Raw genomic sequence first — 69,467 nt, forward strand, 5'->3', positions numbered from 1 at the left:
CCAGGACAGCCCTGTCCACCCCTGACAGGAGGCGGATTGTTCTAGATGGGATGAATCCCATTTGTCACTCTCCCTGCACTCCCGGTGATGCACAGAAGTTGAAAGGGGGAGAATAAACAGACACAGCCCTCCACTTCCTCTCCGATTTAATTGGAACCCCATTAAGTGAGTAATTGTTACAAATGTGAAATCACCTTCCACCAACTTGGGGACATGAGCCTATGCTCAGCCTGACCCTATGGGACCCAGGCAGGGACCCAGCCCCGGCCCAGCAGTGCAGGCTTTCCAGGGGCTGGGGAAGTGGTGACTCACAGAACTCCTGACCGCGCCTCCCAAACCTGGGAGAGATGCGGGGGATCTTGTCCAGCCCCTGCTGCCCGAGCACAGCCTCTGGCCTCCACCCTCTGGTGTCACATTTGGCTGCCAAACTTGATTGACCCAGGATGTGGACTCCTCGCTCCAGGTCTCACAGACACTTGCTTGGTCCGAATGCAGGTGCGTGGAAGTGTCACCGTCGAGGCAGGGACAAGGGTCCCCAGAAGAATGGGGGTGAGGAGGGGTGAGGGGCAGGTGTGATGACAGTGTCTGTGGATTCAGGGGCAGGGAAAGAAGTAGAACAACTCAGGGAGCAGTTCTGAATCTTGGCTGCACATTCAGGAGTTTGTAGATAACTCCTGGTGTCTAGGGTCCCAACCCTAGTGATTCTGAGGCCACCAGCTTGGAGTGCGGCATGGGCTCCCCGGTGATTCTTCAGACTCACTACTGGGGCAAAAGGGGTCGGGGAGGAGTGAGACAACTGTCCCCTTCCAGGACCCACCCAGACCCGCCTGCCTGGCAGGGTCTGGGAACCTGCATCTTACAAAGCTTCCTAGAACCTAGATGATCCCGGTGGGGATGTCCCCATGCTGGGGAGGGGACACTTGGAGGGCCTGGGGGCCAGAGGCGCTGGGGTCCCTGGGGAAGAGGAGGAGGCTAGAAAAGGTGTTAAGGATGGGCCTATTTTTAAGTGATTTGAAGAGAAACTTTCTTTGGTTTTCCCTCTTCTCTTTCTCTCTCTCGCGTGATCCTGTTTCAGGACCCAGAACTCAAGGTGACACTCTTAGAACTGCTGTTCAGTTTCATTATACACATAGTAGGTACCCAATAAATATTTATTGAGAGGCCCCTGAGTGGCTCAGTCGGCTAAGCATCCAAATCTTGATTTCGGCTCGGGTCATGATCTCACAGTTCTTGAGTTTGAGCCCCCATCGGGCTCTGTGCCGACAGCGGAGAGCCTGCTTGAGATTCTTTCTCTCTCCTTCTCTGTCTCTGCCCGTCCCCCATGCTTGCTCATGCTCGCTCGCTCTCTCTCTGTCTCTCACTCAAATAAAATTTTAAAAATATTTAATAAACACTTTATAGGCAAAATCTGTTGGGTGGGCTAGCCTGGGAATGTAACTGCTGTCAATGATACTGGCTCTATGGAGGAAGGCATTGAAATGTGTTTCTAATACCCAATTTCCAGCAAACTTTTGATGAGCAGCCATGTAGAAGCTGGTGTGTGTGGGGGGGGGGGGGGAGAAAGAATATTCTGCTCCCAGTGAGCCCAGCATGGACCTCACCCACCTTGGGCCCACAGTGAGATGTGATATGGGTACCCGGATTGAACTCAGTGGGCATTTATGGAGATGGCAGAGAGGAGTGTGGTCAGAGGGAGGAAGGCCTGAGTGGTGGTTGAGGAGAAGATCAGAGAAAGGCTGAGGCATTCAGGACAGGCAGACGGGCAGGGGTTAGAGTGGCCAACGCTGAGCTGGGGCCCGGGATGTGGCTGTGAAGGACACAGATGTCAGGGTCCTTTGCACACGGCCTCCTCCACTGGGGAGGGGGGGGGTGTGGGGTACAAGGACAGACCAAAGATTCCAAATAGAAAAAATGGCTGGAGATGGGGAGCTGTGAAGGGGAGGCCATGAGGTCACAGGACCCCCTGACCTGGAGCTTTAGCCCGGGTCCAGCTCACCGTGGGTCTCTGACAGTGTTTGCTGTGGGAAGAGAGAAGGGACAGTCCCCACCAGGGAGCAGGCAGAACCCAGGAGAAGTTGGAGTGGGGAGGAGTCTCCTTACTGCCTTCCCACGACACAGGATTTGGGCAGTGACAGCTGACCAGAGTCCTGGGAAGAGTGTCACCAAAGACCAAGGAGGGCTCTGGCTCACAACCTTCTAGGGGTTTGCAGGAGACCCCAACTTGACCATCACCCCAGCGTCGTTAAGGAATATGGTGGAAAGAAGAGAGAAGCAGAGCCTGGTCCAGAGGCCTGGCCAACAGTGTCCTTTCCCGGAGCCTCTGAAGTGCAAGAGTCAGGTAGCATCTCCAAGGAGGAATGACAGTCAGCCTACTGGCCATTGGTCCCCAGGGCATCACTGTCACTCCAAGGGGCAGCCATTAAACTCAGAATGAGGGGCTTGGGAGACCCCCCCCAGGTCTCTGGGCTGCCATATATCTGGGACCAGGCTGTCTTTCCTACAGCCAGGCTCAGCCTGGCAGGGTGCTCCGACCTCTGGCCCAAGGCTGTCTTTGTCCCCAAAGTCCCAGCCCTACTTCCTGCTGACAGAGGACTCCAGAGAGGCGGCCATTCACAGGAGAGGTGACCCTGATGGCCTTGGGGGAGGGGGCTATCCCTGACCACACAGGGTGACAGTGATTAAATGTACCAGCAGCTGGGCCATCCGGGCCCTCCCTGCTGCTAATTTGGGTCAATTAAGCCAATTTGTCTTTGTCGACTTGAAGTCCCTTCTCTGTAATGGCTGCGGTCCCTCTGGGGCTTCCAAGGGAGGAGGGAGCGGGAAGGGAAGGAGGAGGCAGTGCCCTGGCCTCGGTGGCCATTCTCCCATCCCCATCCCAAAGCCCCAGGCTCAGGGACATTCCTGAACCTTGTGACCCCTCCCATTGCACTGCCCAAGGGCCTCTGCGGCTGTCACCCCTGCAGGGGCCCCATAAGGTAGGTCAGGCAGGGTTAATCCCTGTCCCACAGATGAGCAATTAGGGGTCCTCCAGGGAGGAGATGACTCCAGGTTAGCGGAATAGAAAGATCTGAGCCAGGCATTCAAAGCCCAGTCCAGCGCTCCTCTCCCCAGGCCGTTTGGACTTACAATTTCCTGAAGGCGCTCAGTCTGTGCTCCTGAGGCCCAGGGGAGCCCCGCTGCCATGGTCCCTGAGAGGCTCCAAGGAACACAGTTTGGAAACCACTTCCCCACTCTCTCAGGTTCCACCTTCCACAAGAAAAGGGAGGCAGGGACAAAAATCAGTGTCTCCAAAGCAAAGCCAGCTGCCTCTGCTTGGCCTCCCGGCCAAGGGGAGAACAGCCATCTTCTGGAAAGGGAGATAGTGCTGCCTGGAAGCTGGGCCCTGGGAGCGTCTGGACCTGGCCTCACCCACAAGAGGGGTGGGAGCAGCAGCACTTTAGGCAAGCACGGGGTCAGAGGCCAGATCCCCAGCCCGACATGCACCTCCAGCTACCCGGCGTCTCGTGAGGCCCCTTCGCTCCTCTGGGCCTTAGTTTACCCATCTGTAGCATTGCCGGACGCGAAGAGGAAATTGGGCTAGGACCCTATGGCTCTCGCATTTGACAAGTCCTCCTAGAGGGAGTGGAGGTCGAGGGGAAGGAAATGGAGTGCTCCCTCTCTGCCTCCATTCTGTCGAGGTGAGAGCAGGCGCAAGAGGTGAGAGCAGTCCTGGAGGACTGGCAGGGAGGAGGGGGATCCAGAACTTCACAGTGTCCCCTGAGGGCAGCGGCTGCTCAGATTTCATCCCCAGGGACCCAATCTGAGCCTAACACTCAGGGCAGAGGGAGGGCATCGGCCGGGGCAGTGGTTTCTGGGGGAGGCGGGCAGGAGAAGAGAATCTGGAAGGCGCCACAGGCAGGGTCAGCATCCGGCACGCAATGAGTCGAGCTCCCCGTTAAGCCCCTACCAAGTGGCTTCCTCAACCCATCTCATGACCAGAGTCACTTCCACCAAGGGCAGAGGGTGGGGGAGCACGTCCAAGTGGGATGGGGTAAGTGCACCGTCTGCAGAGAGATGAGAGTCCCCTCTCGGGAGACCTCCAGCTGCACAGGGCCACACAGTGGCTCGGCCTCCTTCGGGAGTTCGTCCTGTAAGATGCGTCCCAGCCTAGGCCGGGCTCCCAGGAGAGGAGGAGGGCCAGATGGCCAGGGCGGGGCCCAGAGGTAGTTTGTTGGTACTAAGTTCTTACGTGAAGTCATCTTTGTGGCTGCGTCTTGGCCGACAGGAGACGGGATGGGTGAGGGTCAGGTGCAGGACTGTGGCAAATGCGGGAGAGCCTCACCTCCCTGGCATCCTCTCCCGGGTCATTCCCTTTGAGGGAAAGCCAGTGCTGCATCTCAGATGTGTGTGACCTCAGGCCTCTATGGTATCGGGGCCCCCAGGACAGGAGGCTAGGGCGACAGACTCACAGACCACCTGGAGCCTCGGGGCAGAGGCTTCAGGGCGGGAAGGGACCCACGGAGGGGCCAGCTTAGCCTCTTCCTGTTGTTACTGGTGGGGAGACTGAGGCCCAGAGAGGTCACAGGCCTGGCACACCGTGTAGACGTGCTCCGTGAAAGCCAGCCGACGACTCCCAGCCTTGGCCAAGTGTTGCCTTCGGGGTCCTATTAAATAAACCTCCACGCCATGGTAGGTGGGAAGAAGGGACGTATGCCGTGCCCACTCCTGCACAGGCATCCATTTGACAGGGGACACACGGGACAAGGTGGGTGGCAGAGCTGAGCAGGCTTTGGCCTGGACCTTGGAGGGAGCCCTCAGGGGCCGTTCCTTCCCTGGGTGTGATCGGTGGCACTGTCCTCCTCCGGCCAGCTCTTTCCCCCGGGTGTCCCCATGTCCCCCGACCCTGCCTTCTCAGCCTCCTTGCAGCTTCTGTCCATGCCCACCACTCTCAGCCGTGTGCCCTGGTGGCCAGCCCTCCCCCTCGGCCGTCTCGGCCACGCTCAGATCCCTGGGCACCGGACGCAGCCATCATCCGTGTCTCCTCACACGGCTTCCTCACTCTGGTCACCCACCGAGCCTGGTCACCCCTGAGCCCTCCGTCATTCACTGCAACTGCCCTCCTTCCACCCAGAAGCCCAAGTGGGCAAACTGCCCACCATCTAGACCTCTCCCCCTCCTCCTCCTCCCTCCCTCTCCTGGCCTTGGGTCTGGTTGACCGAGTTGCTTTAAAGTGACAGCAACAAACACTATATGTTAACCAGCTTGGATTTAAACAAAATTTTTTAAAGAATAAGAAAAGAAAAGAAAAGAAAAGAAAAGAAAAGAAAAGAAAAGAAAAGAAAAGAAGAGGAGAGGGAAGGGGAGGGGAGGGGAGGGGGGGACGGGAAGGGAAGGGAAGGGAAGGGAAGGGAAGCAAAGAGAAAAAGTGACAGCAACCGTAGTCGTCACTTACTGGTGTTTACCCATTACCTGGCGTTTTTCTAAGGGGTTCACACATATTAACTCATTTAATCCTCCCAGTGACCCTCTCAGGCGGGTACCAGTACTATTTCCATTTTGCAGACAAGGAAGCGGGCCCAGAGAGGGTGGCAATTTACCCAAGGCCACACAGCAGCTGGTGAATGTGAAGCCAGGACCAGGCGCACATATGCCCTCGAGTCTGCGCCTCACAGTGGCTTCTCTGGGAAGGGCCTCTGCTTCCTCGCTGTCACCACCCCGCTCGGGGCTCCACGTCTCTCTGCTGGACCGCTGCACCTGCGTCCGGTGTCCGGGGCGGACTTTCAAAATGAAAGTCTGACCGTGTCACCACCACCCTCCCACCTTTCCTAGTTGCCTATGTATGGGGTGGAGGGAATACAGGGTGGCACCCGAGGCCCTGATCTGGCCTTGCTCTTTCTCCTGTGCCATCACCCACCTCTCTGCCCTCTCCCCCGGAACACATGCCCTCAGGCTGCCCCCCCGCCCCGCACCCAGATGGCCACTGGTGCCTGAACTCCCCAAGCCCGCAAGTCCCACAGTGCCTCGCTGACCCGCCCATCCCTGACTCTTCCTGGCAAAATCCCGCTCACAGGCCCCAGCTGAGGGCCCTGCTGAGTCCCCGTCGGACTCCATTATTCCCTGCTCTGTGCACCCTCGGCAGCTTAGTTAGCTACCTGTGAGTCTGTCCCTCTTAGAATCCAGTTATGGCCTCTCTGGGCCTCACCTGCACATGGAAAGCCTTTGAAGGACCAAAAAAAGGAACGGATGCGTTTTCAGGAAGATCAAGTCCTGAGCCTAATGAGAGTGGTTTATTATTAATAACCGTTGCGAGCCTTTATTACTGAGCACGTATCTGTACCAGGCACCACACGCGGAGTTTGCTTCGTATCCTCACGGCACCCCCTTGAAGCATCCACTTTAATGGAGAGGTGGCTGAGGCTCAGCGAGGTTGAGTCGCTCGCTCAAGGTCACACAGCTGGAAAGAGGCAGGGCTGGGATTCAAAGCCAGGTTTCTCCGAGTCCAAACCTGAGCTGCAGACCCTCCCACCCCTGCCACTGCTTGCACTCCCGCTGCCCAGGACGGCCCAGAATAATGGGGCAAGCCTGGAGGGGCCGTGCCTACATGGGCAGCACTGAGCGGGACGTGCCTGTCCTCTGCTGCCTGAAGAGCGGCTTGCATTTCCGTATGTAATCAGCCATGAAGTCCTAAGTGAGCAGACTCAGGTCCCTTGTCCCTGACTGTCACACGGGCAATTGGGGCCCTCAGAGCATGAACCATATGATGAGTGAGGGCTCAGCCCAGCTCCAGAACCACCTGGTTCTTCACAGCGGAGCCCAGCAAAGGTATCTCTTTTTAGAATAAGGGGTCGGGTCGGCTGTGCTTGGCACCCCCATCTCCGTAGCTACGCGGGACAGGAGGGGCTGCCCCTTTTAGGCGAGCTCCTATGGAGACCCTTCCTTGGTCATCTACAGCCAGCCTGCAGGAGGTGCCAGGAGCCCCCAAATACACCCCCAGCATCAGAACGGCCTGACCCCGTCCCGCTCTCCCACCTGGGCTGCAGACAGACCGGGAACTGCGCTGTGCCTCCAATAAGCCATGGTCTCATCCACTGGCAGAAGAAGGGCTGAGACGATCTTTCAAAGCCCCTCATCAGCACCAGGATTCCACACATCCAGGAAAGGCTATCACTCAGCTATTGCTGTGACAATGCCGCATAACAGACTTCCCCATCTGTCTTAAGGTGTGTCTATTTCTCGCGAGTCTGCCTGGCGTCTGGGGTTTGGCTATTCTAGACCGGGTTTGGCTGGCTGGACTCCAAGCCGCTGTTTGGACCCCGGGCTCTCCATGTCTCCCAACATTCTCTTTGGACCAGGTGCTGCTTGAGGGCTTACTCTTCTTGTGATGGAAAGTCCCAGTCGTGCAAGCACATCTCAAGCATCTATGTGCGTTTCCTTCGCTCAAATCTCACTAGCTAAAGCAAGTCCCGTGGCCAAGCTCCAGATCAGGAGCTGGGGAGGTATACCCCACCTACCACAAGGCCACGGCCGGGGCACAGCTGCACCGTATGGCTGCAGGACATTGAAGAATTGAGACTAATAATTCCATCTGCCACCCAGGGAGAAAGTGAGGCAAGTCAGAGCCGGAAAGGGACCAAGAGATCACAGGCATAGAAACTGAGGCCCAGGGAGGGGATAGGACGTGCCCAGGGAGGTGCGAGACCCAGTCTCATTCCCTTAGTTTGTGCTTGTGTTGGACGGACCGGACCACCTGGAGTGGGGAGCAGTGTGCACCCCAATCCCATGACCTCTCCTACCAAGCAGAGACATGACTGCTTCAGTTTCTCCAGCTGCAGTCCTATCTGCCCTCCCTGCCCGCGCCTGGCCTGCCGGAAAGACAGCGCTGGGCCTCTTATCCCCTCTCTGCATCTCGCACTCACCCCTTCCCTCTCTCCTCCTTTCCTTTCCTCCGCCCTTCCAACAGCAGACAGCAGTTCCTAAGAACGGTAGCCTCCCAGAATCTCATGGTTGGAAGGTCATCCAGGCCAACCCTCTGCCTGTGCGGTATCACCAATGGAGATCATCAGCCTCAGGTGGCTGGGATCCTTCTGGGGATGGGGAGCTCACTACCCCCACAAGGCAGTCCTTTCTGTTATTGGGCAGCTCCGACCCCAAGAAATTCCCAACTCATTTATAGTTCCAAGTCTTCCTCCCCCCCCCCCCCCAAATTCCATTCACTGATCTTAGTTCAATATTTCGGAAAACATGCATGCCAGCCGGGCTCTGGGGATACAGAGATGAGAGTCTGCCCACGTGTCCAAGGGGCTGCAGTCCACATGGGAGGCAGACAAGGGTACAGGGTGACAGGCATTTGGGTGGGAGGAATCACGGTTGTCCTTGCGAGACGTCCTCACCTTCCTGGAGCGTCAGGACATCTTGTCCTCTTCCCCAGGGCATCTTGAGACGCTCTGGTGTGAGCAAAGACTGTTGAGAATGTGACTCTGTTATCTCCCTTCTGGTTGCTTCCTCTCGGAAATGAGCAGCGACGCGGGGCCCTGAGAACGACCAGGGGGCAATTAGGCCCACAGAGGAGTTTGAGCAGATCTCTTTAGCAGAGACCGGGGAGCAGGTGGCCTTAGCATGGAAGAGAATGTCATCTGCTCTTATATGGCCCCTCCCAGAATCTGAGGGCTGCAGGGAACCTCAAAAATGTCTAGTTGAATATCCATCTGGGTGCTTGGAGTCAGGAGGGGTAGGCACACTAAACATGGACACAGAAGCCACTGTTCCCCCATCCGGCCCTCACAGAAGACATTGTTCATCACGTGTGGCTCTCTTCTTCCCTTGAATGTGGGCTCAGATTCAAGCCACTCTCAACTCCGGCTCCTCTGCAGGAGGGATAAGAATTTCTTGACCGGTCTTGCTTTACAGCAGCCCACACAGGCTTCCTAGAGGAGGCGGGATTTGGGGGTTGAAATGAGCAGACATGGGCGAGCACGTTCCGGGTGTGGAGTTGGGGGGACGTCTGGGGAGGGCCCTGTGCTCAGTTCTCCTGCCTTCCCGGCAGGTGCCTGTGAGATCTCTCTCAGAGAGCCTCTGGGAGGCGCTGGCGTGGAGTGGGGCAGGGACAGGGACAGGATGGGACAGGAGGGAGAAGAAGGCAGTTGTGAGCGGAGGGGGCCATGGGGTGAGGTGAGGGGCTAGGGCAGGTGCCCGCCACGGGGTCTGGCCCCTTCACCTCAGGATGCCTGGAGCCCAGGCTGACCTGATGGGTTGTTGCAATAACATAAGCTCAGGAAATTCTTTGTAATTATGGCACTTGCTTCCCATGCCCTGCATCAGCCCCTCTGAACAGCAGTTTTATCCGTGTCTCCTGCTTTTGCCTGCTGTCTTGAGTGTATGTTGGGGGTGGGGTGACTGGGAGGCGCTGGGAGATAAGGCCAGGCCCCACTTCTGGCCTCCCTGCCTTGCTCCAGATCCCTAGGGGCTCCCCATCACCCGCAGCATGATGGCCCGAACTTTTAAAGGCAATTATTCACGTGAAAGCCTTTGTGAAAATCCCTGTCTACAAAACCTGCCGAGGACCTCTGCGGCACCCCCCCTTGCACCACCCCCAGGCCTTGTAGGGTCCGGGACCCTTCTGCAGGGCCCCAGGGCCCCTGGGAATACAGTCTGGAAACCATTGGGATAAAATCCCCAGACTCACCCGTCCAGCACCAAAGCCTTTCCCACGCCCTCGCTGCCACCTGCTGTCCACCTCAGCTCCCTATGCCACCCAGCCCAGAGCTGCCTTCACCCTTGGCCCCGTTGCCCACCCCCACTAGCTCCGCCTGAAAGCCCCCCACCTCCCGGGTCTCATCACACTCCTTGGTTGATGTATTTCTACCCTGCTCCAAGGCCCCGCCACTCAGTCCCTCCTCCCCCTCCCGGCGTTTCTTGTGTGGGCATCTGGCTCCTCCTAGAACACCCAGGGTACCCTGCACTCCTCCTGAGCCTTGCAGCATTCTACCTTTTAGCGTGGTTATTTATGTACCTGTCTGGTCTCCCTGTTAGCCTGCAAATTCCTTCCGGGCAGAAACTATCTTCTTTATCTCTGGCTCCCTGGCAGCTCCCAGCAGGGTTTTGAGCAGAGAAGGGGCTGAGTAAATATTTATGTGTTGAATATCTTTATTGAGGACTGTTGTACTGGGTGGTCAAGCTGCAAGGTGAAAGGCCCAGCCCCTGCCCTCAGCAAGGCTTCGGTCTAAGAGGAAGCAAAACCTGTACAGAGAAAAATGCGGAATGGTGAATGCGAGCAGCTCAGAAGTGCCTAACCCGGTCTTGGGGGCAGTCAAGGAGGGCATCATCGAGGAGGTGACCCTTGGGAGGAGTCAAAGGTCAAGGAGCACCCACCAGGCGGAGCGTGTGGGGAACAGCACCACAGGCATAGGGAACAGCATGTGCAAAGGCACAGAGGCAGAGGGCATGGCTGGAGTGGCCCAGACCCAGGTGTGTGGGCTGGGGAGTGGAAGGAGGTGACTCGAGAGCAAGTAAGGACCCACGACCGGGGCACTGTGGGAGTGAAACACTCGTGGGGATGTGGGACCGGGAGGAGGAAAGAAAGCATCCCATAAGGAGGAGGAATGGGTTGCAGTGAGGCAGAGCGGAGGAGGAGGAGCAGGGTGTCTGTGTTCTCCAAACCTCAGTCTTCTCATCCGTAAAGTGGGTGGTTACAATCAGAGTCTGGAAGACCCCAGCCCTGGATCAGAAACGCTCATGGCGCATCAGGTAGATGACTGACCATCAATCATTGTGGTGCCAAGAGAAACCAGGCACAAGAGGGCCTAGGCTTCAAGGGGCAGTTAGGGTAGGGCAGAGCAGATCCGGAAGGCTCTATGGGGCCGAAGGGGGACACCCGTGAGCCAGAGTCCGTGAGAGCACTCAGTAGGGATGTCCACACCTGTTCTTTATAACACCCGTATAGAGGTGGGTTTCCTTGGCCCCATTTCGTGGGTGAGGGAGCTGAGGCTCAAAGAGTAAGTGGCTTGAATCCAAGGTTGTGACGCTGACCCTCTGCTCTCTTCCCAGCTGGCAGGAGGATCTCATCATCCAGGGCTCCCCACCTCCACCCCCAGGAAACCAGCCCAGGTCCTACAGTCACCCTGCGGGACACTTCCTAGTTCTTTTTAACGCCCTTTGACAACCCTGTGGGGCAGACAGAGAAAGGATGGTTAGCCTCCTTCTTAAAGTGACCAACTGTGTTTTGCCCAGGATGGGGGGGGGGGGGGGGGGGTGGGGACTGTCAGTATCAGATTGGTCGCACTACTCATTCTGCAGGCCCAGGTCACTCCTTGCAGGGGGCAATGCCCTGGTCCCCAAACTTGCCCTCACACACACATGTTCCAGCCCAGGGGCCAGCTCAAGAAGGGGCCTCCCTCCCCAGCTACCCAGTTCCCAAGGCCCCAAGCTGGGGGCCACAGAAGACTCTCTAGTGAAGACACTAGACAGCTTGTTAGTGAGTCAGGAAGACCAAGGCAAGGCTCAATGCCGAAGGACAATCATGGGCTCCTCCTCCAGGTCCGGATGCCCAGACCAGCTTGGAGTGCGCTCTCCTCCTTCCTGGGTGGCTCTCTCTTCCCCAGCTGGAAACTCCCCAGATGGGGCTTTGGCTGTGCAGCCCCAGCAGACCACCCCCCCTACCGCCACCCTGCTGACCTGTCCCAGGGGTCACGAGTCTGAGTTCCAAACTCTGCTCTGCCACAGAACCCCTGAGATCTTGGACAGATACCCTCCTGTCTCTAGGCCTCAGTTAAAATGGGCTCAGAGGAAGGCCCACCTCTCGGACCGTTGTCAGAACGTGAGACCTGGGCTGTGGACGGGCCGAAAAGTCCTGTGTTCGTAATAGCGCCAGCCGCCGGAGCTGTTCTGGAAACACAGCTCAGTTGGTCCAGCATGCCAGGTCTCCTGCTTCCATTGCTCCCAGGAAGTGAGCCCAGGGCTAGGGAAATCAGGAGGCCTGAAGGAGCCTCACCCCAGCTGTGTGGCCTTGGGCAAGCCTCTTAGCGTCTCTGAGCTTTGGTTCCCTCATAGGCAGAAATAGGGATGTTATTTATTTCCTGGAGTTATCGTGGGGACAGGAGTCTAGCCTAGTGCCTGCGGTCCGTAGGCAGCCTCTAAATATGAGCTGGGCCCCCCACGGGCTTGCTCGGCCCTTTGGCGCCACTCTGTTCACTGCAGCCCTGACCCCCAGACTGGGCTGGGCTGGGCTGCAGGGGTGAGGTGGTTCCCCAGCTGTCCCCAGAGCCTCCCTTCCCAAGGCCCAGCTCCAAACCCCACCCCCACCCCCACGGGCAGGCACACACACACACACACACACATTCTCTCTCTCTCTCTCTCTTTCTGTTGTTTGCAGCTAATTGTTTATTAGGAGATGCGGGGCGGCTGCGCCAGTGGGAAGGCTCAGCTTGCTCCGCTATAATTAGGATAATGCCCACTAGTCATTTAGTGAAACTCAGAGAGCAGCCCCTCCCCCGCGGTTCCTGCTGCAGCTCCCAGGCCCGGCTGCCCAGCGTGCTCCAGTGCCAGGCTGCCCCACCCCTGCCCTCGGCCCACCTCCTTACCCCTCCATCCCCCTGGGCACCCGCCAGGCTGAGGTTTTCCTCCCTCCCTTTCCTTGTTTCTTTCTTTCTGTCCTCTTCCTCTACCTCCCCCCGCTCTCCTGACTCTAGCTTCCTCTCTCCTTTTCTCAACACCAACCCCCCCCCCCCCCCCGGCCCAGTTCCCTCATCCTTGCCTCATGTTTGCTCTCCCCCTCCCCTTGCCCTCCTGGGAGCCTGAACCAGAAGCTGGGTCGGGAAGGTCAGCAGAGTAGGTCAAGCCTGGGTTTCTAGGCCCCAGGCGGGGACAGTTCTAGTGGAGGCTGTGACCTCCTGGGGGTCCCGCCTCCTTCAGGCCTGCTCCCTTGGAGGGGCCCTCCTTGCAGCTGTTCTCCCCTCTTCCCTGCCCGAGGCTGGAGGACTGGACCGGTAGAGCAGGGCTTGATCTCCAAAAGCCCCCTCCCATGAGCACAGCAGTATGACTCTATTGCCCTATCCCCCATGCACTTAGGGTCTTCCTGAAATCCCAGAAACAGGAGTGTTTGGGGGGTTAGGGGCTTAGGGTTCTGGGTGTGAAGGTGGGGACCCCCACAGGAATGGCCAAGCAGGGAGCCATCCGCCTCATGTGGCCCGAGGTGGGGAGGGGCAGCGGCTGCTGAAGACTGTCCATTAGTTCACCAGCAACCAGGGGCTCTTCCAGCAGCTTCCTTTTGTTCTGAGCCCCACAGCCACCAGTGGAAACCAGACCTGGCCACATATGAACCCCCAACCCCTCTTCCTCCACCCTGGACCCCACCCCCCACCCCCGCTCAGCCCTTTCCACCACAAAAGAGACCTCACATCAGACCCATTACAGCTGGGCAGACTGAGGGTTTCACTCGCCCTGATAGTTGTTGCAGGGGGCAGAGGTGAGGACGGGGTCCCTTCCAGCTTTTCAGAAGTCAATAAAAGAGCTGTTCCCCAGGGGTGAGAGATGCTTGCCTGGAAATACAAGGCCTCCTTGTCCTCACAAGCCTGTCTGAGCCTCTGGTCCCCATCCTGGGATCACAGATGCAGACAGACTAACAGACAGACACACACTCACGACTCATAAGGGCAGGCTCACAGAGCAGGCACTGGGAGGGGGGCCTGGGACACTGGGCATCTGGAAGGGGCCGGGCTTCTGTCCCTCCTCTCCTGGGCTCCCCCAGCCCAGGAACCCTGTCTCTGGGCTCAGGCTCCTCCAGCCCAAGGTTACCGTCCCACATCTTCAAGTCCTTGCCCCCAAGAGGTCTGTATCACCCTCTCTAGGGCTAACGCTTCTCACCCTCCCTCTCTTCATGGGCCCCAAGGCTCTGGACCCCCGGGCCATCTGTAGCTTACAGCATCCCACAGAGAGAGCAGAAGCTGGAAGGGAAGGGAGTGAGCCTGGCTCAACCAGTCCCTCAGGACCAGGCTTGGTCTTGCCCTGGGATTGCTTCCCTCTGGCTGCAAGGCTCTGGGGCCAGCAAGATAGTGCCCCTGGGACCAGCAGGGAGCCGGGGAACAAGAGCCCTGGCTCCAGCAGGTCTCCCATCTGCCTTGCTGTGCACCCAGGGTATCCTCCCTGCCTGGGCCTCAGGTCCCCTGCCAGGTGCCCAGGAGCAGGACTGGATAGATGGTCAGTGCCAGCACGCAGGGGCCACAGCAGCTCCCTGGGGGGCACGGCTACCCGGACTTCCGGTGCCCTGGCCCTCCTTTGGGCCCCTGAGAAGCACTCCCAGCCCCCAAGTTAGCGGAGCTTGATACTGTCTCTCATTCACCAATACTCTCCTCCTCCCCTCTGTTTCTGCCTGCATCTGATTTCTCCCCTTGTTCTCAAAGATGACCGGTCACAGCTGAGCGGCAGGCAGCCGCTGGTCTCATGGAGCAAGAGTGGCCAGGTCAGGATGCCGGCCCGGGATAGGGCTGGAGCAGGGGGCCTGGAAGCGGGAGACTGGCCCAGACTGCGTGTGTGCGCGTGCGTGCGGGCGTGCATGGCTGTGAATCAGCACGCACAACCTCCCAGGGCCCCCCCACCCCCCATCCCACCCCGGCCGTTCATTTGTTCATGGCTCTGTGCAAAGCACCAGAAGGCTCGGACACAGTGAGGAAGGGGAACAGTCACTGGGTTTCGGAGGCTCTCTGGGCCCTGGCTCAGGAGGCAGTATGGGTTCCCTTCGGTGATGGGGACAATGACTGCCAAACCATAGCTGACATTTAAAGAGGCTGACTGTTGGGGCGCCTAGGTGGCTCAGTCGGTTGAGCCTCCGACTTCGGCTCGGGTCATGATCTCACGGCTTGTGGGTTCGAGCCCCGTGTTGGGCTCTGTGCTGACAGCTCAGAGCCTGGAGCCTGCTTCGGATTCTGTGTCTCCCTCTCTCTCTCTGCCTTCCCCCACTCGCGCTCTGTCTCTCCCTCTCTCAAAAATAAATAAACATTAAAAACAATTTTTTAAATAAAGAGGCTGACTGTGCACCAGGCATGGGTGAAGTACTTTATAGGTCATCTTATAACACGTGCATTTCCTTCTCAGAGCAGCCCAGCAAAAGAGAGACTATCGCCCCCTTGGACACTTTAGGAAACTGAGGTAGAGGGATGCTAAGCCGTTTGCCCAAGCTCACACAGCTGATTGATGGCACAGCCAATCTGAGGGGAGCCTTCCTGACCCTCAGTTTCCTCATCTGTAAATGCAGGGTAGGGATCTTGCCATCGCTACAGCTAAGGGACCAGGAGTTCTCCTGTAGATGCAGGAAGCGACCTGGCCAATCAGGTCGCTTGGCCAATCAGTGATGATTGGCACTGGCCAATCATCAGTGCCGCAGGCAGCAGGCAATTTGGGCGGAGTGGACAGGTGCCCCTTCTACTGGTCCCTCCCCTCGGCTTGTTCCAGCCCGGTGTGGCAGGGGGTGTGACAGCATGGGGAGGCTGCCTCCCCAGGATTTGCAGCCTCCTCGGGGCTGTGGGATACTGGAGGCTTGGCTTGCCACGGGTCCTCTCCCTGGAGCTCCTGCTCCGCTCAGCCCAGCCAGGGCTACAGGCCCATGGGGGTCCTCAGTGCTGTCACACCAGGTGCGTGGTGAGACAGCCTCGCCTTGAGGGAACTGCTTTGGGAAGAGGCAGAGCGAAGCTGGGGAGGGAGGGATAGTGGGGCTCAGGGTGGGGACAGACATCTCAGGACCCAGACCTCAGGGAGGTACCCATTTCTCCGCCGGGCTCCTCCTCAAAGAGGTGGCTCACCACAGCCCCAGCCTTGGGTGGGGACATACCTATATCGACCAGCCCGGATGGCATCACATAGGGAAAAGGCAGAAGCATTTCTGCACCAGGCTCTGGGCTTGGTGAGCAGAGGCCGGGGCTGGGTTTAATTTCCTGCTGGCTCCCTGGGCCCAGCATCTTTGTGCAAGACCCAAACTGTTTAACAGTATATAGAGGCCCTGCCTTAGGGGATACGGGAGGGCATTGTTTGGGGCCCACGGGCCCAGCTGTCACCTCTCCTTTATCCGGCTGACCCCTGCCTGGCCTAGAACCCACAAGACTCCCTGCACACATGGCCCCTGCCCACCCCTACGTCCCCATGTGGCAGGCAGCTCAGGGACTGTCCGCTTCTTCCTGATGAGGTCCAGAGAGGGGAGGAAACCACCCCAGCTCATTCAGCAGGCCACCGGCAGATCTTCCTGAGTTGGATTCCAGGGGCCCCCAAAACTAGTAATCCTTTCAGCCTCAGTGACACTTTCAAGCTCCTTGGGACACTGTGCTTCATGTGCCTGTCATCTCTGTACTTGTCCTTTTTAACTCAACAGACATTGACAGAGGGCCTGCTGTGAGCTCAACAATGCATCCAGTGCTGGAGAAAAGCAGACCAGCACTTCTCCCTTCTCACAATGAAATAACCGATACGTGTTGAGTGAATAAATGAATAAACACTGAACACTGAACACTGACTCTGTGCCAGGAATTACACCAGGCAATTTGTTTATTTAGTCATGGCAACCCTATGAAATAGGTTCTATTATCCTCATTTCCCAGGTGTGGCAATCGAGGCTCAGAGAGGTTAAGTCACTTGCCTAAGGTCGCACAGCTAAGGAAGTGTCAAAACTGGGATTTGAACGTGAGTTTGTGTGGCTCCCAAACCACACAGGTTCTTTCTTCCTTTTCTTTCTTTCTTTTTTTTTTATTTTCCTTTTTTAAAAAATCTTGGAATAGCTTCAAACACTTTCCTTCATTTTTTAATGACATTTATTGTTTTCTTTCTAATTTTACAAGCAGTACATGTTCATCGCAGACAACTGGAAAATACATAAAAGCATAAAGTAAAAAATAACAATCACCCGTAATCCTCACCCCCCAGAGATAACCACTATTAGCATTTTGATGTATTTCCTCCCGGTGTCTACATCTTTTTATGTAAAATTGGTAAAATTGTAAAATTTTACACCCTTCTTTGTTTAGTTCAAACTATTTTGTGAGCATTTTCCCATCTGAGTAAATATTTTTTTGAAAACTTGATCTGTAATGCTTGCACACATCCATTCTTAAGCATTTGCTTTTATTTAACCATGTCTTGCTTTTGGACACTTAGGTGTTTCATATTTTTTACTTATAAACGTAACATCGCAGTGAGTATCTTTTTACATAAATCTCTGAGCCGATGTCTATGGACGAGATTCCCCAAGGGGAGTTCCTGGGGCAAAGAGCATGAGCATCACCAAAACCTTTAAAACGTATCTTGAAAGTGCGTTCTAGAAAATTGTCTACAGTACCCTCCGACAGTAGGGCATGCAGATGCCCCGTTTCTTAAAACCCTTGCTAATACTGGATCTCACTAATGAAAACGACCACAAATGAAAACCAAAAACCTTCCTCAAGACAGGTTTTTCCCACTTCAGCACCTCACTCCATGGTTCCTGGCATATGGGTTGATGATTGAGTCTCCGTGTTACTGATATGGGGAAATGGGTCCTCAGAAATGGCATGCTTGCCCCGGGTGGGAGCTACTCGTTAGCCAACGAAGAGCAGGACTGGAACCGGGGCACCCCTCCTCCCGGCCAGAGCCCTCTTCCAGGCACCCTCAGAGGGGAGCTTCCTCCCCTGCAGCTCTCCTGGGCCAGGGGTGTTTCACACCTCTGCTGTGGGCTTGGAGGTTTGAGCTTGTTGGGGGGGGGGGTCACTGTGCAAACCCATCCCTGGCCTCTTGATAGTGGACACATAGACCCCAGGATCCTCACCACCTACAGCAACCATATCTCTTGCTCCCATTCATTCATTCATTCATTCATCTCTTCACAGATTTGGCACCTGTATGTGCCAGGCACCGTTCTAGGCTCTGGGTACTTCATCATCCACTGTCAGCATCACCAAATTATGTCATACAAGTCACTTCAGTGTCTCCCAACCTTTCCCGCTGGGCGCCATGTTTTCCAAACTTCTGTGATAACAGCGCCTGGGGTGCTTGATAAACACACATCATCAGGTCTCTCCCCTGGAAACTCCGATTGTGTTAAGCCTGAGTCCAGCCCTAGAATCTGTTTGCTTTTGTTTTGCTTGCTTCCTCTGATTCTTACATTCAGGCAAGTTCAGGAGCAAGTGCCAAAGGCTCCCCAAACATTGACATCTGGTGTGGCACCTGTGTGTGTGTGCGTGTGTGTGTGCACACACAGGTGAGTAACCAAGCGGCTCCCAGCACAGCCCAGCACCCTCAGGCCCTGCTAGGACACCCTGCTGTGTCCCTCAGCCTCAAACTCACCAGAGCTAATGACGATCTTTTTTTCTGATTTGCAAGCGATTAGTTTTAATTTGGGGACAATTAGAGGTAGAAGCAGGAGGCATCTGATCTTGATTAGAAGCCGGGAAATGGCCAGAGGCACCCCCATCCCCAGCCTGCCTGGCTGTAGCCTCCGTGTAGATTAATTTATATTTTCAGTAGGTTCGTGGGGGTGGCAGGCTGGCCTGTGTGTCTGGGGAGAAAGTGGGAAGGTTTTGTGGGGGTGGCCAGAGGCCCCTGCTGTGCTCCCAGACCACAAAAGCCAGACTGAGTTGAAGAGGGAGAGCCTCTGTGGGGCACCTGGGTGGCTCAGTCATTTGAGCGTCAGACTCTTGATTTCAGTTCAGGTCATGATCTCACAGTTTTGTGGGTTCGAGCCCTGCCATCGGGCTCTGCGCTGGCAGCTTGGTGCCTGCTTGAGATTCTCCCCGACTTCCTGCCCCTCCCCCATTCATACCCTCTCCGTCTCTCAAAATAAATAAACCTATAAACTTAAAAATAAGGAGGGGGGAGGGCCTCTGTCCAGCCACTGGCCCTGCGCAGGAGTCTCATAAGAGGGTAGAACTGAGACTTGTTAAGCACCCCCTGAGTGCCACCCTTTGCGCTGCGCAAAGCTGGTCCAGGCCCCGTGTCTGCCTGTATCGCCATCGAGCTGGAAAAGCAAAAGCAAAAATAAGCAGGTGCCTTCTGGTGTCGGGGGTGGCTTGGGAGACTTCTGCACAGGTGAAGGGGCGCGCAGGCCAGCGTCCTGCCTGCGGGGAGCATTCACTGAAGTGACTAACGAAGCAGTTCGATGGTAATTTGCATGTTACACCCAGACCAGGGCCAAGCTCCAGATCAGTCGGACCCAGAGCTGGACAGAGCAAAGCAGCACCCACGGGTCCTAGTGAGAGGCGTGGGGGAGTGCTTCAGGAGGAGGCAGAGCTGAGGCGGGCATGGAAAGAAGATGGGACCCCACATCCCATCCCAGCTGAGCATAACCCCAACGTGGCCCCGGGTCGGTGCTCCCCAAGGGACTGGGCAGATTCAGTGCCCAGGGAAGCTGGGTGGGGGGGAGAAGATTCGAGGAGGATGGGAGTTCAGGCCTGTTGCATCCACAGACACCCCATTCTTCGTTACCAAGCTGTAAAGAGCTGTATGTGCCTTCTGGGGCTGTGGGAAGAAGGAGCTGGCTCAGCTGAGTTGGGAAGGGTCACACTCTGGGTCTAGTCTCAGGGAGAGGCTGGGTCTGCCTCAGCCGCCATCATTATCCCTGAGCACAAAACCAGCATGATCCCCGCCCAGCTTCTTCCCCTGGATGGTGTCTCCACTCCTGACTGGGGAAACTGAGGCTGTTGGGGGGCAGAAACAGCCAATCCCCATGTGTTCATCTGCTTGGGCGGCCCTAACAAAGCACCACGGACTGCATGGCTAAAACAACAGATTTTGGCTTCTCGGTTCTGGAGGCCAGAAGTGCAAGGTCAGAGTGGCAGCAGGGTGGGTTCCTCCTGCAGCCTCTCTCCTTGGCTTGCAAAGGGCCATCTTCTCCCTGTGTGTTCACGTGCTCTTCACTCTGTGTGTCCGTGTCCTCATCTCCCTACTTGTTGGGACGCCAGGCGTATTGGATTGATGACCTCGTTTTATCCTGATGACCTCATCTTACCTGAATCACCTCTTTGCAGACCCTGTCTCCAAACATGGCCACATTCTGAGGTCCTGGAGGTCAGGTCTTCCACGTATGAATTGGGGTGGGGGTCACAATTCAACTCCTAACACCCATCATGCACCCGAGAAGATGTGGAGAAGCCCTCTCTATCAGAAGGCGGCTCAGTCGGTTGAGCGTCCAACTTCTGCTCAGGTCACGATCCCACAGCTCGTGAGTTCAAGCCCCATGTCGAGCTGTGTGCTGAGCTCAGAGCCTGGAGCCTGCTTTATACTCTGTGTCTCCCTCTCTTTCTGCCCCTACCCTGCTTGTACTCTGACTCCCAGGGCTGCACCCAAATGCCTCCGGAGGCCCAAAGCTGTTTACACAGAAGGGAACCTAGCTGCTGCTCCGGGGGAGAGTCAAGGCCACTGACAGGAACACAGTGCAAAGGGTGGTCCGCAGGGTGAGCTGGGCCCAAACACAAGAGCAGGAGTTGGGAGCCTGGAGGCCAATGCTCTGGGGAGCAAGTGAGAGGGTGAGGGGCAAAGAGTGGCCAGGGTTCAAAGCCAAGCCTGAAGAACCCTGTGGGGTGCCTGATGTGGGGCCTGAGGGGCGGATGTGCGCCAGCCCGTGAGATCAGCCCCCCTGTGTTGGGGGGGGGAGGTCCAGGCTGTCATGTCCATCCCAGCCACACCCCTTCAGCACCTCTCCCCCACCTCTGGGCCCAACCAACCTCAGTTCTGTGTAGATCCTCCCCTCCCCTGACTGTTGTCATTCAGGGAGCCTGCCAGCAGCTCTTTCCTCCCAAGGCCAGGCCCTGCTTTATGCTGAGATAACAGGCCAGTGCGCACATTGGCACACACACACCTTCCCAGATAGCCTTCCAGAAAACCTGACCTGTCTGCTGACAGCTCCACGGGCCTCCACTTCCTCCCCTCCAGCCCCCCACCCACCCCAGACCACCTCCAGGGCCTCTCCCACCTCCCTGGGGAAACTGAGGTCCAGAGAGATCAAGCAGCTTCCTTTATGCTCCAGAGTAAGTGGGCAGGAGAGCAGAGGTTATAGTGCTGGGGCCTCAGAAACACTCACCTCCACCACAGAGGAGGCCTCAGGGCCTCAGAGGATAGAATGACTCACAGTGGTGACTGGAGGGGGTGTCGTGTGTCACGATGACACAAATACGAAAATTGCACCACCCTAATACTGTCTTTTCTGGCTCTCCTTTCTGAAAGCGAGCTGTTTTCTTAGCACAAGTCGCTTCCCCTTTCAGAAACCCAGACTCTTTATCTGCAAGGTTGCTGCCTGCCACCGAGAACCGTCCCCCTCAGCGGCCATCCGGTCGCCTCTCAGATGCCTCGTGGAGGAGGCCCTTGTACCCCACAGAGCGTCCCAGTCGTCGGGTTCTGAGAATTCCGCTCATTCCACAAAAATCTATGGAGGGCAGAGGGGTGCATGCGGACACGGCCTCCAGGCCCCTCCCCCGTGCCCCTCTGAGTCTTCTGCCCATCTGGTGGCTCCTGCCCCCACTGTGCCTCCAAGGGGTCCAGATGGCCAACCGTGGGGTGGGGACGATGAGAGTGTCGTCAAAGGGAACTAAGTGCTTACTTAGCAGCCTTTGGGATCTCCTGGGGACAGTAAGCAAGGCAGGGTCAGTGGTTATGAGTTCCGTGTCCCCAGCCTGTCCACCCCGGATGCTGAGCACTTACTGCTATGGCCGCTGCCCTTCCCCAACCCCAGCGGGACAAGCACGGTGGCCCCTCCCCGCCTCGGCCCAGTGCCCACAAGCCCTGGACATCCCACCACACGGAGCAGTGCCCCTCTCCTCCTCTCCCTTGGCCTTTTAGCCACTCTCCACATCCTCGTGAAGGGGCTGATGTCACCATCTCAATTTTAGATATGGGAACCAAGGGAAGTATCTTGCCCATGAGTGTCACGGGGAGAACCTTGCACCTGAGTCCTGGATTCTTTGTTTGCCTGCTTCCTGCCGCTTCCAAAGCAGTTTGGTTGGTTTCTGAGCTCTGGCTCGGGCTGTTCCCCTGGACTCCAACATGTGTCACTTGGACCAGCCTCCCCCTGATGGCAAGGACAGCATCTCAGAGACTCCAGGGGTAACTGTGGGGCAGGGACTGCAGCCAGGAAGGCTCTTCCCATCTCTCCAGACATCTTCCTGTCCTCGTCTTGGACCTAGCTGTCTGCCCCGCCACTGCAGCCAGCATACCTTGCAGGGTTCAGAGCATCTAGTGGGGAAGGTGGCCTGGGAGCAGAGTTCTCCGGGGAATGGGAGGAGCAGTCTGGTGATTAAAGCATGGGCTGCCTGCCGCACGGGCCTATGCCCTGCCCCAAGCCAAATGCCTCTTTTTTTGAATGAGGAAATTAAACCACAGATTAAAAAAAAAAAAAAAAATAGGCCATAGGCACCAGAGCCTCAAGAGCGGGGAATTTTTAGTTCATTGCCTTTATGAGGAATTGGATGTGAAGGTCTGTAGAACTATCAAGGTTTCATTGATGGTGGCAAAATAATAAATGGGCATAAACTGCAAGGAACCACTATAGCGTTGCTTAGAAGGCTCTTCCTTGGGACACGGGTCTCTGCAAATCACTCCGCGTAAATCAGGCATGATTTGTCAGAGGCTTGCTCAGTGCACGGCCTCCTAGATAACTAACTTCCATACAAGACAGGATGCGAAGTCCCCTCCGAGAAGGAGAGTCCCAGGGATTTGAGGTCATACCTTGGAAGGCTTCCTGGAGGAGGTGGCATTGGAGCTGGACCTCGGAGGAGGATTCCGATGTGGATGCGTGCAGTTAGGAAAGGGGAGAATTTGATGCAGAAGGCACAGCATCAGCAAAGAGGGGAGATGGGGCAGAATCAGCAAGTGCTACAGGCAGAGATGGTCCAGTCATGCTGGCAGCGCGGGTTTGGGAGGGGGAGTCCTGGGGCAAAGGGGAGCCTGGAGCCCCACAGTAGAGGACCCTGAATGCCACACTCAGGCCCAAAGTGAGTTTGGATTTTGTCCTGTAAGCAGAAGGGAAAGAGTCTATAAAAATGCTTACAGACATTGGCATTGCGATGCACAATTTATAGAGTTCTTTCTTATTTGATTCTCGAAAACAGAGCAAGTGACAGCACAACATCCTTTAAGGCCAGTATTATTATTATTATCAATTACTATTATTATTAACTTGATTTTAAAGGTGAGGAAAGTCACTCAGGGCCGATGAGAAGATCCAGAGCTGCTTCTCAAACCTCAAACCCCCACAGCATGGTCCTTCCTATTCCAGAACAGTGTCCAACGGGAATTGAGCTGGCGGTGAGGGGCCAGCAAGGTCTCATTTGTGTCCAGGAGAAACAAATCTCTCTGCTGCTGTGGAGGGGATGCCAGGGAGGTGGTTAGAGGGAGAGGGGAGACCCAGTCAGGCGGTGTTATGTTGTCATAGCAGCGGGATCAAGGCAGGGTTCTGGGGATGGAGGACAGGGGGCAGCTCAGGACACCTCACAGAGTCAAGAGGTAGAATTGCTTTTGGCAGGGTCCTGCTGGGATGTGGGGAGGGGACCAGAGATGGCAGACCCAAGGCTTGAGTTGGGTTTGGGAGAGTGGGGTCACATTCCCTGTGTATACAGTGCATGGGGAGAGGGCGTGCGGGGGGGGGGGGGTAGACAAGGGATCTCTGGGGGCCCTGCGCCATCTGAGGCAGAGGGAGCAGGAAAGGGCTTGGGTTTGAGAGTCAGGTGGCCCTGGGTTGGAAGCCTACTGCTGGCCCCTTTGGCTCATGTGGCTCCGGCAAGTTGCTTAAGCATTCTGCACCTTTACCTGTAACATGTGAGAATAAGCTCTCAAAAGAGAGAAGCTGTTGACAGAACACGATTGAATCCGTGGAAATGGTAGACTGTGTAGCTCAGAGGATCCATCTGAGGATCAAATAAGCTAATGCCGGTGGCGCCACCGTGGAGCAGGTTGGAATGGTAAGAGCGCTTTCTGGGGGCCCCCTCTCGGCTCTCGGCCCTTTACCCGCACACACTACTCGGGAAGTCTTCAGCAACCGCACCTGGAGGCAGAAAGCAATTTCATCCTCATTTTACAGATGAGGATGTGGGGGGATAAACCCTCTTTAAAGCCTCACAGGGCTTTGCGCTAGTGTCCGGTTTACGTGCACGCTGCAGCAAAAGAAACCAGGCAACGGTGAGCGGAAGGTTAACACAGCAGCACAGGGGGGCGCGCTTGGCACGGACGCCCGCTGCGGGGTGGGAGGCTGGGGTGCCCTGCCGTGCCAGCACAGCCTCTGCTCACCCCTCTGGGCTCTTTCCCCTGTCTGTCCCCAGCCTCGGGCCGCTCGCACCCGGCCAGCCCCAGCCCACCCGGCCCGCAGGCCGGCCCGGTGCTGCCGGTCAGCTACCGCCTGTCGCGGACGCGGCTGGCCTTCTTCCTGCGGGACGCGCGGCCCCCGCCACCTGCGGTGGCCAACGGCTCCCTGCAGCGCTCCGAGCCCTTCGTGGTGTTCCAGACCAAGGAGCTGCCCGTCCTCAACGTCTCCCTGGGGCCCTTCAGCACCAGCCAGGTGGTGGCCCGGGAGCTGCTGCAGCCTTCCAGCACCCTGGACATCCCCGAGCGCCTGACGGTCAACTGGAAGGTGCGGGCCTTCATCGTCCGCGCCCGCGTGCCGGCCTCGCAGCCCGAGGCCCAGGTGCTGTTCTACGTGGCCGGCCGCGACTGGGACGACTTCGGCGTCACTGAGCGGCTGCCGTGCGTCCGCCTGCACGCCTTCAGGGACGCGCGGGAGGTCAAGAGCTCCTGCCGCCTCAGCGGGGGCCTGGCCACCTGCCTGGTGCGGGCGGAGCTGCCCCTGGCCTGGTTCGGGCCCCCAGCCCCCGCCGCGCCGCCCGCCGCCCGCCGCAAGTCCCCGGATGGGCTGGAACCCGAGGCGGCCGGGGAGAGTCAGCAGGCTGAGCTCTACTACACCCTCCACGCCCCGGACGCGTCTGGGGGCTGCGGGGGCGCCCGTCGGGGGCCCGGGCCCGGGGCAGGCGCCCGCGCAGAGAGCCCCACCCAGCACCCCCTGCTGCGCATCGGGAGCATCAGCCTGTTCCGCCCGCCCCCCAGGAGGACCCTGCAGGAGCACAGGCTAGACAGCAACCTGATGATCCGCCTGCCTGATCGGCCCCTCAAGCCTGGCGAGGTGCTCAGCGTCCTCCTCTACCTGGCCCCCAACTCCTCCTCTCCCTCCAGCCCCAGCGTGGAGCATTTCACACTCAGGTAGGGGGCATGTGGGGGGAGGGTCCGCCTGCATCCCAAGGTCAAATGCATACCTGGCCGCTTGCAGGGGTGAGCCAGCACCCTAATCCGACTTCTTCCATTTCTCACTTGAGCTACTTCAGGAAGGCACCTTACTTATTTGAGCCTCAGTGTTCTCATCTGCCCGGTGACAACAAAAATTTCTGCCCTACCTCCGTAGCTCACAGACATGGGGAAGGAGAAATGTTCGTTTTCACAAGCATAGGTATCAAGAATCATAGAATGGGGTTGGAAGGGCCCTTAGGCCTTAGCTGGTGTAACTTAAAACGGTGTACCCATTTTGCAGCTGAGGAGACCAAAGGCAAAGAGAAGAAATGGAGATCAGACAGCAGCCAGTTGGCTGGGAGTCAGAAATGAGCAGTAGTGTGTCCCTGTGTCAGGACATTTGCCCAATCTTGGAATTAAGAGAAAAATTTTCAGGAGTCCCAGCCTTTTCTGTACCCTGAACAGGATACAATCCACAAATTCAGAAATACCTTAAGCCATATCACATCCTCACAAAACAGAATGGAATTTAAACCATGTTGAATGATTCTGAGAATGTAGCAAAGGCCCCACCAAAATATTCCCCCCACCCCAGGCACTATGCATAGGACCCACAACATTGCTGTTAGCCTCCAACTTCTTTGAGTTAAGTATTACCCTCTCTCCTGAGTGTACCACCTTAAAGTTCAGATCTTCCTGGAAGGGATGAGACCTGATTCAATGATTGATACGTGAATGTGAATATGAGTTAAATCAGTCATCACAGGTCTTGAGCTACATTAATAGGGGTAAACATGTAGAATTAGGGAGGTGATCACCATTCTGCTTTAGCCAGTATGAATCGGAGCATAGCTGAAGTGTTGTATTTAGTACAGGGCGCTACACCTTATGTGTGCAGTGTCCAGAGGACGGTGACCTGAACCCGTGGCAAAAAGTAACAATTGGAGGAGCTAGAGATTTTAGGCCTGGAGAAAAGAAAGACTCGGGGAACACCTGCTCCCCTCCGGCTGTCTGAAGAACTGTTACAATTGAGACGAAGGAGGATTGTTCTCTCCTGCCCCAGCAGAACCCATGACTAAGTATAGGAATGGGGTTTCCAATCCTTAAGGGCTTTCTGAGAATGGAATGGGATGTGCACAGTAGTGAGTTCCCTGTCACTAAGGTATGCAAGTAGAGGTTTGGTAAAACTTGGCAGAGAGATGGGGTAGAAGCGATTGTAGCCTCCACTGAAGGTCAGCATTTTCAGCCACATGATACCAGATTCCCCAAGTTCATCTCAAGCATGAAGTCTAGGACTCAGGGTAATGTACTCACCTGCTCCCCCTACTCCCAGCCCCAGCCTGGGGGGTGGGGGTGGCCAGGTGGGCAGCCATCGGGCCCTAGGCTGACCCTCTCGCTCTTCTCCCTCCCACTTTGTCCCAGGGTGAAGGCCAAGAAGGGTGTGACCCTTCTGGGCACCAAGTCACGGAGTGGTCAATGGCATGTGACCTCGGAGCTGCTGACTGGGGCAAAGCACTCAACAGCCACTGTGGATGTGGCCTGGGCGCAGGGCACACCCCTGCCCCCCTGGTAAGCTGAGGTGGTGCCTCTGCCCACCTCTTTGCAGGATAGCACCTGGGAGGGGTGGGGGAGTTCTTGATGGAGGAAGCCAGACCAACAGAAGGGCTGGGGCTCAGATTGTGGGGGCTCTGGGGTCCGGGTTGGGGCACCTCAGGTAGCTGGAAAAGGCTCAGAAAGCTCCAGGAGGCAGGATGCCAAGGAGGGCGGGGGTCCTCATCGGGGTCCTCATCCCAAGCTGCTCCCAGCTCTTCCTCCCTGGCTCTGCTTCCTTCCTCCCCGCTGCAGGGAAGGCCAGGGGCCCCTGGAGATCTTGCAGCTGGACTTTGAGATGGAGAACTTTACCAGCCAGTCGGTCAAGAGGAGGATCATGTGGCACATTGACTACCGCGGCCGCAGCCCCCTGCCTGACCTGGAGCGGGCGGTCACCGAGTTGACGGTCATCCAGCGGGATGTACAAGCCATCCTGCCCCTAGCCATGGTGAGCGGGGCAGGTGACTGGGCCAGTGGACGCACACGTCTGTCACGGGCACATGTGTGTGACAGGCACGTGCACAGCTGAGCGTGTGTATAGATCAACGCATGTCCGTGTGAGCCTGCAGCCAAGTGCGTGCCTGTGAGTAAAGGTGTGTGCATGTGTGTGCGCGCGCTCACTGGAGGCAGGCAGTGCTCTGTGCCTGGTGCTGGAGCAGGACAGCAGAGGCTCGCGGGGACAGAGGTGGGAGAAGTCACCCATGGAGAGGGCACTCGGGAGAGGCTTCCTGGAGGAGGCGGCCATGCAGTTGAACCTGGAAGGAAGGGCTTATATAACCAGAGATGAGGAGGGTGCTCGAGGCTGAGGATCGTGTGGGCAAAGGTGCGGTGATGGGAACGTGAGTAGTTTGTTCTAAGGAGCAATGGACTTGGGGGTGCCATGGGTGGTAAGGCTGGAGTCACTGGGCCAGCCTGAGGGCACCTGGAATTGTCAGCAAATGTGTTGGATGTGACGCTGAGAAGCATGTCAGATGTTGAGAGAAGATGGTGGGGGACTGGCGAAGGGTTGTCTCCTGGTGGCACAGTGGCCTCCTGAAGGCTGTGGCAGGAGGCCAGGTGAGCAGAGCACCTGAGAAGGCAAGTGAGACTGGGCAGAGGCCCCTCTCTGCACATGCGTGCTGGTGTCCCCAGGGGAAGGACGCGCATCTGAGGAGCAGGGGCTCCGGGAGCCTGGGCCTTGGCTGGCCTGTCGTGGGAGAGCAGATGACCACCATAAGCACCCCCAGCTCATCAGGGCCCCACCCTCCCTGCAGGACACGGAGATCATCAATACGGCTATCCTGACGGGCAGGACGGTGGCCATCCCTGTCAAGGTCATCGCCATCGAGGTGACTGGACTTGTCCTAGATGTCTCTGCCCTGGTGGAATGCGAGTCTGACAATGAGGACATCATCAAGGTGGGCGTCCTGGAGATGGGCCCCCCAAGGGCCTCAGACCTTCAGGGGGAGTGGAGCCCCAAGCCAGTGGGGATTCACATCCCAGGCAGCTCCCTTGGTAGGCAAGTGGAGGAGAAATGGGGGTGGGGGAGAATAGCTTCGCATCCCACGTCTAGCCTGAGGGGGGTGAGGAAAAGCCCTGGGGACTGCTATCCTAGAGGGCTTCCTGCAGGAATTTGAAAGAGGCCATTTGGCAGGCAGAGGGGAGAAGGCAGCGTTGACAGCCTGAGCTCAATCCAATCCAGCAAGTGATTATTGAGCCCTTGCCCATGACAGCCATCAGGGAAGGCAGCGGGGGTAGGGAGGGAGCCTACCCCTCAGGGACACGCCCTGAACCCAGATGCTGGTGACCGAATGGAGAAGCTTCAGCTCTGGGAGGAAGCCCCAGAAGCATGCGAGTTAGTCCAGGGGTGAAGGTCATGTAAGGAAGGACTCTCTCAGGGCACACGCCCCCAAGTCCTCCAACTCCTGAAGCCCCCCCGCCCCAGCTAGAGCTCCTCCCCAGAGACCCACTCTGGGCCCCCGGTCCTCAAAACCCAGCAAACAGGACATCGGTCTGACTCAAATCTCCCAATTTGCCACCTCCCCAAGAGGGCCTCCAGATTTGCCCCCGCCCCTGGTTTTGGATGGTGTCACAGGCCATGATGCACAAGGGTGCAGCCCCAGTATCTGTGTGGTGGGTGAGCTGTTGGGCCAGCCTCCAGCAGGTGCCAAAATCAGATGATCAGACAACAGAATCTGTTCCCTGTGTCTGTAAATAGCTCAGCGTGAAGGAGAACGGGAGGAGTGGGCCGTGGGTGTCCTTCTCCCTCTGGCTAACTGGGGCTAGCCTGGAGTGTGCTCGCTCTCTCTCCCCACATTCTGCCCCAGATCCCTCCAGGTCTGGGGAGGTGGAGCCTCACTTCACCCATTCCCCACCCAGGAAGAATGCCCCCTTCAAAGTCAGCCAGAGCAGATGGCTGGGTACCACAGCCCCATCCCCTGCAGAGCAAAAGCCTTGCCCAGGCCCTTGGGGCTTCCCGGTGCTGGCAGGCTGCGTCAGGAAGAAATAGACCTGCTCTCAAAGGCTGTCACCCAGCACCTGCCCCTGCCCCCCCCCCCACGCTCCCCGACCCCGGCCACAGAATGGACCAGAACAAAGTCTTGACGGCTTAGATACCAAAGGGGAATTCGCAAAGATGCTAAGTGGAATCTGTTTCCGTTCTCAATGAAATACATTCAGGTTCTTTATGGAGTTGACCAACACTCTGAATGGACTTTGCCAGCCTTCTGAAGTGGGAAATGAACATTTCTGGCAGGGCTGCTGTCCCACGTCCCACCACCCCCCATCTGAGATGCTTAAGGGAGCTGGCAAGAGTTTGGGACGAGCCAGGGGCTCATCACAGATGAACCACAGCCCTGGCCCCCTCCCCGCCCCCACCAGAGCCTCCAGAGTGTCCCACGCCCGCAAGCCGCATGATTAGACCCTCCTCGCACACGAGGGTGGGCACCCAGGGGCCTGTAGCGGCAGGAACACTTAAATGCGTTGCACACAAGATTCACTGCTGCGTGTGCCGGGTATATACTGGGCACACTTGACGTGCACACCCACCTACATCTGCCCTGAAGTACCGGCACAGGTGTCAGCGAGTGGGCACAGGTGTCCACCAAGATGTGTTCAACAGGCATGTGCCCACCCAGCGAACCTCTAGGAGTATAAGCCGGTGTCCTGGTGGGCATGCATCCGTAAGAGCTGCACCCACTGGTGGCAACCATCCACCTGTCTGTCCTGATTTTTCCTCTCCCCGTCCCCCACCTCCACCCCAGGGCTAGAGCAATCCCCGCACCTGAAATTAACCAGCGGCTCATTTTCCTGGGGCCACAGGGCCAGATGGGCCGTGGAGGAGTTGTGGGCTCAGGACAGGCTCCCTGCCCCCTCTGCACTGTGGAGGGTCCTACCAAGTGACACCTGCACCAGAGCGCAGGCAGTCATGCGGGGGAGGGGAGCCAGCCCCCGGGGGCGGGGGGGGGGGGCGTCCGCCGGAAGGCTCCTCTGAGGGGTGGTCTGTGTAAAATCACGGGCACGCTGGCTCCTTGCCAGGGAGCAAAAACCTCCCGTAGTAGCCACTGAGAGATGATGCTCGGTGGAGAAACAGTGGGAACAGGGACACCAGAGGCTGACGTCTCCCGGAGCAAATAAATTCGTCACCTCCCCTCCAGCCCACAGGATGCCCCCTGTAGGGCAAGACAGGCCAACCAACCTCCCTCCCCCTCCCCAGGTATCCAGCAGCTGTGACTACGTGTTTGTGAGTGGAAAAGAGTCTCGCGGGTCCATGAACGCCAGGGTGACCTTCCGCTATGACATCCTCAACGCCCCCCTGGAAATGACAGTCTGGGTCCCCAAGCTGCCCCTGCACATCGAACTCTCGGACGCACGCCTCAGCCAAGTGAAGGGCTGGAGGGTACCTATCCTCCCCGACCGGAGGTACAGCCCCTCCACACACAGTGGACACTCGGGATACTCACAGGTGGACACAGCCCTGGCACATAGTCTGATCCACGCATGTGTGTAAGACCCCAGGTGTATACAGTCTGCAGGTCGGTGATGCAATCAGCAAACTTTTATTGAGCAGCTTCCTGTGTGCCAGGCACTGATGGGTGCTTGAGACATGGGGTGGGTGTGGCCAGTGCCTGACTCGGCCACGCCACGAACATGGTAGACACGGGAAGCCCTGTGCGCAGGGAATCGAGTGTCACTAAAGGAGACAGCCACCTCTTCCTCCAGGAGAAGTCCAAGCAGGCTTCCTAGAAGAGGTGACTCTGGGTATGCCTCTCTGGGGCACGTCCTCCACTCACCCCTCATTGCTGCTGGAGAGGAAAGCCAGCAGGGCAGAGAGAGAAAGAGTGGCAGGCAGCTAAGAGGGGAGGGGAGGGGCTGGGGGAGAAGCAGGCAGCCAAGGGAGAGCTGGGCTCAGCTCAGTTCTGTAGAGATTGGGAAAAGCAAGGTCCGGTGGACCGGTGGATCGGAGCCTCTCAAATTTGAATGTGCGCATGAATCCCCTGAGGGCCTGTTCAATGCAGATTCTGACCCAGTAGGTCTGGGAGGGGGCCTTCTGCAGGGGAACCAGCCCCTGCCCTGCACCCCCCACCCCCCACCAGGTGCTGCTTTGAGTCATGACAAGGGAGTGAACTCTGCAGCCAGACAGGCTGGGTTTAAATCCTGTCTGCTGTTTACTAGCTGGGCCACCTTGGACTACTTACATAACCTCTCTGTGCCCCCGTTTCTTCGTCCACAAAACGGGCACGTTAACACTTACCTCATAGAATGGTTGTGAGGATTCATTAACACGGGCACAAGAGACCTGTGTGAAGGGATATTCTGGTTGCTGGATGCGTCCAGAGCAGTAGCAAAGCACGAGCCACGCCCTCTGCTCTCTCTCCAGAGCACGCTTCCCTGACAGTGAATTTCCTGGTTTTAGCCTCTTAGGCAATCTGGATAGGCTGAACTTCCCAAATCCTCAAGTCCTGGCGCCCTTTTGCTTACTAGCGCCTCCCTCGGCTCACCTCTCTGCTCTCAAGTTTCATGATGAGCAGCAAGGGGAACCAGGCCGCACATTCCACAGGCTGCTTGGAAATCGAAATCACACCAGCTAAACCTCCGAGTTCATCTGCTTGCCGCACGGCTGTAAGGATACAATCTGGCCGAGCGTTCTGGCAGTCTGTAACAAGGGCTGCCTTCGCTCCAGTTTAGAGCTGAGAACAGGGCCAGGCGCATGCCTGGCGCCGAGAGAGAGAGAGAGAGAGAGAGAGAGAGAGAGAGAGAGACACGGCACTTGTCAGGATTTGACATCAGCTTCTCCCGGGCATGCCCAGCAGAGGCCGGGAGGCACAAGGGAGGGTCAAGGAGGTGCCTTTCTAGGAGAGGAAAGGCTGGGGAGTCCGGGCTCCAAGCTTGTCAGAGACAGAAGGAACCGGGCAGGGAGGGGGCTTGCCCCTTTGCACGGCTCCCACCCACAGCGCAAGGGTGAGGAGTGACCCCCCTGTGCCCCGCCCCCCCAGGTCGGCCCGGGAGAGCGAGGACGAAGACGAGGAGGAAGAGGAGCGTAGGCAGAGCGCCAGCCGCGGCTGCACCCTGCAGTACCAGCACGCCACTCTGCAGGTGTTCACCCAGTTCCACACGACATCATCCGAGGGCACCGACCAGGTGGTCACCATGCTGGGCCCGGACTGGCTGGTGGAGGTCACCGACCTGGTCAGCGACTTTATGCGGGTGGGCGACCCCCGCGTGGCACGCATGGTGGACAGCAGCACGCTGGCGGGCCTGGAGCCAGGCACCACGCCCTTCAAGGTAGGCACAAGGCCAAGGCCAGCAGCTCTGTGGATCTGCGGGCAGAGAACACAGACGTTCCCGGGACGGGATCTCTAGGGCCTCTGGGGTCCACCCCATCCGGCCCCCAAAACACACTCTCTTCCCCTCACCCCGCTCTTGCCCACCCCCCCACCACCACCAGAGGTGAGTTCCTTCACTGCCCCCTTGGTGAAGGCTCTCCCTGCAAGCCCTATCAACCTTTACCCACCCGTGTAGATCGCTCGGCGTGTTCCCTGAGAGCAGGTGTGGATGCGGAGAGGCAGCAGAGGAGAGGGCCCAGGAAGGGGAATTCGGGGACCTTAGGAATTCAACTCTGACCCTCCTACAGCGGGGTGCCTGGGCAGAAACCATCCATCTAAGAGGTTGTGAATAATGGCCCCTGGGCTAGGATCTGCCCACAGACGTGATTTATCTGTAAAGCAGTGGATCCAGTGTTGAAATCTTGGGAGGTTTCTCATTTTTCAAAATCTAGATTTCTGGTTTTACAAAATACCAGGCCCACATTCCCACCTGGCAATCATCAGCTGGTCGGTACTGGTGCCTCCTTGACATGAGCGTGAGTTCTGTTTGCCAAGGTCCCTACCTTCCCCCTTTGTCTCTCTGACATCGAGGCCAAACATCAATGGCTATTTATCGCTGTGGGGGGCTGTTGTTGACCTTAAAATCTGCCCACCTGTCTCATCCGTGTTCCTGCCTGGCTCTGGCGAGCCCCTGACTCTCACTTGGCCTCTGGACCCTGGTTTCCAGTTGCAGCCCTAAGGCAGAGCCCAAGATTCTTGCCCCCCAGCTTGCCCCCAGGGGTGGGCCTCTCTTGCAGCACTGGCTTTTCTTCCCAGGCTGGGAATTGGGGGGGGGTGCTCTCCTGGCCTTCGCCCATCCCTGCCCCACTCTGCCTCAGGTGGTGTCCCCGCTGACGGAGTCTGTGCTTGGGGAGACGCTGCTAACAGTGACGGAGGAGAAGGTCAGCATCACACAGCTGCAGGCCCAGGTGGTGGCCAGCCTTGCCCTCTCCCTGCGGCCCAGCCCGGGGAGCAGCCACACCATCCTGGCCACCACGGCCGCCCAGCAGACCCTCAGCTTCCTCAAGCAGGTAACTGGATGCCCAGCCGGCCAATCTGGGGGCTTGGGGTGTGGAAGGAAGAAGGAAACTCCAGTTTTCCCTGGGGCCTTGAGTCCCCAAGTTAGGGCTGGAATGGAAGATCTGTCTGCCCTTTGTGCCCTACACACCCGGCCCACCCCATTCCTCTGCCATCTGCACCGGGAGTCTGGCCAAGGTCCCGCTTCTTGCATCTGCCACCAGAGATGCTCCTGCTGAGGGTTCCCCCTCCCAGATTCTCAGAGAAGCCCCGTCACCTGTGCCTCCGCCCCCAGGAATTACCCTCAGCCATCTCTGGAGCCCCAGTTACAGCCACCCCTCCCCCCCCCCCCGGCAGATCCACCAGGGCATAGGCTACAGGACAGAGGTACAAAGGTGACAGTCAGGAGCACAGGGAGCCAGAAGGCTGGTGTTGAGCACCGGGCCAAGGGTCCCCTGCCCCTAACCTGCTCCATGACCCCAGGCCAATCCCTTCTCCCTGGGCCCCGCTTCCTCATCTGCAGGAGGGGCACTGCTCAAAATGTTTTAACGGAGGACAAGGGTGGGGTGGGGTGTGTGTTCTCAATGTCCACGTGTCTCATGGGGATGATCCCAAGGTCAGGCGTGGAGATATGGGGTTGCTCCTGCAGCAAAAGGGACTTGAGGTAGACCCAAGGCAGAGCATACGTTCAGCCCATCGAGGGGCGAAGGATAAAGTGGGCGAGGAAATTCTCAGGGCCGTATGAGGCCATATTGAGCCCTTGATGCTCCCCACAACCTCCAGAGGAAGACTTCCTGCTCCTCCAACAATTCTCCCTAAGCACCTGCCACTCGTCAGGCACAGTTCCAGTGCTGGGAGTTACAGCAGGGAGGCAGAGTACCCCAGTCCCTGTCCTCATAAAGCTCAGCATCTGCTCGGTATCTCCCAGTGAAGCCAGCCAGGACTAGCTCTCTGACTCCTGTCCCCTTCTCCTCCTCCTCCTCCTCCTCCTCCTCTTCCAGGAAGCCCTCCTGAGCCTCTGGCTCTCCTACAGCGATGGCACCACAGCCCCACTCTCCCTGTACAGCCCCCGGGACTACGGGCTGCTGGTGAACAGCCTGGATGAGCGGGTGGCCACGGTGACCCAGGACCGGGCCTTCCCGCTGGTGGTGGCCCAGGCCGAGGGGGCAGGGGAACTGCTTCGTGCAGAGCTCACCATCGCTGAGAGCTGCCAGAAAACCAAGCGCAAGAGTGTGCTGGCCACGACCCCCGTGGGCCTGCGGGTGCACTTTGGGCGGGACGAGGAGGACCCCACGTACGACTACCCAGGGCCCAGCCAGCCGGGCCCCGGCGGGGGCGAGGACGAGGCCCGGGGAGCCGGCCCACCGGGCACCGCGCTGCCCCCAGCCGAGGCCCCGGGCCCGGGCACCGCCAGCCCCGCGGTGCCGCCCACAGAAGACTTCCTGCCGCTGCCCACCGGCTTCCTGCAGATGCCGCGCGGGCTCACGGACCTGGAGATCGGCATGTACGCGCTGCTGGGCGTCTTCTGCCTCGCCATCCTCGTCTTCCTCATCAACTGCATCGTCTTCGTGCTGCGCTACCGGCACAAGCGCATCCCGCCCGAGGGCCAGACCAGCATGGACCACTCTCACCACTGGGTGTTCCTGGGCAACGGGCAGCCGCTGCGGGGGCAGGCGGAGCTGTCGCCGCCTGCGGGCAACCCGCTGGAGACCGTGCCCGCCTGCTGCCACGGCGACCACCACAGCAGCGGCAGCTCACAGACCAGCGTGCAGAGCCAGGTGCACGGGCGGGGCGACGGCTCGTCGGGCGGCTCGGCCCGGGACCAGGCCGAGGACCCCGCCAGCTCGCCCACCTCCAAGCGCAAGCGGGTCAAGTTCACCACCTTCGCCACGCTGCCCACGGAGGAGCTGGCCTATGACTCGGTGCCCGCCGGCGAAGAGGACGAGGAGGACGAAGAGGACCTGGGTTGGGGCTGCCCGGATGTGGCGGGCACCACGCGGCCCACCGCGCCCCCAGACCTGCACAATTACATGCGCAGAATCAAAGATATGGCGTAGAGGCGCCGTCCCGCCCCCTCCCCCCGGGGGGGGGGGGGTGGGCTCTGTGTGGGACGCGACCGGGACCCCTGCTCACACTGACGCAGGCGGGCCGAAGCGGATGTCGTACTCCCTGTCCCTGCAGCTTTGCTCTGTGCTGGGCGGCCGCCTGCCCCAGCTGGGCCTTCCCCGCCGCCACCTCGCACCATACCCAATTGTGCCACCGAAGGCGGAGGGCTCCTTCCTCAGGAGCTTGCTAGGAGGAAAGCAATCCTTGTTCGACTCTTTCCAAACCTCCTCCCATCTTAGACAACCCCCTGCCCCAAAAGTGAGGCATGGAGGCCAAGCTTGGGGTGAGGTGGGCCCACACTGTGCCCCGCCCCTGCCCCCCCACGTCCCCTGTCTTCCCCCTGTGTGGGGGAGCTTTGGGGGGGTCTTGTGTCACAAGCTGCACAAAGACTTTTCTCAAACCAATATTCAGGGATTTCTGTCCTGCAGGGTGGGGAGACGGCGGCTGCCCGCCCTGCGGAGGATCTTGCTGTGGACAAAACATGTGGGGGATGGGGGAGACACTTGTAGCATCTGCTGGCTTCCGGGTGCCCCCCCCCCCTCCAGTCCCTTCCCAGGACCTGGGAGCTGACCCTACAGAGGGGTCTGGGACCAAGCCAGGCACCTTCCTGAGATCTCAGGACTCCCTCCTCTATCCCCACCGGCTGTGGGCGGAGCCTAGAGGGGGAGGAGCCCTGGGCCGGCCCTGAGCAAGCCACACCCCAGCACTGTGGTCTGAGCAGTCCCCGGGAGGCCCGGTCCCCCTGCTAAGCCCACAGCAAGGTCAACACTACGCCTTAGCCGCCCCTCTCGCTCTGCTGACCACTCCTCCCTCTCTGCAGGGGCAGCCACCCATCCCCCCAGGGAACGGAACCGGTGGGAGGGGGAGGGGGCACCAGGGGATGCTGTGGAGGACCTCGGGATGGGCAAAGGCAGCGGGGAGCCGGGCGTCTCCCTTACCCTTCCCAGCCCACAGCCACTTCTCTCTTGGGTTCTACCCACCACTGTGTCGGATTTTCTTAAATAAATGGGGGTGACCAGACTGGGGCGGGGCAGCAGCTCCCGGAGAACAGAAGGCGCATGGTGGCTGGCTCTGCGTCTGGTCCTTGTGCGTGCGTGCACACACACACACACACACACACACACACATGCGCACTGTGGACACACTAAATGACAGAGATCGACGCCCGGCTGAACCCGGCTGCCCCTTCTTCCAACATCCATATCCCTTCGGGCTCTGTCTTGCCGAAGGGGGTGCCCACGTCCAGTGTGAAGGATTTGCTGGCCCAGAAATGTGCCCTTACAGAGAGGTAGCTCCCCTAGGAAATGCCAAGGTTGCCTCGGGAGGGTAGGGCAAGCCTCAGGGCCTCGGCTCCGGAGAAAAGGCTTGGGGAGTGAGGGGGCACAGAAAAGTAAGGAGAGGGGTGAGAACAGGTTGGTGTGCACACCTGAGCTGCTTCTGGATTCCCTCTCCACCTGTAGTCCACCTCCCAGAGACGGTCCCTCCCTGTCACTGTCACCATCACCACCTCCCAGGGAGGCCTCTCTTCTGCATGGATTGATGAGGAAAGCCTGGGGCGGGGTCTCCATGTCCAAGCTGTAGGCAGGAGAGAGCGAGGGCTGTTGGGTGAGCACACGGCCTCCGACGGCCCTGGGGCACTGCTCCCCAGGAACTAGCAGCAGCCCCGGCCCCGAGAGGCACAGGGGACCTGGCCAGAGCAAGAGCCCAGCCAAGGCTGCCTGGCCAGCCTGCAGCGCTCTGGACGGGTGACTACAGCCACCAACATCTGTTCCAGAAGGGACCAGGGAGGAGGCCCGGACCTCCCTCCTGGCTCAGAACCAGGGCTGCATTGGCACCAGTGCCCAACATGCTGTTGTCCACCATGGAAGGAAGCCTGCTTTCCTCAGTCTTCTGCTCAACAGATCATGGTGGCCCTGGGGTTGTTGTGAGGACCAAATGACACCACATATGCCTGGCAGGAGACTAAGCTCCTAGCTCACACCTGCTCGTAGAGGTTCCCAACAAATGGAGTTTCTCAGGCCTCAATGTCCAGGATCCATTTGTTTATGCAACACATTAAGCTCCTGCAGTGCACTGGGCCCTCCCGGGGAGCGTGGGGGCAAGATCATGGGCCTGTTCCCCAAGGAGCCCCAGCCCCGCTGGGAAGATGGACGCGTCAACTGACCACGGTTATCTGGAATGATTGATGCTACGATAGCTTTACCCTGGGTTGGTGGGACGCAGGGGAGGGGGGAGGAGACATTCTCAAACTGAGTTTGCTGAGGATGGGGCCAAGGGCATTCCAGGAAGGGAAGGGAGCCGGCATAAGGACCCAGACGCTGGCTACAGGGGCACCCAGCTGCAGAATTGTCAACTGCGTCCTCCTACCTGGGGATGAGGGGAAGGAGACACAAGCCACTGCTTGCCACCGAGACCTCCTTCCCTAATGAACCTCAGAGACCAGGCTGCCCCAGAAAACAAGGTGGAAGCTTCCACAGAGGTGTCTATCAGCATCCAGGCTTTCACAGACAGGGAAACTAGGACCCAGAGAAGGGAAGCCGTTGGCCAAAAGTCACACAGCAAACTTAATAACGGAGCCAGTGGCCTGCCTCCTGCTCTGTCCTATAATTTGTGTCCCTTTCTGTTCATCCCTCACCCCCTGTCCGGATGCAAGAACTCAGAAGCAATTGCTAGAAACAGCGAGCCCTGACCCTCATGCAGTTCAAGAGGGAGCAGGCTTGGAGGGAACGAGACAGGACATTAAGTTAACAGCCCCTCTGGAATGGCCCTGGCACCGAACTTCTCTTTAAAAATTTGTCTTCAACCCCAAAAATGAATCGAGGGACCTTGTAAAGAATAGTTATTGACAGAGAGCTGCTCGGGGAGCACTGAGACACCGGGCCCATGAATCAGCTTGCGAGGGAAATGAGATTTCCCAGACAGCCAGGCCTGGCAAAGGCAGAGCCAGAGGTACAGAGAAGCCACCTCGAGCCTGTCCCCACCCTGGTGCTCAGCTCCTTGCCCCACCCCACACCACTAGCTCCCCACCCCCACCAGCCCTGCGTGTGTCTCCGTGCCTGCCTTCAACAAATATTGACAGGCACCTACTATGTGCCAGGCACTACGTTCCCCCTGAGAGAAGGCTTCAGCAGAAGAGGGAGAAGCCATGGAGCCCGCTGAGAAGGCTGAAAATACAATGCATGGGCCGGAGAAAGGAAACTCTCAACTGAAAGGATGATTCTTCCCAAGACAGGTTGGCAAGGACTCCTGGGTCTGACAGTGCATTTGCTGTGTGGCCTTCAGCCAGTGTATCACCAGCTCTGGGCCCCCGTTTCCCCTTTTGTACAAACGTGGAAATCACTACTGCTAGGCCATGTCCACTGACCTCCCTCACAAGGCCCCAACTGTTTCAACACCTGTATCACTGCAAAGAGTCTAGAGAGGTAGGAATTACTACTCCCATTTCCAAGAGACCATAACACAGAGAGGGCAGGTAACTTGCCAGTGGTCTGCAGCTCAGAAGTGACCAGGCGGGCAGCTACAAATCTATCCTCCTTTTGCTACCTCCTTAAGCACCATTGGCAACTGAAGGGGAAAGAGGTTGCAGAGATTTGGGGGAGGTTAAGAAGGGGGTCTCTAAAGATTTGATGGGCTGGGATGGGGGCAGCCTGTGGGGCCACCGTTCAGGGCATGGATAGATCACGGAAAGTGTCTGGGGACAGATGGAACATTATGAACACTATGACCTCGCTGCCATCGTCAGAGGGACAGTACTCGCCTGCTGAGAGAATTCTATGACTTGCCTCGTGGCACATAACGGATAAACAGCAGAGTCCGGATGCAAACCCAGATTACGTGGTTCCGAGTTCCAGGTCTTTCCGCTGCCCCGCGCCGCCCTCCTCAGCGGGCATCTGGACTTCAGAGGATCGTTCTGATGAGGCCGAAAGAACAGCCAGGCTGGGAATCCAAAGGCTTGGTGCAAGTTCTCAGCCATGAGTCTGGCTTGGCCATGTGTGGAACAAGCCAGGACCCTCAGCTAGAATCCAGGGGTCAGATGGTCCCTCCAGTCCCTTCAGTCTTGATGCTTTGTGTGTCTTCAGGTGGGAATCCCTGGGCACCACCCAGCCCTGCCAGGCCACACCTCCCCCACCTCTACCCCCTTATAGAGATAGCTGCTGTGGGGTAGAAGGGAGAGTAATGGGCCTCAGCGGTCCTCAAAGCTCTGCCAGCCTCTACCCGACGCCAGCACGGGTTTGGATTGGCCGTGTTGGGGTGGGAAGAGCATGGTGAAGGAGCAAAGGGGGGTGGGAACGGTCACTATCCCTGTGTGCGCCAGACAGGCAGTGGGTCTCGGGGCTGAGACAGAGCATGAAGGGTCCCCTGCCCACAGGGAGCTCCCAATCTGATGGCAGAGACCAGAATCTGTTCCACGGGAGCTCCCGGTCTTGGGGGGGGGGGGGGGCGGGAAGCCACCTGCCTGTGACGAACGCCCAGTCTGATCAGGGCAACAGGTCGCACCCTGAAGAAAGGACATCATGCATTCAGAGAGATTTAAGCACTGAGCCCACAGAGCAGAGGGGATGAAGTGGATGTGGAAAGCAGACAGCTTATCCAGGAAGGCAGAGGGGAGTGTCAGTGGCGCTGAGGGGAGTTGTGAGGAAGGGTCTACCAGATGGCTGGGACTGGGAAATCGGGACCCAGCACTCAGAGGTTTGGGAGATGGGATGGATTTCTCCTGGAGGAAAGGGATGGAGTCCTGCGGGGTCCTGACCAAGAAGAGTGGGTATGGGGAGGCAGGATGTGACCCTCCCTTGGTGACCCTGGAGAAGCCCTGGGCTGCTGGGGAGAGAGCCGCTGTCCAGGCCTTGGAGAGGCAGGGGCGAGGGCCCCAACCCTTTACACCCTTAGGGGAGGAAAAGGAGACTGACGCATAGTGGGGAGGCCTGGATGGGGGCCAACAGGCTTGGATTCCAGCCCCCTGGGCATCCCCATTCGCAACGGGCCCTGGCATGAATCTCTGGCCCTCCTCTGGCCCCCTCCTCTGGCCCAAGGGATCTGGACTGGATGGCATCAGAGGGCCCTCCCCGGACTGACCCTCTGTGCCCTCCCATCAGGAGCCCCGTGGTGCCCCGTGTGCAGACACATATACATCAATTCGAGCACAGGGATCACTGTGCCAGGCAACCCCTCCCTGGGCAGTAGGAGGGGACCTCAGGCAGGGGTACTGCGGCTGCTCCCCATAGCTCTCCCACTCCCTCCTGGAGTGGCCCTGTCAGCCAAGAGAACTGATGGCGAGCAGAGCAGGGCCAGGCACGGATCTCTGCGCCCTGCCACCCAGCACTTGCCCTAAAAGTGGCCTCCACCTACAGACCTATCCGGGAGGGGGGCGGGAGAAAGCCACAGCCAGTGGAAGGAGGCAAGTGAAGGGTCACCTAGGCACCCCCCCCCACCCTCCTTATTATTTACTCCCCACAACCACCTGCACAAGACAAAGTGGAGCCCACCCCAGGGATGCACTTCATCAGCGCTGACTGAGCTAGAACGCTGTTCTAGGCCCTCCTCCCTCTCACACTTTTGCCCACGGGGTCCTGCCTCTGCCCCTCTCCTCCCCGGTGCTCTGGTCCAGATCCCAGTCCCTTGGTGGGAAGACTCTCTACCCAGGGAAGGGGTGGGCCCAGAGGAGGGGAGCTAGGCTGTGGTTGGCCCTCGGGTCGGGGACCACTTCCTCCAGGGAGGGAAGAGGGGAGGAGGGAGAGCGTAGACCACTCCAGCCGCTGCAGCTCAGCCAAGGAAACCTCCAGAGACGCCAGAGTCACGAGGCGACCCCTCCACCCCAGCAAACCAGGCTCCGGGAACAGACACAACAAAGCGCCAGAAGCATCCGGTGATTAGAGAACTGCCTTTGTCAAAAGATGAGGAGCCAGGCTCTGGTGAGTGGTGCGGGGCAAGCAGATCACGCGTACACACGCTCCCCACGCGCGTGCAAAGCACACATAAACGCACGCTCTCTGAGCACCGCTGCACATCCACACACCTGCCGAACTCACTGCCCCCCAACACGCATGCACACACAATAAACACACATGCACACATAGGGCGCGTGCACACTATAGCCCCAGAGCAGTAATAAGCAGAGGCAGCCAATGTTTTTTTCACTATTTTTTTTAGTGTTTATTCATTTTTGAGAGACAGAGACAGAGCGCAAGCAGGGGAGGGGCAGAGAGAGAGGGAGACCCAGAATCCGAAACAGGCTCCAGGCTCTGAGCTGTCCGCACAGACCCCGACGCAGGGCTTGAACTCACAGACAGGGAGATCATGGCCTGAGCCGAAGTCGGAAGCTTAACCAACTGAGACAGTGTTTGAGCACTTGAGGGGGCAGAACCCTCCAGGCCCTCCCCGCCCCCAGGCAGGAAGGCCCAGAGTTTGAGAGAAGGTCTGCAGGGGCCTCATGAAGAGGGGCTGGAATGAAGACAGGTGGCACACTCTGGGCTCCAGTTGTCCCCAAGGGGTCTCTGCGAAGGGGTGCTGTTGCCCCTCTGTGGAAGTACCCTGGGGCGGAGGGGGCGGGGATTGGTCGACTGTAGAGCAGCTTGTCTGAGGGAGGGGCGGTCAGGAACATCTTTACCCCACACTTAAAACAATAAATAAATAGTCTCAGGCACTCAGAGGAATTTCCATTTACATGCAAGCCATCACTGAGTTAATTACAAAGATTCTTATCTGTTCGTTAAAGCAGACTGGAGGGCCCTCTATTTGGAAACACTTTGCAGTTAAAGGGACCATGTTATTAACTCTAATGAAATGATTTATTTTGGACTCATGCCTAGTGAGGTAGAACCTGGGACCAGAAACCCTCATGGGGTAGCGAGGGTGCGCCCTGGTTCTCTGCGCTGATGTTCTTGGTCCCAGAAAACCTCTGTGGGAAAGGGGACAGGGATCCGCAGAGATTAACACCTCTCCTGTGGATGGAGGGAGCCCCGCTGAGGCTGGCTGGAGGGGAAGGGCGTCCAAGGAGACTTGGGGGCCATGCTGGCCAGTCTGCCTTTGCTGCAGAAGGCAACCGAATTGATTCCTCCCTGAGCTCAGTTCCTTGTCTATGAAATGGGGGTAAAATAGCACTTAACCTCATTGGGTGCTCCTAAGGATAAAATAAGTTCCTGCATGTGAATAACAGAAAATGTCTGGCCTACAGCTCACCTGAGTAAATGCCAGCTATTATTTTATCATCTTCCAGGGAAAGATGAATTTTCTAAAGTGATGTGACACCTGATCTGATCCTCCCTATGATACTCCCAATTTTTTTTTTCCCAGCTTGGTGTTTAGATGTGGGACTTCCCTCTTAGGTTAAACCACCTCTCTGGGGCACCTGCACAATTTGGAGGGGAGGCTTGCAGTCCCTAAAAGGAAGATATCGATGTTTTGCTAATTTGGGGCAGGGGGAGTTCAGTCAATTCATCTGAGAGCCCAAAAGAGATCTGAATCCAGGCTGGCGTCAGAATACCTACGTTTGAAATATTTTTCAGGACGGACTCTCTACTGATATTCCTTGGAGCCATTCTAATACTAGGAGGTATGAACTGAATCTTTTGCGTGTGCTGGGAGCAGAGGGGTGGAGTAACTCGATTCTCTTGGTCCAGGTGACCTCATCAGGAGTAGGAATGCTTCAGGAGAGCAGGCCCCTGGAGCTGAGGCCAGGGACAGTCGACTCAGAGAAGCAGGATCTCAGCTAAGGCGGGCCAGGGGGCAGCTTGCCAGGCCACACAGATCCTGCTCCCGCTCCTCAAGCTGGCATGGAGCTCAGAGGACCACTGTGGGCCCTAAGCAGGCAGCCAGGCGGAGATGTATACCTGCAGGGTGGAGATAAGGCCCAGCCCAACAGCAGGGGGCTTATCTCCGCTGGCCTGTCTCTCGTGGTGCTCACAGGCTGGTTGGCCTGCTACCATGGCTCGCCCCCACCCCCAATTCCCAGTTCCAATCCCCTCCTGAGGCCTGCATCTCGGTGAGCCCCCCAATGAGACCCTGCACCAGAGAGGGTGTGTGGTTCTGTTTGGGCCACTCTGTACTCCAGGCTGGGAGGGAATGAATGTATAGAGACTTTGTTTCTCGGCCACTGGGGCCCATAGGTTGGGAGGCAGCCCCGGCTGGTCCCCAGGGACATGGTGGGTGGCTCCTGCCTTTCCTGGCCCACCTGGGACCGACAGCCCGTAGGAAGGCATGGCAGGAGCAATGCTCAAAGACCAGACTGGAAGAATCCCTCCCTTCAAGTCCTCAGGCTCAGCCTTCCCTACCTGTGCTTCAGTCTCTTATAAAAACAGGCTCTACCTTGGGGTGCCTCAGTTCTACCTTCCGGAGGGTTTCCTGAGGGGTGCGGAGGGGAGTGAAACAGAGTCCAATGGCCAAATAGAAAAGGCATTGAGAAGCTCAAAATTTCCTCCTGGAAACCACATTAGGAGAACTCTTGCTGGCAAGGGAGGAAACCCAGACTCCAAAGAGATCAGAAGTAAGAGAGAACCCAGGGATTTGGAAACACAGAAGCCTTCTCCCCTGCCTCACCCCCACCCACCAGAGCTCAGCAAGCAAAGAGGCAGGTGAGACTAGGAGTGTGGGCTATATCCTGGGGCCCACTGAGGCCTGAAGTTGCACTAGGAGTTACCTGAGTCTGAGAAAGGGAATGCTGTCCCCCAGAGCTCTCTCAAGGCTCCCAAATACCTCCTTTCCATTATTTAAAAAAAATTTTTTTAATGTTTTTTATTTATTCTTGAGAGAGAGAGAGAGAGAGAGAGAGAGACAGAGCATGAGTGGGGGAGGGGCAGAGAGAAAGGGAGACACAGAATCAGAAGCAGGCTCCAGGCTCTGAACTGTCAGCACAGAGCCGGACGCGGGGCTTGAACTCACAAGCGGTGAGATCATGACCTGAGCCGAAGTTGGACGCTCAACCGACTGAGCCACCCAGGCACCCCACCCCACCCCCCCACCCGCTTTTCCATTATTTACTTCTCCGTGAAATTCCCTAAGTTCCAGGCCCCCAGGTGTCTCCGCACCCTGGGATGAGCACATCATTGAATAAAGACTGTGGAGCCGACAGGGCTGGGTTTGAGTCTTGGGTCTGCCATTCACTTCTCGAAAGTCCCTTCAAATCAGCATCTCAGTGGTCCAAAGTGTAAACCAGGGCTAAAGTGCTCTTGTGAAGACCAGCCATCTTTTCCATACTGTCTAAGGCACACAGTAAGTGCTCAATAAGTGGTGGGGCATTCATATCGGATCTTTCAATCACCAGTGCATCATCTGTCACCAGCCCTGGGAGGAATCCATTCCAGTTGTGGAAGAAAACAAGACCCAGAGCGGTAGAACGATTTGCCCCAAGGCCTAGAATTTCACTGATTCGAGTCCAGAAGGAGCCGGATTCGGATCTGGGTCTCCAGACCACTGTTCCTTCTTCCCAGCTGCCCCATCCCCAGGCGGACCTGACCTTCGGCGTTTCCGTGAAATGACTGCCCTGTGTCAAGTTTTAAGATTGGGTAAGGCCACCAGGCCCAAATGCAGGGCCTCATATCTCCTCTCCCTGACCACAACCTCATCCTCTCTCTGTCTTCAGAGGCCCAGGGCGGGCCTCCAGCAGAGCGGGAGAGAAGGAGGAATGTTCCTCTTGTCTCTCGCTCTCCCCTGGTCCCTAGAGCGGGGCTGAGGGATAGGCCAGTGCTCTGTCAGCAGCCCCGGTCCAAGATGGATGTGGAACCTGGTAGGATGGTGTCGGCAACACTTGGTGAGATTCATTTTCCCCGCTGCTAGGGGAGAAAAATGTGGCCTCCGCGCCATTTATCTGCTCTGCAGCGAAGTGGTAAAACAGGCAAGCCTCTTGGAGAACAGCCTGGAGCGGAGCCCAGCTCAGCAGGCCTCCCACAGGGGCTGGATGCTGGGAGAAAGCACTGGGACTCATTTCCCCGGGGCGCCCACGACTGGAAGGACTCCCAGCTGTAGACCCACGGGGTGGGACCCTCGGGGGAGCCACACACACCCTTAGGAAGCAGAAGTTAGGAAGTCAGATGGACCATCTGGCCGCCGAGATGGATCCAGGAGAAAAATGGCTGGGTGCCCCCTGTCCCTGAAGCCCTGCCTTTGCCTGTGCTGTCCCCCGCATGGGGTGTTCTCTCCGCGTCCCTCCTGGGAATACCTGGGGCCAGCCCACAAGTCACCTCCTCTGAGGAGCCTTCCCAGATCCTAGCAGCTTTATTTCCCACTGCTCTTGGCACATATCCTATGAGCAAATTTGGCTTTAAATGGTTGAATAATTTTTATCCCACTTCTGCTCCCCGCAACTGTATCATTTCTGAGCTTGGTCCTCCCGCGCTTCCCCTGTAGTGAATTATCTGTATTCCAGGGCAGCCCAGGACTGGGCTAGAACATGAGTAAAATCAAAGTTCACTATTTCCTTCCCAGGTCAAAGGCTGCCTCCTTCCTGGCAGGCTCTGTCAGATGCCCTTGTCAATTCTATTGTGCTTCCGGGAAGGCAAGTAGACACGCTGAGTGGAGTTTGATGCTTCCTTCTCCGGCCCTCCCTCTCCCTTCCGCACTCCCCGCCCCCATCACTTCTTCTTATACAACAGTCCCACATCTGTTCTCCATAAGCATCAAAGTGCTTTCATGCCCACCCTCCTGTCTTTGGGCCTTGCTTGCAAAGAAGAGTTGCTACTATGATTCCCATTTAACAGATGAGAAAACTGAGGCCAACACATAGAGAAATCTTGCCTGGAGTGACAAGAAACCAAAGCACACACGAGGACTAGATTTAATCTGAACCTTCAGAAGCATTTCCTTTCCACATTTTTCAAGTTCCCAGCCCCAGCATGAGATCCGCCCCTCCCCGCTTTGTCACCGGCTGGAACAGGGCTGGCTCCAGTGCTCTCTCTCTCTGCCTTCCCACCTGCTAGGGCTCACCAGCACCACTAGAACACCCTCCTACCTGGCTTCCACCGCAGCCTGTGACCTCCACACCCCTCAGTGAAGCTGTGCTATGTCCCCTCCCCCTGCCCCACACAGGTGTCTTTTGGGGGAGCCAAGATCGGCTGACCCAGGCGAAGGGTCCTCACAGGTTGCCAGCCCTAGGAACCTCGGTGGAAGCAGTCAGGGCAGCCCAAGCATACACCACACATCAGAGGCTTTGCTGGAGGCCCCTGGTCTCACTCTGCCTCCTCCCCACCCCCACCAGCCCCTTCACCCTGTGGTTCACAAGGAGAAAGGCATGCAGGGAGGCTCAAGAAACCAGGATTCTCTCACTCGGCACCCCTCTTTAGCAGAGATCATGCGGACATGAAGATGAACACAACCCGGCCCAGCCTCTAGATCCAACCACACACGTGCCATAGGGCATGGGACAAGCCCTTCTCCCTCCCCCTCTGTTAAGCAAGAGGGCAGAATCCGAGAGATCTTGGGGTGGGGAGCATGAACCCTTTAGAGAAACCATGAACCCTCCCCAACCACACACACTTTTCTAAAATAAATTCCTCCTCATACAAAATTTCACCTGCCACTCCGTGGGGGTGGTGGACAGACCCCTGAGGACCCTCCTTAAAACTCCATGGAAGCTAGGGGCACCTGGGTGGCTCGGTGGGTTGAGCATGCGACTCGATTTCAGCTCAGGTCATGAGTTTGCGCCCCGCATCGGGCTCTGTGCTGACAGCATGGAGCCTGCTTGGGATTCTCTCTCTCCCTCCTTCTCTCTCTCTCTCTCTCTCTCTGACCCTCCCCTTCTGCCACTCATGCTCTTTCTCTCTCTCCAAAATAAATAAATAAACTAAAAAAAAAAAAAAAATACACCTTCACAGAGGCCACTTCGGAAGCTCTTGTAAGACAGTTCCTAAGGACCTTTCCAGCTTCAGCTCTCTGACATGGTCTGCTTCTGCACGACCAGGAGGAGGCCAGGCGGACAGCAGTCTCTCCCTGTCCCCTGGCGGCAAGCCCCAGGAAAGGCTGGGGGGTGGGGGCCTTTCTCACCTCATCCCTCACCAGGGGTGTTAGCGGAGACGGCATGGCCATTACTCACTGAGCCAATCTCTCACTCCGACACAGGCCCGACCCCACCCCCTCCTCCAGAGAACAAAATTAAAAGAGATTTGTCCTCGAGCCGAGACAGCTCATCTCTCTCACCACAGCAGCGACAACTTTCCTGGGCCCGCAGCTCTGCGCAGATTGCCGGGTGAGCCTGGGCAGGAGGCCTGAGAGCCCATCTCCTTGGCCTTGGTCCCCCCTGCTCCCCGAAACCCCTCCCAGTTCAGCCCCCTCCCTCCAGGCCTCTCCTCCCATCCTAGTTTCAGCCCAGGAACCTCTTAAAAGGATCCAATTTAAAACTTCAGGAGGAATCCCTTCCCACATTTTTAAAGCTCACAGCTCCAGCATCAGGCCCTCATCTCTCATTTGTTCATGCGTTCGTTCAGCAAGTAGCCCAATTTGTCACCCTTTGCCCAAGCGTTCCCATCCCTGCAAGCTGAATTAGGGTGTCCTACTTGGAGCTCTTAGAGTGAGTGCTTCCTTGAGGTTTCTGCCCTCAAAGTCAGGGCCCAAGCTGCTGGCCTCTCTGTCTCTCCCACAGGACAGTGAGCTACTTGGGGGCATGGACCCTTTGGATTCATTTTTGTACCTATGCGTGGCATAGGGCACGTGCCAAGATGGCTGACCACATGTACTGACTGTGGAGCTCCCATGTGCGGGCCCTGAGTAGGCCCACAGGGGGCTGACCAAGGACGATGCATCCAGTAGAGGAGACAGATGCAGAATCAAACAAAATGCTTCTGTGACCAGTGCTGCGATAGGGGTGAGCAGCCCCCCCCCCCCCCCCCCCCCCCCCCCCCCCGCCCCAACACTTTGCCTCTGGCCATATCGTCTCCGCAGCTGAATCAGGCTTCCCCAGGCACGCAAGGCACCCGGCTCACCAGCATAGCTTGGTCATTACCACCACCATCCAGGACACTGGGGCCAGAAGACCGAGCTTAGTATCAGCTCTGCTCCTTGAGAAGGGAGTGGAGAATTGTGGGAAATTCCATCATGGCTCTTCTTATAAGGGATGGGGAGTGGCTGACGGAAGCAGTTAAGGAAGAGAACCGTTCTCTTGATCAGCCCCAACCACTTGGCCATGGGTACAGCAAATTCACTTCAGAGAACACCTGAGGCCCTCAGAATTTAATTTGGAGGACCTGCCTTGGGGGACCTTCCTAGCCCCCAGATCTCCTCCTTTAAGGGGCTCGCAACCACAGCAGAAGTCTAGACTGGATCTGGACTACACAGGAGATCTCAGTTCGAGGGCCACCAAGGAGAAGAACCACTCAGACTCAGGCAAGATCCTGTCCTGGATCGACACATTATCTTAAAGCACCAGATAACAAATATTTCAGGCTTGCCGGCCACACCGTGTGGGCTCTCTCATAGTACAAAAGCAGCTACAGACTATACCTGAGCAAATGGGGTAATTCTGTGCAGTACAAGCTTATTTATGAACCCAGGTAGTTGTCTGCTGGAACTCAAATATCACACACATGCATGAACACACACACACACACACACACACACACACACACACAGGCACACAGACCCTTTAAACAACTCAAGGCCACCTCTTATCACTCAGGAATACTATACTATGCCCAGTGCCGCCATGGTAAACCCCCTAATCCTAAAAACCCTCACGATTAACACTGTTCGGGCCCCAGAGATGTGCACCTCCACGTGGTTTGGTCCAGGTTTGCAAAATAAAAACCAGCAAATTGCTGAGAAGTTTTCTGGGACCCGCTGCGGCTGACATCAGGCTCCACTTGATGGAATGGGGAACATGGAAAGCAGCAGAAGCCCTTAGGTAACCAAGAAGAAGAATTAATTAGCTTTTCAAAGCCTTGCTCTTAGATAGCAAGAATGCAATAGATTCTTGAAAAACAAACATCGCTTCCAAGTAATGCCAAGTGTCCTAGCTATCTGACTGCTCCAATTAATGGCTCTGGAAGTACCCACAATTACCAAGTTAGTACTTGTAGCATTTGCTACAGTTGGCACAGCAGCTAAGGAACATTTTGCTACATTGAGCAATTCATATTAATCACATGTTATATGTGTAGGGCTAGATGTAAAAAGCATGATACTGATTCATTTCATTAACCAAAAAATTGAACAGTTAATGCTGTTTTCTCATAAAATTTTTTAGACAAATATTTAATAATATTTAAATATCTTTTCCAAAAAATTAGAATAAAATTTCAGCTTTGTGTAAATAATTTTGATTTAGAGTTTTGATCTTCTTTAGTTACAATAGGAATTACATTGTTTAATTTGGATAGACCATAAAAAAGCATGAAAGAATTTAATTTCTGACTATCGGTTGAACTGAGGTATTTAACGAAAATATATCCAAATTTCGTACACCTCGGGTTAAGATTTCATCCTTTAGCTGAGCTGTCCCACAGAGTAGCCACTCTATATGTGATGATCGAACACTTGAAATGTGACCAGTTTGAACTGAGAGGTACTCCAAGTGTAAAATGCACACTAAATCCCAGAGCTCTAGTATGAAAAAAGGAACGCGAAATATGTCGCTAATAACTTTTTATATTGATTGCCTATTGAAATCACATTTTGGATACCTTGGGCTGAATAACATGTATTCCCAAAATTAATTTCACCCATTTATTTTGACTTTTAAAAATGTGACTGCTAGAAAATTATTATTTTTTTTTAAAATTTTTTTTTAACGTTTATTTATTTTTGGGACAGAGAGAGACAGAGCATGAACGGGGGAGGGGCAGAGAGAGAGGGAGACACAGAATCGGAAACAGGCTCCAGGCTCCGAGCCATCAGCCCAGAGCCTGACGCGGGGCTCGAACTCACGGACCGTGAGATCGTGACCTGGCTGAAGTCGAACGCTTAACTGACTGCGCCACCCAGGCGCCCCAACTGCTAGAAAATTATGCACGCGACTCCTATCTGTGGCTCATGCTATTTCGATGGGACAGGGTTGCCTTAGCTCAGTCCTGTAAGTAGAACACGAATTATATAAAAATCCTGATTGTAACGACAAGATTGGCGATTTTGCTGACATGATGGCAAGAAAAACTTTGGGGAGTGGAGATGCGATAGTCGAAGCATTGTGCACAGCTATTTTTGTGCGATGTTTTAACACTGAGTTGTTCTAAAATTCTCACGATTCTGATGTTCAGTTTTCTGTTATTATATTCGAGGCATAATTTACATATAGTGCAACGCCCTCGTTTTTAGGAGAGAGTTGGATGAGTTTGGATGGGTGTATACGCCCGTCTAGATATGAGACAACCCCACACCCTAGACTGGTCCCTCGTATTCCTTTTCCTTGAAACCCACCCCCTAGAAACAACGGATTTTCTGATTCCTATCACCAGATTGATTTGACCTGTTCTTGACCCTCCCGTGAACAGAATCCCGTATTACTACTCCTGTGTGTCCAACTTCTTTTACACATTTTTATTTCATTCCTCACTCAGACATCAACCCACCAACAGGACTCCGGGACAGCCACGGTAGTAATTAAACTGTTTGATGTTTACCACCAAAGCCTTATACATTCTTTGCAATTTTGTCATTACGAAGGTATGTTTGCCGGTCTGCTAGCTGTCTCCGTGACATTGAGGCGCTTCGATGTGTGGTGTGTGGGCCCCCCTTTGCACGGCTGCCCGGGGCCCCGCAGATGGTAGGCATGGGTGGGTCAAGGAGGGAGAGAAGAGAGGCCAAAGCGGCAGGGGAGCCTCCTCCACCCTGCAGTGCAGGAGACCTGGCTGGGTGAGGAGACTCAGCCCTGAGTGGCTGTGTAGGGAAGGACCCTCCAGCTATCTGAGAGCCAGTAGAGAAATCCTTACCAAGGAGGCCGGGGTGGAAAGTTCAGGGTGGGTGGGAGGGAACAGATCACGGTGCTAAGCTAAAACAGGCACTACTTATTCAACTGATCAGTATCGAGCATCTCGTTATGCCCACAGTGTGCCAAGTTTGGGGAGGAGATATAAATAAAAGATGTGCCCTCTACCCTCCTGGAGCTTACAAATTGGTAAGAGAGATCTTAATCAAATAGTCACAAGCACAAGGGATAAAACCGACCGGATCCAGCCCAAACTTTCCAGACAGACATTCAAGCCTTTATTGCTGCCTCCCCATCTGCCGGAGAAGCCCCCTTCTGGTTCTTTCTTCTGCCTGCAGAAGTCCCTACCCGTTCAGCAAGGCCCGGCTCCAAATGCCTCCCCTGTAAGCAACCTTCCCTGCTGTCCCCATCTGAAGCTCGGGCCCCGCCCCCTGGGTTCCCAGGGCACCTTGCTCTCCCTCCCTGCATCATATTAGGTGGGGGTCATTGGTCACCGCATCTGTATCTCCCACCACTGAGGGTTCTCTGGTGGGGGACAGGAAGGGGGCGGTGTGATGAGCTTGAGGGCTGCCTTTGTCCAGGTGAATTGCTGTCTCTGAGTCTGTTTCCTGGTCTATACAATGGGAACAATGACCGTTACTTCCTAGGGTCTTTGTGAGGATTAATGATGTCTACAGGCACGTACAGACCCTGAGTAAATGTTGGTGTTCGCCTACCCTCCCCCATCCCTCCCCTCTTCCCCGTGGAAGAGGAGCTGACCACCCTCACCCGGCCATAGAGCCCCCGCATAGCCTGGCAGAGCGGAGAGGCAGCTAGAACGGGACGCGAGGGGGGCAGAGGCAGGCTGGAGCTTCGGGGGCCCTGAGTTCCCTGGGGGGCATTGGTTCCCATCTTTAATGTAGCTGAGGGTAGGGAAGAAGCTGCTTCTCCAGGCAGCATCGGAGCTTGGAGTCAGCTGCCAGGACGGGCCCTGTGTGGTGGCAGGACAGGCCCAGAGCAGCTGGGATCCAGGTGGGCAGGAGGCAGGCTCAGGATGCTGGCGGACTGCCCAGGGCCGCTTCCCCAACCCCATCTTCTCCCCACTCCCAGGGTGTGGCTGCCACACTGCCAACAAACCTGGCAGTGCCTGGCTCCTCCATTTCCAGAGCAGCCTGGGAGGCTGGGACTCTGCCAAGCTAGTCGCCGGTGGGGTGAGGCGCCCCTGCCTGGGCCCCGTGGTTACAGCCCCTATCGGCCCCCCCCCCATCACTAAGCTCTGGGATCCAAACCTTGATTACAAGCAGCCCCGCCCAGGCCCGAGGACAGCCCCCCTACGCCACACAGAAGACTGGGGTCCCAAGCTGGAGCTCACGGCTCCTCTGCTGACTCATTTCTTGAATCCCGGCTTGTGCACGCCTCTTTCAAGTGTCTGTTTTCTCATCGGCTCCGTCCTCCCTAACCTCCGCCACTCTGTGGTTGTAAATGGAGATCGCGCAAGACGATGCATTTTACACATGGCTCAACCTACTGTGTGACCTTCACCCGGTCGCTGACTTTCTCTGTGCCTCAGTTCCTATGAGGCAGCGCTAGGCAAGAGGCTGGTAAGTGTATTCCCCCTCCCTGCCCACACCCCCACCTCAGGGAGAGGGGAGAGGGCAGCTCCTAGCTGGAGCCACCTGGGATGAGCCGCAGGTTTCTTTCCCCCTCCCCACCCCCCACTTCGAGAAAGCCAAGGCTTGATTCTCACACACACACCCGTCTCCGTCCATCCTTGGACACGTCCAGGGAAGCTCCTGTGTCCTGGAGAAAGTCCAGAGGGCTCCTGCCCTGCAAGATACGTCCCCAACCAGATGCCAGCTCTCCTACCAGCAGCCAGCCGTAGTTGGGCCCCACCCCTCCCTCCCGAGCTAATTATCACTGTCCCTGCCAGCTCCTCTTGGCAGCTCAGACCCCCACACCTCGCCCAGCCGGGCCTCTCCTCCTATCGGTCCTTCCCCGCCGCTCCACTTCTGCCATTCACTTCCAAAATCACTGCATCCAACTGGGATTCACTGCGAGCCTGCTAAGGTCCAGGCACCGGACCAGGCTTGGAGGCACACAAGAAAATGAGACACAGCCCCGCTCAGTGGGGCAGACGGATACGGCTGGCCCCAGCGACCAGAGGACGATGCGCCTTCTCACAGGTGTAGAATAAGAACAGTTCACATTGGGTGCAGCCCAGGTCCCAGGGCCTGAAGGGCTGAAGGATTTACAGGCATTATCGCCGCCCTGTGAGGTGGGCGCCATTACTGGAATGCAATGGTCCCATTTTTAGGCACAGGATCACTGAGGCTCAGAAAGGGCACCTCCCTCCCCAAGGCGTGAGGTCGCAGGAATCATTCTACCGTTCCGCGTGGAGTGCTCAGGCCACACGCTGCTCACCAGCAGGTAGAACGCAGGTCTCCGATGGGCCCCTTGGCTCCGCCCGCTTCCAGGTTGCGCACAGGTGCGCGTCGCACTGCACCTGCCGGGGAGCCCCGCCCACTGGGAGCGGGCCAGCAGAGCGCGGGGAGACTGCCCTTTGCAAAGGAAAAGGCGGGGCCCTTCCCATCTCCTTCCCTGGACCCCCGCCCTGCTGTCATTCACATCCCAAGTGATAATAATGCAAATACTGCTTGCCCATACAAATGCAAATTACTTTCGGAGGCATGCAATTGATTGTTGTTCTGCGGCTACCGACTAGATTTGCCCGTGTTTGCATCTATTTGTAAATTCACTCTAGCAATACCTTCCTGGACTATAGATGTGAGGTACTTTGAATTCTCCTTTGAACAGGTTGTAACATCTCACGGGGTCCCTCGCTAATTATTGAGTTAAATACAATCTTGACACATGTTCATTTTATTTCTATACGGGAGTCATGATGGTCCTTTTTCAAAATAAATGATCCTTTATTAATACTCCCAAGATGGCTGGCAATTTCTCATCCAGAAACTGGAATCGTGGGGGTTAGGGGCAGGGTGCACCCCAACCGTCCCAGTACTGCTCCCCGCTACTTGTTCCCCTGCCATGGGGCCTGGCCAAGGGGGTGGGGGCTTCTAGTGATCTCTCCCAACAGCTGTTCCACTACGTTTCTTGCTAACAGAAACGTGGAAAAGACATCAGTGTTCCCTCCTGATGGGAGGCCCCAGCCCCACATTCTGAGCAGAAAGGGGCCTCCCTCTTTCCGGTTGTGCCCAGTCTGTGGGCTTCACAGAAGGGGACTCTGGAAAGCAGGGAGCTTGGGATCTTTTGCTGGGCTCCTCGGTCCGTCATTCGAGCCACATTAACTGAGCACCTGCTATTGTCAAGTGTTCTGAGAGCAGAGCCAACCAAGAGGGCTCTCCCTTCAGGTCTCTTTCAACTTCCCTAGGCCTCAGCCCTGCTGTCATTCGTGTTCCAAATGGCCCTGGCATCAGGTAGGCCCTTAAGAAACCACAGAGACCCTATGTTCCAGTCCCCCACCCCTCCAAGAAAGCCTGGCCAAAATCCTCTTGTGGGAAGCAGGGCTCTCCAAACTCCAGGGCAGCTGGCCTGCCTCAGTGGCCACAGCTTCCACTTACAGGGGGGCCTCTTTCCCCAGAGAGGAAATCGGCACCTCTCTCCACCAAAGCTCCTGGGTCTCTAGAGCCCCCAGTGTGGTTCAGTGAAAAGCGTACAGGGCAGCACGTCAGATAGTGTTGGGGCCTCAGCTCCTCCACTAATTACTCGCTGTGTGACCTTGTGCCAGGGGCTTCACCTGTTTTCCGGCGTGGAGGATGGGGACCATATTAGCCCCTACTCATAAGGTTGTGAGCAGTAAATAGGACCATGCAACAAAGCTAAACTCCGAATAAACGCTGGCTGGTATTACTGCGGTTATTAATTATTCATCCACCCCCCATAAAAGGCTAAGTGGGGTCAGGGTTGTTAATTCCATCCTACAAACTGGCAAATTGAGGTCCAGATGATAAGGAGATTCAAAATGTCTCTAAATGTAAGTTCAAGTACAAAGTCAGAAAACGAGATTCAGGGACCCCCCCCCCACACACACACCCCCGATTTGAATTCCCCTCATCAATTCCCCAAGAAGGAAAAAGAGCAGGACTATTTAACGAGCAGATCAGGCAGAATGATAAGGATGCCACAAAGACCCAGGAGCCCTGTGCCCAGTGTGCCGTGTCCAGCTTGACATGGTGAAGGAGCTGGCCTGGAGCTCCAGACACCCCAGCCAGGGCACATGGTGCACGGGAATGTCTCCTCCACCTGGGGCTTCCCATCAGGATGCTCTACCCCAGTCCCCCCACACCCCCTCTGGGCTGTTACCAGCCCACAGAGCAGCACGGGGGGCCTCCTGGCCCCCATGGAGGCTCATTAAAGAGCTTTTGGGAGGCTCCAGCTGCACGAGCCTGCATATGGACAGACGGATGAGCAGGAACGTGGAGAGAGGTCTTCCCAGGAGACCACAGCCCACCCCAACCCACCCACCGTTCCCCCTCCTTCCAGTCATAGCGGATATGACAGGGATAAAGGGGAACTCCCAGAGGGGTATGGGAGGAAGCAGATCAGTGTCCACGGTGGGGGGGGGGGGGGGGGGGGGGGGGGCGGGGCATACATGGGACCACATCCTCCTGCAGGCCAGGCATTGTGCTAATAACAGGTGAGCCTCATGTGAGGCACACGCCTTACCAGGCAGCGGTCCACACGCTCTACAGGTGCTCCTTCGTTTAGTCCCTGCAACCACCGTGGGAGGTGAGTGCTATCACGAACCCCATTTTACAGGCTAGGAAACTGAGGCTCAAAGAGGTCCAGTGACTTGTCCTAGCTAAGCACGGTGCATGTAAAAATCTCACTGAACTGTTCTCACCAGTCAGTAGGGAAAGGGACTGTTTTGATCACTATTGCATGAGAAAGAAACTGCCTAAAAAAAAAAAAACACGGAGAAAGAAACAATGTAACTTGCACAACACCACACAGCTAAGAAGTAGGGGAATATGACCTAGGACACAGGCTTTTTAGTGATCCCCCACCCCAAGTTTGGGCTTTTATCACCATGTCATATTGCTATCAATCCGGAGATGTAGGTGTATTCTCACCAAACCCATTTTCTAGAGGAAGAAAGCAGGCTTTCAAGGACCAAGTGACACGGCTAGTAACGTACCAATCAGCACTGGAGCCCAGCCTGTCTCCACACTCCAAAGACCGCTGTTTTCTGGGATACCACGGACTGGGGATGGCTCAGTGTAGATACAGATGATGCTTCCTCGGGCACAGCTGCCTGAAAAGAGACTTGTGGGTTCCCAGTAGGGCTTCCCACTCCTGAAGGTCCACATCAGACCCGAGGGAATGACTGGGGTGCACTTGGTGGGCTTAGTTTGGATAGGAGCCTGTTTGGTGTGAGCTTCAGTGGACCCGATCTCAGAGAAATTTCACAAAGTTCTGCCCAGTTCCTAAGAGCTTCCCCTATTATCCTTGACCCTGGGGAGCCTCTCGTGCCCCCTTAGGACCTATCTTCTGTTCCCGTGAGTCTGAGCCTGAGGACAAGAGCTCAAGGGGTGCACTGGCTCCCAGCCTCGCCTCTCTCTGCTTGCGTACTTCTCCACTGAGTGACCTTGGCCAGGGGCGGTGGGGGAAGCCTGTTCCACGATGGGCCTTGTCTCTGCAGGGGAAGCAGAGGGCCCTGCCCTCAAGGTGCCACACGCATGGAGCCATAACATACTCCGGCCAGCAGAGGCAGCCAGCCCAGGACATTCAGGAAAGCACCCCAGCAGCCACTCTCATGGTCTCACACTGTCCTAGGAGGCTCATGGAAAGGGGTCCTTGTAGAGAGGGGCTCACCACCACCACATGCAGCCAGACAAAACACACAGGGTACATACAGCAGGAGAATGGGAGGGAGAAGAGGAAAGGGAGAGAGGGGTAGAGATCGAGACATGGGGGAGAGAGGAAGGACAGAGAGACAGAGACAGAGAGGCAGAGATAAAGGAGAGAGAGAGTGACACAGTGGGAGGAAAGGCAGAGAGACAGAGAGATGGGGGAGAGACAGTGAGGCAGCCAGAGACGCAGGCTTACCAAGACGGGAGCAGAGATGAGGAGAGCCAGCCATTCGGCATGACAGAGAACACAGAGAGAAACACCCAGAAAAGCGAATACAGAGCCCAAGAAGGCCTGGAGGCAGCGGGAAGCGGAGAGCAGCCAGCTCAGGAAGAGAGGGGAAGGTGGAAGGCGGAGGGCGAGGCGGAGAAAGCTAAGGGGAAACTCGGCAAGGAAACCTGACAGGAGACGCGGAAGAGAAGGGCCGAGGCCGGGACCGTCGGAAGAGAGGCGCAGGGGCGGCGAGAGGAGGGCGGGGGCGCAGGGGCGCAGCCCGTAGGGAGCCGAGCGGAGGCGCCCCGCCCGCCGCGCGCCTGGGCATATGGCTCCCGGTTTCCTAAAGGCACGGGAACGATAACCATTCATCTCTATAAATAATTTTATCCGCCGAGCGTCCTAAATGGGTTCTGTGTGTCTGTGAAAGCTTTTAAAAACCATTTGCTTGGTAAACAGGCGGGCGGCGAACAAAGGCCTCTTCCTACCAGCGGGAGGGGAGGCTGGGAGACCAATTAGGCCGAGGGGGTAATTAAAAGGGAGAGTGCGCTCCGCTAGGCCCCTGCCCGCCTCCTTCCCTCCCGGGGGCCTCGGAGCCAGCTGAGGCTGCCAGTCCGTCTCAGACAGCGGGTCCCCCCCCCCCCCCCCCCCCCCCGCTCTTCACCCCTGTCCCCTCCGGGTCCCTGGCGCAGTGGCCGTCCGCGCCCGGGGGGCCGGGGCTGGAAGGGACACCCCCGCGGCACGTGAGCCACCCACACACGGAGGGCATCTTAGTCGTCACAGAAGCCTGCGCCTGGTATTCCAAACGGTTTCGAAATGCCTTTGTCTCTAGCCTGAGTCCCTCCTGCGTTTCCACGCCTTACAGCCTTTACCCCTGAGGTTTTCTTGGTCACAGGGGTCTAAAAACAGACTGGGGGTGCGGTCACATAGGAAGTTTCTTATCCCTAACTCTAAACCTCAATGTGTAGTGTCAGGCCCAAGACCCTACGTGTGTGTGTGGCGGGGGGGGGGGGGGGGGGGGGGGGGGGGGGGCAACCCTGGATACTGATATCCCACTTTGTCAATATCCTGCGCTGAGTATCTGTACCTCCCCCAAAGGAATCATTGCTGCCTGCAGCAGGCCCTCTGAGTATTTGCTAAAGCCCCTAGGTCATCGTCACCCCTGCTGGGGCCCACCTTGGCTCTTGGGACACCCAAAGCAGATGTCCCCTTTGTCCCTGTTAAGTTTCGTCTTGTCCGATTCTGGTGTTTGCTCCAATCATCCAAGATCCTCTTGGACCCTGATTCTATCGTCCAGTTTATTCCCCAGTCCTTTCTGGCCTCTATTCCACCCCTGGGGGCTGGGCTCCTGAGCTCTGCTGGGGATGCTCTAGGTGTTATTGGGCACAAGGCACCCATATCTCCGCTTACTCCTCAAGGATGATCCATGTGTTGGCTGCTCTGGCTCCCTGGACTGCCCACTGTCATCATGCCCTCCATTCATGCCACCCATGGTTGCCTAGACATGCCAGAGAGCCTCACTGGGGACCCTGGCTTCATAGGACATGTCCCCATGTGGCCCAAGGTGGTCCAGTGGTGGCAAGGCACCTCCAGCCAGCCCTCTCTAACCCTGGAGCACCCACAGTTCCCTGACTCTATGAACTTGGAACCCACACAGACTTTTAAGAGCACAGAGGGGCCTGAATACCACCCCACCCCTCCCAGCCGCAGCTCTGATTATGGGGAGTCTGCCCCTCCAATACCCAGAGACCTTGGTAAAAATGGCCAGGGAGGGGAGGGTGACGGATGACAGATCAGTTTCCCAGTGCTGGCATTTAAGAGCTCTCTGCCAGGGATGTGGTAGTTGTGGGTTCCCAAACTCTACCTGCTTCAAACTGGATGGAAACGGAGGAGCCCAGAACTCCAGCCAGCCTTTCTCTGAGCCCTGTGTCCAGCAGGAACAAAGGGGGGGGGGGGGGTGTGCAGGGCAGAAGTCACTGGATAGAATTCCTCCTGGATGGACTCTTGGAAGAATGAACCGCCTGACAATGGCCATTCTAATTCAGTGCCTAAGGCCATGAATTTTGTGCTTGAATGCAGCTCTGTTTCTTAGCTGCTAGGTGACCCTGGGAAAGTTACTTACCCATTCTGAGCCTCTGTTTTCTGATGCGTACAATGAGAACATCACCGCCTCCTTACAGGGGTCGTCTGAGCATCTGTTGAGTGCCCACAGCATCCAAGGAGCTGCGGAAGGACCTCTTCATCTCAGCCCCATAGATGGATGCTGTGGGTCCAAATCCATTTTAAAAAACCCTTGGGGGCGCCTGGGTGGCTCAGTCAGTTAAGCCTCTGACTCTTGGTTTTTGGTTCAGGTCGTTATCTCACGGTTTGTGGGATCAAGCCCCACTTGGGGTTCTCTATCTTTCTCTCTCTCTGCCTCTCCCCTACTTGTGCTGTTCTCTCTCGCGCACTCTCAAAATAAATAAACTTAAAAAAAAAAAACCCTTGGAACCAGATGTTTTAAAAGTAATTCAGTGCATAAAATGTTTATTTTATAAAGCCTCCAGGGGTGCACCCCATAATCAAGTACATTAACGTATCTGCAGTGATACACGTGACTTTCCGCATCAAGCAAAGTAAGTAAACTCTAGGTTTACAGCCTCATGTCAATTCAAGTCAAGTCTGCCACCAAATGAGTTTTGAACAACAGTGTTGTTTTCAGGGATTGGTGGCTTCCTGAATTCCAGGTACGGAATGTGGGCCCGAGTTACAGTCCCTATTTCACAGATGCAACAACTGAAACTAGAAGCCAAGAGGGCTCAGGCCACGGATGTGGCCGAGAACACCTGGAGAGCGTGAGCAGGGCCGGACGTGAGGCTGAGATCCGTGTCCGGGGCCTGAGCCCTTACCCGGCCCCCACATTTGGAGGGGTCGCTACAGGCTTTTGCCTTACGTCTCCTACCTGGCCCTTCTGGGTCAGGTTTCTCCTTCCATCCTGGTAACCTCTGCCGGGCAGACTGGGAGGGTCTCAGACCCGAGAAGGAGACGTCAATGCCCCAGAGTGGCTGTTGCAGGGGCACAGGGCTTTTGTCCTTGCTGCTCTCCACTTCCCTTCTTAGCTGGCCTCTCTTTCCTTGGAGAGTGTCCATCCTCCAGGCTTCAGGGCGGGGTCAGAGGTCTTCCGCACTGGCTACCCACTGGTGTAGGTTTGTGCTTAATTGTGAGCCAAAGGCAAGTATGGAGGGGGAGGGAATAGGACAGAATGCAATGACGGAGGGACTGTGGGTCAGGGGCATGGCTTCATGGTGCTGGAAATCCTCTCCACCCTAGCCCCCACCGCAGCCACCAGGCCAAAGGCGCAGACTTGAGACTCCCTCCTGCCTGCCTCTCCCCTTCCCTCCCCTCCACCCCAGCCCACAGGACAGCTCCTTCCCCAGGGGCTGCTCCCAAGCCCTGAGGGTCTCCGGTTTACTGAGGGCCTGTGTACTGTGCTGTCCCCAGGCTCAGGTACCGCCTCTGCTCAGCCTCCCACCCTGAGACCAGGCAGCTTCCAGGCATATAGTTAGGTTCCCGACTGCTGTAACAAATTATCACAAATCCGATGACCTAACCAATATAGATTAACGTTCTACAGTTCTGGAGGTCAGAAATCTGCAAAGGGTCTCACTGGGTTGAAATCAAGATGTCAGCAGGGCCATGTTCCTTCCGGAGGTGCTTAGAAAGAATCCGTCTCCTTGCCTGTCCCAACTTCTAGAGGCCTCCGGAGATTTCCAAGGGCTGGTGGAGCCTCCACATTGTTTCACTGCCACCACATCCTGTCTGCCTCCTGGCTCCTCCCCTTCTGTATTTAAAGACCCTCTTGATTACTTTGGGCCCACCTGGCTAACAGGGGAGGCTCCCCCTATCTTAAGGTCAGCTGATTCACAAACAATTCCATCTGCAACCTTAATTCCCCTTTGCTTTGAACCCAACACACTCAAAGCTCCGGAGGTTAGGATGTGAACCCTGGACATCTTTGGGAGACCACTGTCTGCCTGCATTAGGCCAGGAGCCACAGAAGCCTGGGAAGCAGTGTAATGAGGGTAAAAGGTTCTGGGTTAGGGGGTGAAGAGGTCTGCCGCTTAATGCTGGGGTGACCCCAGGCAAGTAACTTAACCTCTCTGTGCTTCCCTGTGTCATTCATTCAACAACTATGTGTGGAATACCTGACTATATGCTGGTCTAAGTGCTTGGGATAAAGCAAGGGCTCTTCCTCTCATGGACATATGTTCTAGTAGGACGGAGATGGAAAAGAACCAAATCAGCATACGAGATGTCAGGTGGTGGGAATAATTGTTATGGAGGAAAATTAGCAGGGAAAGGGAATGAGGACTGAAGGGTGGGGTCGGGTGCTCCATTAGGAAAAGTGGTCAAGAAAGCCCTCTTGGATGAGGTGACATTTGAGCAAAATGGAGTGAGTTGATCAAGGCCTGTGAATGTCAAGGGGAAGCGTGTTCCAGGCGGGCAGAAACAGTAAGTGCAAAGGCCCTGAGGCAGCAGTGTGCCTATAGTGCTTGAGGAGCATCAGAGAAGCTAGGATGGTAAAAGGAAGCAAGTTGTAGGTGGGGACTTTGGAGAGGCCATGGGGGCCACAGTAGGTAGGGCCTGGTGAGCCATGGGCGATGGCCAAGTGGAGGGTAGTAACTTTTTGGGAATTAATGTGTAAAAACACCTTGCACAGGGTCTGACATATAACAGAGGTTTAATAAACTTAAATCTCTAACCTCCAGTGCAAGAAACCGTGTCTCCTCAAGTGAGCCTGGCAGCTCCCTTGAGCTGGGCTGGGCCCAAGGGGATCCCTCATGGCGGGATATCTTCAGACGGGGCCCCCCCACCCCCCTCCACAGGGCCAGCAGCCCAGCGCCCAGCCCTCTCCTCACAGTCTCCGGCTTCCGCTCCGTGGGTGTTTGCGTAGTGTTTCCTCCACAGCCCCCGTGGTTCTGTTAGTTTTCACTGCTCCTTTATTAATTGGCTTTTCTGTTCTTGGGATTATTTGATTTCCACTTAATTGCTTGATGACAGCAAGGTTTGTTTTTGTTCTTTGCTTTCCCAGAGGAGGGGCAGATGCTGGAGAGTGGGCCATGCTGACTGCTGAGGGCTGTGTGGTCTCCTCTGGGGCAGCCTTTCTCTTCCACCTGGGGCCTCAGTTTCCCTTCCTGTCACCCTACAGGGGACCGAGGTGGGAGGCCAGAGGCCACCACATCTTGAAGCCTCAGACACCAAGGCTGCAAGGGGGCAGAGGGGCAAGGCCGCCCTCTGTGTTTATAGCCAGAATCTGGTGCCGGGGATCCAGCTAAACCCCTCGTTTGTGGAGCGTATCCTGAGCCAGCTGGGCCGGGCCTGGGACACACACGTCACTCACTGTCCTCGGCCTGAAAGCAGGAGCCATTCAAATCCCAGCTGAGACAACAGAAGCTCCCAGAGAACTTGCCTGGGGCCACAGAGCCAGCCTGTGGCAGGAGGAGAGCCATCAAAAGACAGACCCCTCCCCCTGGCGGGTGACAGACAAGTAAACCAACAGTGACACTGAAGGTAGAAAATGGCCCTATCGTGGGGCTGGGTGAAAAAAAAAATCCCTCCAGTATGTTCCCACTTTAGTTAAATGAACACCTATGTATACACATGTACGTGGAAAGATTCATTCCTTCGACAGATGTTCACTAAGGCCTTGTGTGCTGTTTCTCATGTAGCTACTAGGGAATGCAGGCTGGCAAACAAAGTAAGGCCCCTCCCTCGAGGAACCTACGTTCCAAAGGGAGAGGTGGTTCATAAGTGACTAAATCAGCAATTGGTAATTTTAAATAATAATACACGCTGTAAAAAAAAAAAAAAAAAAAGAGAGTGAGAGAGCATCACTAGGGAAGACTTCTCCAAGAAGGTAGTGTTTTGTGGCAACTTTATGAGGAGCTGGTCATGTGACACTAAGGGCAAGATTGTTCCAGGCAGAAAGTACAGCCTGTGCAAAGGCCCTGAGGTGGGAATGAGCTTACTGTGTTTGAAAGCCAGACAAAAGCCTGGTGTGTGAGTGGTGGGGGGGGGGGGGGTGCGGGGGAGAGGGGGAGGCCAGAAAGAAAGCAGAGGCCAGATCAGAAAAGGTTTTGTGAGCTGTGGTGTGGAGTGTGGATTTGATGTTAATGGAATGCTACAGAAGGATTGTAAGCCATGTATTTAAAAGGGTCTTGTTGCGGGGCGCCTGGGTGGCGCAGTCGGTTAAGCGTCCGACTTCAGCCAGGTCACGATCTCGCGGTCCGTGAGTTCGAGCCCCGCGTCAGGCTCTGGGCTGATGGCTTGGAGCCTGGAGCCTGTTTCCGATTCTGTGTCTCCCTCTCTCTCTGCCCCTCCCCCGCTCATGCTCTGTCTCTCTCTGTCCCAAAAATAAATTAACGTTGAAAAAAAAAAATTAAAAAAAAAAAATAAAAAGGTCTTGTTTATGTGGGCTGGGCCAGGCAGGGGTGAACCTATGGATGGCCGGTGGATGCTGGGTGTGTGGGTCTGGGGGCAGGTTACTCAAGACTGCCATTACTGGGGAGGGGGAGCACGCCAGGGAATCTGGCAGAAGGTGCCTCCTTCATCCACTGGGGATCTGGGCCCAGGCCTTGCAAGGAGCACCCAGCAAGGCTCTCTGAGCTGCCTCCTGCCCTTGAGGCTCCCTGTCTGGAGACACTCAGGGCCTTAACTTCGGGATCCATCCCCTTCTCTTCCACTACATTTGGGCTTCCAGGGCACTTGAAAACATCAGTGAGCCCACCCCACCCCCCACCCTTCCACATACTACCTACAAAGTTACAAGGGATCTGGAAGCCTGCCCAAACTGGCCCCAAATGCCTCAGGCACCGGTCCCTCCCCAGCACACCTGTTCCATCCTGTAACAAGCCAGGGGTCCTGGCCCAGGGGTCGCTGGTGGCCAGGAACATAAACCCACTGGTACTACCTCAGGGGAGTTCCATGGAAACGCAACAGGATACCTCCTATGGGGTCTCCAGGGTATCTATCCGGCTTGTCTCTGCTCTCTGCCCCCTACTCCTGCCCTCCGTTGTAGGCCTGCTTTCTCTGCTTACTCACGGCCCTATAACCCCATGCTGGCAGGTGGCTTTACTTTGCCTCCAATTCCCGCTTCCACGATGAGCTTTCCCGCCATCCATCTGACTAGTTCTCAGAGTCCAAGTTCCCAGTTCCCAGGAACAGGGCTCTGATTGGCTCAGCATAGGGCAGGAGTCCACCTGATCCAATCAGCTGTGCTGGCAAGTGCGGGAGTTCCTTGCACAGAAGACTGTCCTGTCTGGGGGTCCCCGGTCTCTAAACTGAGCAAGGGGCCTAGAAGCAGTGGTTGACATTGGGCCACTTCCTGTTCCTCAAACAGACTATACTCGCCCGCCTCTGAGCCTTCACTCATGCCACACCTCCACCTGGAGCACTGCCCACAAATCTCGTCCTTTGTGGTCCACACCAACTTCTGTGAATTCTCCAGTGTTCCAATCTGTTAACAGCCCTTGGCCCCCAAACACCTTGAGATGGCCCCATACGCCATCCTTGCACCGTGGCCTGCCCAGGCCCGCCCCCCCCCCCCCCCACACTGAATGGGTCCTGCCTGGCCCCAGTTTGCACGGGGCACAACATCCTTCATGCCAGTCCTCACCCGGACCCCAGGACCCAGCGCTGATGTTCAAGCAAACTGAATAGGGGGAAGCAAATGCAAGTTCTGAAGACCCCATCAGGCCTGTGAGACTAGCTCACTGGGAAAGGCCATTGCCAGGGTTTTCTTCAGCAAAACTCACCCATTCTCTACACTGAGCACATTTCTCACCAGCCCAGCCTCCAGGTCATCTCCGCCCTCTGACCAGACCTCTGTGGTCAGATTCCCCCAGCTGTCCCCCACACCTTCCCCAGTTTCCCATTCTGGGGCACACCGTCTGCCCTTCTAAGGCCTCATCTGGAACTTCTCCACCCCTCCCCACCCCTGAAAAACTTTTTTTAAATGTGTATTTATTTTTGAGAGAGAGAGACAGAGCATGAGCAGGGGAGGGGCAGAGAGAGAGGGAGACGCAGAATCCAAAGCAGGCTCCGTGCTGTCGGCACAGAGCCCGATGCAGGGCTCGAACCCACAAACCACAAGATCATGACTGGAGCCAAAGTCAGACACTTAACAGACTGAGCCACCCAGGAGCCCCTGCTCCAAAAGCTCAGATGCTGAAGATAATAATCCTGCCCCGCCCCCACCCACCCTCTGCCTGCAGAGCAGGTTTTGCACTTGGACTTTCCATTCTAAGCCCCGTTAATTTTTTCCCTCTTTCTTCTTTTTTAAACACAGGGTAATTTAAACCCGCGTTTCACAGATGAGAGGCTTTCAACTTTGGCACCAGAACTTGGGTTTGATTTTTTTTTTTTTTTTGATCCTCAGAATAGATTTTTCCCAGCCAGAGGGACCCCTGATCCCCTGGGCCAACCTGGAGCTTTTACAGAAATGATTGCTCAGACCCAGGGAAGAGAGGTGACCTGTCCAAGGCCACATAGCACAGGTAGGGTGAGAGCCCAGGTTTCCAGAGGCCCCTCGTCTGGATTTCTCTCTCCTCTCTCTGCTGCAGATGGCCATTTTTTTATAACTTGCAGAAACTATGCACTTGAAGAGAAAAACAGGGGGTAACTGGACCAGCTAGCGTCACATGAGAGAAGGCAGAAGCCACACACAGGGTGTGTCCCTAAGTGACCCATAGTGCTAGAACCACAGCCACCTCCAGAGCCCCTTGGGCCCCAAGCAGGGCCATGGGCACTGACAAATAGTGGCTCAGGTGCCTCTGTCCCCCTGGCACCCCCAGCGAAGTCAGGATCCCAGCATCTGCCCTTGTTCTGGCTGCTGCCGTAACAGAAGCCACGGTTTGCTGAGGGCTTGCTATGTGCCAGGCCCTTTGCACGCATCATCACATCCAGCCCTCCCACAACCCGGGAGACGGGCTCCATTCCACTATGCTCACTCTACAGATGAGGAAGCTGAGGCTCAGAGGAACTCAGCAACTTGCTCTAGATCACGCAGCCAGGCATATGGTGGATCTAGGATTGCAAGCCGTCTGGCCCCAGAGCCCACGCTCTTCCTAATACTACCCTCAGATTCAGTGTTTGAAAATCCCACAAGCTGGGAGGGAGCCAGGTGGAGAGGGTTGAGGTAGGGCTGGGGGATCTTTTCATCCACTAAAAAACAACGCTGTCAGTCACAAGTGCTAGGTCGGAACAAGTCAGCAGACTTGGACCAGGCGGGGGCGGGGTGCGGGGAACCCGGCCAGCAGCACAGGCAGATCATGCGTTCGCCTGGGATCTGGTCTTTCTTCTTTCCCTGCAGAGGCCTGCCCTGCCTGTGTGGACAGCCTGGCCGTTCCGAGACTGAGGCACCTGGACACCCCCAGAGCCCTGGGCCAAGTGGCACCCGTGTAGACTGGATGGAAACGCTCTGTGCCAGGACCGTGGAAGGACCCACCCCCATCCCATAAAGTCCTGGACGGGTGGAGGAGGAGAGGGAGGAGGAGGAGGAGAAGACTCTTGATGGTAGAGCAATAACGCTGCTCTCCTTCAGAGCTTGGGTCTTAGGAGCACTCCCCATGGGACTGGAGCTCAGCCAGAGTAAAAGCCTGCAGTCCTGCCCTGGCCGCCAGGGACCTGGATGACCCAGACCCTGTGACCTTGCTGACCTCACGTCCTACTTCTGTCCCTGCTGCTTACCCTTCCCCAGCCGCATGGGCCCCCTCTCCGTTCCTCAAACACCACGGGCTCATTCCTGCCTCTGGCCCTTTGCAATTGTGGGTCCCTCTGCCCGCACGACCTTCCGACATCACATGGTTGGCTCACTTTCTTCTGGTCTTGACTGGAGTATCATCCTCTCAGAGAGCGCCGCCCCCGGCAGCACCATCTAAAGTTGCAAGTCAACCCCACCGTGGTCCAAACCCACTTTCTTGTCCTTTCTCCTTAATACCTCCAGCCATCTAATGTAATGTGTTTCATCCTAATGTATGCATGTGTTTGTCCCTCTGTCCCACAGAAGCTCTGTGAGCACAGGGACTTTGGTCCATCTTGCTTTATCTCCAGAGTGTCTAATGCCTCCTGGCACACATGGGCACCGTCCCTGAATGAGGTCTTTAACCTTCTGAAGGTGGGAACCAGCACCACCTGGGCCACAGTCTGGGTTGGTGTTTGGAAGTGACAAGAAGATGTCACATCCAGGCACCTGGAAGAACCACCCAACTGTGAAAACAAGTGTGCGTGAGCGAGGGCAGTGGGAGCCAGGCCAGGCCAGGCAGGAAATTCCACTGGGTGGTCCCAATTATCACGGTAATTATAGCCACACTTTTCTCCCCATGACAGCATAGGCTTCCGTGCTTCTGTTCAATCAGGAGGGTCCAGACCGGCACCGAAGGGGCGGGGAAGAGGGAGGGAATGAGAGGGGAAAATTTAGAAAAAGATATTCAGAGTCAACAGGCAGCCACAGACTGACGGGAAACCAGAGGGGGTGAGCCGGAGAGCTAGAGTTGCCTAGAATATCTCGCAGTTGCTGGAACGCGACACCTCATGCTGTTGGGATTCTTGCCACACGGATCACATGTGTGGACTTGGATGCACTGAGCTCTCTTTCTCCCGCTGCAGCGCGGGCTCTTTGAGGGGAGCCCGCGTGCCTCTCACCTTGCCCTCCCGTGTGCCTAACTGGTCCCTGGGGGGCTCCCGCACACCTGTGAGGGACTGACTCAGTTTTAAGTGGATTGAAGTGGCTGGGCTGGGGCGGGAGCAGTGGGGGGCGGGGGTCTCCTCCCTCTCTGCCCCTGACCAGTAAGGTGACCATGGGATGGCTCTCCACCCCTGCAGACCTCATTCTGGCATCTGTGACATAAAGGGAGGAGGTCATAAAGACATAAAGAGACCAGGTGATCTCTCCAACGGTCTCCAGCTCTAGCATTCTGTGGATTCGTGCGGGTTTTGTTCCAAATTCCGCCATCTACTTCCTGAGGGAGGCCGCTGCTCCCCTTCCTAAGAGGGAAAATGAGTAAGTGCCAAGAGAGACAGGGTGCGTCCCGCCCCATTGCCCAGACCCTCCTCCTGATGATGTGTGCCAGCTCTCTGGAACCCGCACTTGGCTTTATGTGGCATCACTGTCCACTCTATTCCACGTGGCCTCGCGCAGGCCGAGGAGACCCCACCACCTCTGCAGCGTCACCCCCTCCCCTCCCACTGTCACACCTCCACCAGGGAGACCACATCACAGCACAGCTTGGATTACCCCTCCTACCGATCCTTCAATGGCTCCCCACTGCCTACGGGATCAGGCACAATCCCTCACAGAATAATCAAGGCCCTCCATGATTTAGCACCACCTTCCCTTTCCCAGCTTCGACTCCCTTTCCCGTCCCCTTCTCGTCCTCTGTTCTCTAAACACTGTGCTTTCCCACCTCTGCACCTTTGCTCACCCTAGTGTCCCCTCCCGGAGTGCCCTCCCATCCCAGTGATAACTACTCATCCCCCGGTGACCCAGCCAAAGGCCATCCTCTCTCTCTGTCCATTAGACCTTTCCTGATTCTCCAAACAGTTGGAACATTTGCCCACTGCGCCTTGTCTGTATTTGTTGTGGACATCGTGGAGGAGCATGACAGGGACTCTCTCTGACTGATTTTTGCAGCCTTTGTGCACCAACCGGTGGCCTGCACACTCTGGGTGCTCCATATACTTGGTGGTGGGATGCCAAGGATCCAGCCCAGGGTGGAAATCTCCACCAGCACTGGAGTGCACGTTCTGTTCCAGCCACCGCTCCAGCTCCTAGGTGCATGGAC

The 69,467-nt window shown here is 56.5% G+C and overlaps 1 protein-coding gene and 2 long non-coding RNA genes across 5 annotated transcripts in view; all 3 read left to right on the top strand.

Moving 5' to 3' along the window:
- The first annotated feature begins 10,236 nt into the window (after positions 1 to 10,236).
- On the top strand, positions 10,237 to 36,801 carry TMEM132E (transmembrane protein 132E). Its single transcript, XM_023244516.2, has 10 exons — positions 10,237 to 10,469; positions 11,023 to 11,082; positions 24,118 to 25,164; positions 26,611 to 26,757; positions 27,034 to 27,226; positions 28,032 to 28,175; positions 30,473 to 30,678; positions 32,253 to 32,541; positions 33,461 to 33,652; positions 34,640 to 36,801. The coding sequence occupies exons 1-10, from the start codon at positions 10,237 to 10,239 to the stop codon at positions 35,693 to 35,695; spliced, it is 3,567 nt and encodes a 1,188-aa protein (XP_023100284.2). The 3' UTR covers positions 35,696 to 36,801.
- A 2,386-nt stretch (positions 36,802 to 39,187) lies between these two features.
- LOC123382019 lies at positions 39,188 to 47,411 on the top strand. Of its 2 annotated transcripts, XR_006589773.1 has the most exons (4): positions 39,188 to 41,653; positions 43,247 to 43,293; positions 45,001 to 45,241; positions 46,161 to 47,411. It is a non-coding gene; the product is annotated as an uncharacterized LOC123382019 (long non-coding RNA). The 2 variants fall into 2 exon arrangements; XR_006589772.1 differs by having other exon boundaries at positions 39,189 to 41,653; positions 45,001 to 47,411.
- A 21,155-nt stretch (positions 47,412 to 68,566) lies between these two features.
- The window catches only part of LOC123382017, a 2,052-nt gene continuing 1,151 nt past the window's right edge, over positions 68,567 to 69,467 (top strand). Inside the window, exons 1-2 of one of the 2 annotated variants that reach the window (XR_006589766.1) lie at positions 68,567 to 68,686; positions 69,317 to 69,467. The exon at positions 69,317 to 69,467 is cut by the window's right edge and continues 32 nt beyond it. This is a non-coding gene — a long non-coding RNA (uncharacterized LOC123382017). Of the gene's footprint in view, positions 68,687 to 69,203 lie in introns of both variants that reach the window. The other variant, XR_006589765.1, reaches the window with a different exon arrangement.

Source organism: Felis catus, chromosome E1, assembly GCF_018350175.1.
Source record: "Felis catus isolate Fca126 chromosome E1, F.catus_Fca126_mat1.0, whole genome shotgun sequence".
Classification (NCBI taxonomy): Eukaryota; Metazoa; Chordata; class Mammalia; order Carnivora; family Felidae; genus Felis; species Felis catus.

Excerpts from the sequence above, each read along its gene's own strand:
- TMEM132E (XM_023244516.2), top strand. The coding sequence starts at position 10,237 with ATGGTGAATGCGAGCAGCTCAGAAGTGCCTAACCCGGTCTTGGGGGCA. Across the intron at positions 11,083-24,117 it reads CCCCCAGGAAACCAGCCCAG|CACAGGGGGGCGCGCTTGGC; the intron begins GTCCTACAGTCA and ends TTAACACAGCAG. Across the intron at positions 27,227-28,031 it reads CCATCCTGCCCCTAGCCATG|GACACGGAGATCATCAATAC; the intron begins GTGAGCGGGGCA and ends CCCTCCCTGCAG.